Source organism: Odocoileus virginianus, chromosome 31, assembly GCF_023699985.2.
Source record: "Odocoileus virginianus isolate 20LAN1187 ecotype Illinois chromosome 31, Ovbor_1.2, whole genome shotgun sequence".
NCBI lineage: Eukaryota > Metazoa > Chordata > Mammalia > Artiodactyla > Cervidae > Odocoileus > Odocoileus virginianus.
This window is the reverse complement of record NC_069704.1, coordinates 5,566,540-5,638,628: the sequence shown is the minus strand read 5'-3', so window position 1 is coordinate 5,638,628 and position 72,089 is coordinate 5,566,540. Positions and strand designations below refer to the sequence as shown.

Genomic DNA, 72,089 nt, shown 5'->3' with positions numbered 1-72,089 from the left:
AGACCCCCTCCCCACCCGAGAAGGAAATTGCAACCCACTCCAATATTCTTGCCTGGGAAATCCCATGGACAGAGAAGCCAGGCAGGTTTCAGTCCATAGGCTTCCAGGTTAGGACAGGACTTAGTGACTAAGCCACCACCACCATGGGGATGGGATAGGACAGTGTTTGTCCTTCGGTCACTGGTTTACTTTACTTAGCACATTGTATTCAAGTTTCCTCCATGTTGTCCCCTGGTTGGAGAATTTCCTCCTTTTTCAAAGTCTCAAAAACTAAGATAGGATAACGCTATGATCCAGCAATCACATGCCTGGGTTTTTATCCAAAATAATTGAAATCAGGATTGAAAAGAGATATCTGCACTCCATGTTCACTGCAGCCACAAAAGCTGAGATACAGGAAGAAACTAAACGTCCATCAACAGATCAATAATTTAAAAAAAGGTGGTACGTGCATTCGACTGAATATTACTCAACCTTAAAGAACAATTTTTTTTGAAGCAGAAATTATTTCAAATTCTGACTGCGCCTGTATTGAATCAGAAGCCGGGACTTAGTAACTGACATCTCTAAACCTTAGTTTCTTCATCTATAAAATGGGAATAATGGGGGATACATGTACACCATGGCTGATTCATTCAATATATGGCAAAAACCGCCACAATATTGTAAAGCAATTAGCCTCCAATTTAAATAAATAAGTTTAAAAAATTGGGAATAATGGTATTTGTCTCTTAAGAAGATTACACGTAATGATGCAAGCAGAGTTCTAATATGTGTTCAATATCTGCTAGTTACTATTATACCATCTAGAATCCAATTGAAACGCCTATTCCTAGACCCTTTTAAAGCCATTATCACACCAAGGAGAAAGAGAGACCATACATTTATCTATTGCTGCATGATAAATTACTCAAAATGTAGCAGGTTGAAATCCACACAATTTCAGTGGATCAGAATTTCAGGAGAAGCTGACTAGGCTGGTCTATCTCAGAGGTTGTAGGAAGATGCTGGCCTGAGCTGTTATATGATCGAGAGGCTTGGCCAGAGCTGTAGCATCTGACCCCACGTTTGGCTCATCAGCCAGGATGTTGGTGACCGTCGCAGATGGCCTCAGTTCCTAGTTATGTGGATGTCTCCACAGGGCTGTGTGACTGTCCTCACAATATAGGGGCTGCCTCCCCTAGAGGGAGTGACAGTGACCCAGGAGAGCAAAGTGGAGGCTGCAGTGTCATGGGTGACTAGCTATAGACACCGCACCTTGCTGCTTGCACAGAATGATTATCCACCCTCGTGGATTATCCAGTGTGGAAGCAGGTCACGTGGATACATGAAAGCAGGTGGACATGGTAAGTCCTCTGTACACAGACAAGCTCCATTCCGAGAGTGTGTTCCTAAGTATGATTTGTTTGTAAGTCCAACAAAGCTGGCTTAGGCACCCAGCTAACACACTCAGCCACACAGTTCTGTCGTTCAGCCGCTCAGCTGTGTCCGACTCTGCGACTCCATGGACCGCAGGACGCCAGGCTTCCCTGCCCTTTGCCAGCTACCAGAACTTGCTCAAACTCAAGTCCATCGGGTGGGTGATGCCATAGGTTTATAATGGTTTTCACACAAATAATACATAAAAAACAAACAAAAATAAAGAAAACATTTTTAACCTGACAATACAGGACCTTGAAATGTACGGTGGTACGTACAGTAGCTGGCATATAGGGACTGGCCTTGAGTGAACAGGCAGGAAGGGTTCCTGACTGAAGGAAGAAAGAGGAGGCGGGCGACAGGAGGATGGAAGGGTCACCAGTGGCCGGTGATGGCGGAGGGCAGGCTGCAATTTCACTCATGCCTGATGCCATGACACAGGCTCTGCTTTTTTGCTAGACTCAATTCTATCTCCCCTCTTAAAAAAATGATCCAGGGATGTCTGGATAGTAGCTCTTTCTTTTTTTTTTTTCCTCATCATAGATGACACAGTAGAACTGGACTGTATTCTGAACAACTGCTGCAAACTTTATGTCCTGTTCTATGCCTGAGTCCTGTGCCTCTGAAACTAACAGTGCTTCTTCAAATAAAGAAAATCCTCTTGCCGTTTCCCATGTCATGAATTTCTTTGGTTCTTTAGTTACTTCTCCTTCCTCTTGCCTCTCTTCATCCTTCCTCTGGGCCTCCAGTTCCATCAGGTCTTCATTGGTAAGCTTCACATTTGCCTCTTTGCAACTTGAAGGTTCACAGGTAGGAGACTTACTGTAGAATCATTGGAGGCCACCTTGAAAACTGGTGGCCACAGAGCCCCTTCCTGCAGACTCAAGGACTAGTGGTTTTATATCAGGGATTGTTTTGGGGAGGACTCAGCCCTTGGAGAATTAGGTGGTCATGATGAGGAAGCTGTTAGCAAACAACCCCTGGGAAACCAGGGAGTCAACTTCAGAAAGTCCTGCATAGACCTAGCAGAAAAAGTGTGACTCTGGCAAGGACACATCACAGCCTGGGGCAGACAGGCCCAGTTTCCATCTGGCCTCCATTGGCACCTTACCCTGGGAACGCAGACTCTCTAATCTTTGCATGCTAGCCTGACACAAAGCAGGAATTCAGCTCCTATCATCCAAGGCAGCTTTTTTCACCTCTATTTTTCCCAAGAATTGTTGAAAGTGAAAAGTGAAAGTCGCTCAGCCGTGTCCAACTCTTTGCGACTCTCCAGGCCAGAATACTGGAGTGGGTAGCCTTTCCCTTCTCCAGGGGATCTTCCCAACCCAGGGATCGAACCCAGGTCTCCTGCTTTGCAAGCTGATACTTCACCAGCTGAGCCACAAGGAAAGCCCAAGGATACTAGAGTGGGTAGCCTATCCCTCCTCCAGGGGATCTTCCCCACCCAGGGATCGAACTGGGGTCTCCTGAATTGCAGGCGATTCTTTACCAACTGAGCTATGAAGGAAGCCCCAAGAATTGTTAGGAGCACCTGTTAAATGTAAAGATTTCAGGGTGCCTCTTGGAGAAATTTTGACTTAGGAGGCTTGAGGTGGAAGCCGGGAATCTGGGTTTTTAACAAGCATCCCAGGTGACTTTCGGATCACGCTTGGGAAGGTACTTGAATCCAGAGCTGATAGAGTTCTAAGATCCGAGTCCCTCTCCCCATCACGCCACGTGTGCATGAAAAGTGCTCGCAGCCCTGGATCTTTGGACACACAGCCCGTGCCAGGCTCAGGCACCCTCTCAGTGCTGGCTCTCCGCCTTCTTGACTTGTATCTGTGCATTTCTGGTCTCCGCATCCTGCTCCCCCCACTGCCCGCGCCAAGTCAGCAGCTCACAAAAACACACACAAAATGCTTGTGTGTTTTGTCTGTTTGGACAGGCAGGGGGTTCCCTGGGTGTTTGGTGATAATTTATTGGTTAAATTATATATCTTTTTTCCTTTTATGTTTTTTTTAAAAAAAGCAAATTGGCTTTTTTACAGTTGCCTCCTTTCTTTCTCTTTATTTCCTGCTGTGGAGACAAATCTTATTTTTTTAGGTCCACCACATGCACACATAATCAGTCTTATATAAACCAGCATTTTCAGTTCAAATATTGCACAGAGGATAGAAATAAAGGGGGAAATCCTGGCTTAACCAGATAATATTTCCCTAGTTTCCACTGTTCAAGACTGATCTCTTTGTTGTTAAAATGGGCACGTCCACTCTGCAGAAAAATCATGAGGTTTGGTTCTGGGTCGCCATTTCCATGCCCTTACATTTATTGAGTCCCACTGTATGTATTTTTAAAGAGAGCAAACAGGTAAAACTGATGCGGACTCAGCCCGCATGGAACCTAGTGGGGGGAGGGAAGAGGGGCAGAATTTCAGTGCAAGTAGACGGTGAACAGGGTCAGCACTTCCCTGGTGGTCCAGCTCTGACTCAGAGCCCCCAGGTAAGGGGGCCTGGTTTGATCTCTGGGCAGGCGACTGGGTCCCATGTGCTGGGGCCGATTTCACATGCCACAACCAAAGATCCTGCCTGCCACTGCGAAGACCCAGTGTAGGCACATAAATAAATACATATTAAAAAAAATATGAAGAGTGTCTTAGGAGAAATGAACATGAAGTGTTGCTGAAGCGCCAAGGAGAGGAGAACATCTCAGCAGAAAATCACAAAAGGCATCGAAGTGAAGGCCCTAAGACTGTGGGGTCATATCCTAGGATTCAAGTCCCAGCTCTGCCTGCTATTAGCTGGTTGATGTGGGGCAAGCCCAGGAACCTCTCTGGGCCCCAGTTGCCTCATGTGAGAAATGGGGATAATAACAGGGCTCATTTTAGGGTTGATTTGAGAATTCGGTGAGCTGATGCAACTAATTAGTGTCTAGGATGTAGTATGAACTCAGAAAATGTTTAACTGTTGTTGAACTGAGCCTTAATGGGTGGATGACTAGGTGGAGGTCATTTTAGTCTAGGACAGTAAAAAAAAAAAAAGAAAGAAAGAAAGAAAGAAAACCCCAAAGCTGGGGGAATTTCCAGGCTTTTGTGGGAGGGAAAGTACCTTCAGCAGAAGAAAAGGACGAGTGAGGAAGAGAGGAAGATCAGGTAAGAGAATGTGCTGAGATCCCGTCTCCCTCTTTTTTGGTGGCTGACTTACTTCACTGATGACACTAGTCTAATAAAACGCTAACTGTATAGTTCCCGTGGGGAGGACGCAGTGCTAAGTCCAGTCATTTTAACTTCTCTTTGGGAGAGAAATAGTTACACTAAGATAGTGGGGGCTTATTGTATTCCTTCACTTTACTAAATATTTCATCTCAACAACTGTTTCTGATAAAATGCCCTCCAACCTGACAACCAAAATAGTCCACAGCTATAAGGCACTGTTACTTTTAACCAAGTAGCTTAGAGACAAATTTTACAAGATTTACATTTGATAAGGTGTTTGCCTCATTTGAAGGCCTTCTAATTCTTTCTTTTCCTTCCTGTTTTAGTTACAAAGAAATGATCTCTTCATGATGGAAAAACCCATGTTCAGTGATAGCTTATCAAATGCATCTTTTTCCCCTGATCAAGTACAATCCAGCTCATGAAAATCGGCAAGGATCTCAGCCTACAAAGCAGGGCTTTATAAGGCTTTCTTGACCCAGCTGGGCTCTGTAAACTGCAGGAACTGCTTTTTTGAGATGCTAGGCATGGAAGGTTGAGAAGGGAGCAAACCATAGGTATGTTCTGTTTACGGAAGCACGGAGAAGCAACACCTGAGTCAGAGAGCAGGAAAACAGACCGGGGAAACAAACATTTCTGACAAAGATTTTTAGGGTCGATGCTGTGGACCAAGAAATGTTAATGCCCTAATCTGTCTCCACAAGAAAACCTGTGGTGAAGTCTTAAAAAATAAAAGAAAAAATCCAATATTATTGGGTGTGATTATCTGGAGGAAGGAGTGTAGGTAGAAGGAAACATTTACATTTAGTGTCAAAAACAGTGGCTTCTTTATATATAAAACCATCCTATAAGTGGGTATAGGTTCTCGACTGCAAGAGGTGAGGAAACTGGAAATTGGAGGATATAAGTGACTTGCTGATGATCACATAGTTTATAAAGACCGTCAAGAGTTCTCTCTTGGACTATGGGATGATAAACTCTGTCCCCTAGAAGTCTGCATAACCCTCATCCCCTGATACAGGGCCCCTGCCTCATCCATCTTCATATCCTCAAAGCTGAGGGCAAAGCCTGTCACAGAGCAGATTGTCAGTGTTTGTTTGTTGAGTGAACATTTCAAGAATTCCCTTGTCTCCTGAATAGAGGTGGGTGAGTTTAATGGGGGAGACACTTGCTTCATTAGCACTAACTCTGGTTGGTGAAGTGATGGGGGCATTGATGCTCAAGAGGGTACATGACTCTAAGTAAACCACCATGAGTGTGGGGTACTTATCTGTGATATAGGCAGTGGCTTTCATTAGCAATAGGAGGGACCATGGTAATAGGGTGCAATCATTTGCTTTTAAAGCTGTTTGGGAGCCAAAGTATACACATGGCATTAGGGTGCCAGGCGCTCTACTATACTGGCCCAGAGCAAAGTAAGTCACGGCTGCAACTGGCAAGTAACAGGCTGTCCTCACAAACTGTGTACCTAATTGCATTTTGATAATCTGTATAAATTAGCATTTGATAGTGATAAACATCACACACCAAGCCTTAAATAATACATTAGACTTAATTGAATAAATGCATATATTATGGCCTTATAATGCATATTTTCCATAATGAGTTATCTTTTATGCACAAACAGCAATTCTGATTAATCAGTTGGGGTAATTGTGCTATTAAAACTCTAGGTTCCCTGAAAAATGTCTCAGTGTTGGTCAGATGACAGGAAAAAAAAAAAAAGACAACACATTATTTTCTTTTACTATTTGGATACATTTGAATTCCCTATCTTAGAATCCCTAGAGTTTTTGCTGTGATATCAATGCCTATAGCACTTTCCCACTTCCAAAGTTTGGATTTGAACTCAAATCCACTATTTACTAACTCTGTAACCTTGGACAATTCACTCGAATTCCTTTTACTCAGTTATCCCTGTGGGTTGAGGGGAATAATAGCACTCTTCTTATCAACAGGAAAAAAACTAAAGGGTTATATGTAAAGCATCACACCCATTGGCAAGAACAGAGAAGGCACTGGCTGTTGTTTAGTCGCTAAGTTGTGTTAAAGGTGTTAGTACATGAAAGCTATTATCATTATGAAACATTAAGCAACTTGCCATCTATTATCGCACTCAGTCATGGCAAGAATTTGCCATGTGAAGAAGAGAGAGCAGATATTATGCCCAGTTTTAAAAAGGAAAGAAACTACCCCAGGAATTAAATGACTTGATTGTTTTTCCATTCAACAAATATTTATTGATCACATAATGCCAAGAGTTGGAGATACAAAGATAAAAAGATCTGGTCCCCTCTTTGCCTTGGTGAACTTACAGTGTCCTGGGGGAAGGGGGAGAGAAAATACTGAGAAATTACCAATATTATAAACCCTAAAGGAAGTGTACACAAAACACAGGGGTGGAATCCAGGAAGCGGCACCCAGGTCTTTCTCTAAAAGCCAAGGAACTTCTCGAAGAGAAGATCAGAGTTGAATGGACGTGTGGAGGAACAGGTCTGACGCTTGGGACCGGGAGATGTTTCCTAAGGAGATGGAACAGTCAGTCATACCAGAGAGCTGAGGATGAGGATCCGGTCGAGCATGAGTAATTGTCTAGAAACCCAATGTATCTATAGCAGACATCTCACTCTTGCACCACTAGCATTTGGGTTTGGTGTGGGGACTGTCTTCTGAGGACCATCCTTTGGTGGTAGCATAGTTCCCTCCTCCCCCACCAGCTGTGAGTGTCAAAGGTGTTTCTATACATTGTCAAATGTCCCTGGGAGTGGGGGAATCTCCCATAGTGGAAATCACTGGTCTAGAATGTAGAATGCAAGGAAGGAGTCATGAATAATGAAGCTGAAGTGACAGCCAGATCATAGTAAACGTCTTCTGCCATACTAAAGTAATTTCTATTTTTCTTTTAGGTGATTGGGAACAATCTTGTTATAAGGTGGGGTCCTCTTATTAGAGCTCACAGAGGATGCGCATTTTCCCACTTTGACAGCCTGTGAACTCATTAACAGCAATCATTCAAGTTGCACAAACTCCTACCTCCACCTGCTGACACAGGATGTATAAACTTTTCTCCTCTTGCAAAACCTCCTCTCTTCCTCTTCTCCATAGTTAAGCATTTTTTGCCTGTTTGTTCCTTCTGCGTCCCTGGAAATTTCTCACATATGTTCCTGGACACATCTGCAACTTCCTCTGCTCCATTAGGAACTGCTGCTGTGGGGACGGCAGAATTTCACACTGAGGACCGAAAAAATCATTGCTAGGATAACGCTTGCAAAACCATGACCTTCATGGTTCAGTCTTAGAGCACCATGGAGCACGACAAGGTCCAGCCCCCAAACACATTTTCAGTGTAGATTCATCTTCTTTATTTGCAGTCCTCAAATAAAGGGCTGATAGCAATGCCATGCATAAACTACATCCAATCCACCCTATTAAAATCCCTCCTTTACCTTCTAGCCACATCCATTACATCCCATCAGTTTTCTGGCACCGTTTCCTTAAAAAAAAATCACGCACACACACTAGCCCCCAAAGCCTTCTCCATCTCATCTCCATGCAGCCTTGCATTATACTTCACAAACACAGCACCACACAGCTCCTCTAGCCACAGTGCATGCCCCTCTTGTCCTTTGCTGCTTTCCTATAATCTTTGTAGTTCTTTTTCCATTTTCTGTATCATAAAACCCTAGAAGAACCAGTAAGGCAATTACAAAACAGGTCTCAGAGGGCAAGAGGTAAAGTGGAGGGCAAAGCCTGAACCCCTTCAGTAGGCAGCAGAAGGGGCAGGCTAAGAATTTTCATTTCATCTGGAAGATGTAGCAAGCGCACACAGCTCCTGCTGTCACTGATTTAGCACCACCGCACTGGTGGCTGCCACTGATTGCTTCACCAGTCCCTGCAGCATCCCCTCTTTTCCAGGCAATATGGCTTTCCCAGGTTGGAAAGATTCCCTGATATCTTTGCTATCCCATGTATCGCTCTGATAGTGCATACACACTTTTTTTTGCTGGCTCAGCAATGGATTTGAGAAGCAGCCATAATACTGTCCAGCTCTTTGTGACCACATGAACTGTGTAGTTCAACAGGCTTACCTGTTCATGAAATTCTCCAGGCAATGATACTGGAATGGGTGGCCATTCCCTTCTTCAGTGGATCTTCCCAATCCAGGGATCGAACCTGGGTCTCCTACATTGCAGGCAGACAGAATCTGCCTGTCATGCAGGAGACAACTGGGTAAGAACCTGCCTGTAATGTAGGACCCAGGTTTGATCCCTGGGCTGGGAAGATCCCCCAGAGAAGGGAATGGCTACCAGCTCCAGTATTTTTGTCTGGATAGTTCCATGGACAAAGGAGCCTGGCAGGCTATAATCCACGGGGTCGCAAAGAGTCAGATATAACTGAGTGACTTAAAACTTTGAGTACCTTGAGTACTTAGTACTGTAACTAAGACCATGACACCCTCTGATGACTCAGTTGTGTTCTTGGTCAGCATGCCTTCCCTTAGGACTTCACATGCTGCCTGCTGTCTCCCCAAGCCACCCTGTGGTGCTTCTTGCCACTCAGGGTGTATTTGGGCCACCTGATTGCCAGACATGCCCGCTGTGGCACTGATCTGATCTCTGCTTTTGGATGCAGCCTCCCTGCAAGCAAATATTTCCACTGAAATATATTTCCTGATCCTCATTTTTATGCATTTATTTCTCATTATTAGTATGTTTTCCTGTAAGCACCTTGAATCCTTTGTGGTGTGAGAGAGGTGTTAAAAAAAGACATGAATGAATCTGTATGTTGGGCTTCCCAGACATCTCAGTGGTAAAGAATCCTCCTGTCAAGTAGGAGACACAGGTTTGATCCCAGTTAGGAAACATCCCCTGGAGAAGGAAATGGCAATCCGCTCCAGTATTCTTACCTGGGAAATCCCAAGGACAGAGGAGCCTGGCGGGCCTCCATCCACGGGATCACAAAACAGCCGGACATGACTTAGTGACTAAACACCACCACCACCTTAGGCAAGTACCTGAAGTGGATTTGGAGAGCAGATAAGAACCACGTGCAACTAGTGCACTGAGGCAAAAACTTGGCTGACTCGCTGGAAGGGAAAATGAGTCATCTGGGATAAGAGACATATAACCTCTCAAGTGTAAAGGTATAAAAAAGATTACAGTGGTGACATGAATAGGACTGTTCTTATTGATCTGGCATTCCCAGAAGAGGAGGCATTCTACTTAAGTGACATTATTCAGAAATGGAATCTTGGTCCTTTCAAGATAACACACTTTCCTTTTTAAATCATTTTTATGGAAATCTTTCTAAATAGAAGATTACACACTTTTCGAAGGCCTCCGCAGGGACCGACAACAGATTTCATTTGACCTTCATTGTGGTTGTTTGAAGTTGGAGTGATGAGCATCTGATACCATGGACCCCACAGTCCTGCCATGGGGTCTGCTTTTAGCATCTTTAGTAGCATCTTTGGGGCTTCCCTGGTAACTCAGATGGTAAAGAATCTGCCTGCAGTGCAAGAGACCTGGCTTCAACCCCTGAGTTGGGAAGATCCCCTGGGGAAAGGAATGGCAACCCACTCCAGTATTTTTGCCTGGAGAATTCCATGGACAGAGGAGCCTGTTACATTGAGCGCTTACACTGGAGCTGGCACTCAAATATGTTTAATGACTCTATCTATTATGTCACTGGCTTCTCACAAGGGACATCAGATTAAGGGAGGCAGAGATTGTGTCCTTTCATTAAATCACTCCAATTACGTCGCTTCTTAAACTCTGAGCCTGCACTGTATAGTTTTTATGTCTCCTTGCTTATTGTTGAGAAATCACCCCTTTCCCAGTTTCTGATTTTCAGCTTTTAATCTTCTATGTGTTAGGAAACCTGGAAACATAATTCATAGGATTATGTAGCAAGAAAGTTGGGGTCTGAATGAGAGATGAGTCTTGCTGGTTGTTTGGATTAAAATGGTCCACTTCAGACCCTGGGGTCATGAAGGAGGCCCTATTGCACTACTTGGGGGTCGAGCTGAGAAAGCCCAGAGCCTCCAGTCAGCCAGCTCTTTCCATCTGCAGGGAGGAACTGGCTTGCTTTTTATTCAATGTCCCTTCAGTGCATCAGTTCCAGTTATCATGGGGCAAACAAAAGCGCAGGCTCTTATTTCATATATGTTGATTCTGACAGGTGACAGGAAGGCAGTAACTGCTCACTAGAATTTAACATGCCTGAGCATTTCGTTGGGGTTTCCCAGGTGGTGCGAGTGGTAAAGAAACCCCCTGTCAATTCAGGAGACACAAGAGACACGGTTTTGATCCTCGGGTCTGGAAGATCCCCTGGAGAAGGGCGTGGCAACACATTTCAGTATTCTTGCTTGGGGAATCCCATGGACAGAGGGGCCCAGTGGTCCCTAGGGTTGCAGAGAATCAGACAGGACTGAAGCAACTTTGCAAGCATGCATTTAATTAATCTTTACAAATTAATCTATACTTTCAAAAAATATGTAACTCTAAGCATATCTTTCCAACTTGCTACAGCAGTTGAAAAAGGTTTCTAAGAATTGTTTGTACCTCTGGGTATATCTTCATAAGAGACTTTTGATAGAATTTGTTTAAACCTTATGAAAACTGTAGTGAGTCCTGGACTAATATGAGTTGTTCATAGGATTCATAGGGGATTATATCTGAGAATAAGATTTATTGCATTTATAATGAAATGTATGAAGAAAGAAATAAAATGTTAATGTTCCTGAATATCTATTAGGATCTGCTAGAATGTCATATGCTGTGTGGATGTGGCTAATAGGTTAGGCTGCTGAGTCTTTGATTCCAGAGTCTGATTCACAGCTCTTTCTTTTTGGATTGGCAGACACCACGGTGAATCCGTGAGCTGTGAGCAGACATTTCTATAGAAGCCTTGAGTTTGGAGATGACACGAGAACCACAGTAACTGGGCTATATGGGATTTATATGGGAAAGGATGTATTACTGTGTGACTTAGGTCTGGAGACTTGGGTCTTCTCGTCTCGTTTGGACCATATCTGAGAAAGATCTTCCTCCAGTAGCTGTGATCCAGACAACGGCGTGGGACCTTAAGGGTAGCTCCACATCCAGACTTGTGGATCATCTCATGAATCTGGGTGACAACAAACTCGGCATGTTGCAGAAATCACTAAAGATCAGGGACGGGATGGCCTAAGGATCAGGTCTAGGGCTTAATCCTATCACCTACTAACTTCATGGTTTCTATCAGTGATTTCCAACTGTATCTCTAAGTCGAAGAGGGCAGTAAGGCCTTCCACACTCAGATCATCTTTGGGAGAGCTACATGCAGCAATATGTATCTATGAAAAATATTTTGGGAACTTCAATAGGCCATATGTGCTTTTGTTTAGTATTATTTATAATTTCCCCCCAAGATTTAATCTCCTTTCACATCAGCATCTGGATGTAGGGGGGAGTTAAGGTGTAAATCTCTGAAGGGAATAATGCTCACCAGTGGAATTCAGTGAACTATGGATGAAGTCTCTTTGAAGTAAGACAGCCACCCATCCATCTGTGTCTCTGTGTTGCCTTGAAGTAGACTGCCTATAATCATATAGATCCTCCTCAACAATAGAGGGAAAAAAGAAATCCTGTTTCTGTTTCCTCTCTGTAGAAGGACCCAGTTCAGCTAGTCTCCTAGGCAAGCCAGCATGTATTCTTCATTTTGGTCCTGTCCACCACTGGCCTACACCATTATTTTTTACACCATCTCAAAATCTCTGTCTCTCTCAGGAAAGGTCATTCTGCACAGTGAGCACATTCTACAGGAAGAAGACAAAGAATTGACATAGTGTATGCAGGTACATGGCATGCTCCATCGTAATTGGTACTCACATGGACCCTGGGAAGAACAGAGTACCATCTTATATCACAGCTGAGGGAATTGATGCTCCTAAATTATTTACTTACATTCATACTGGTGGCGCTGGGCACAGATGGACCTGAATTTTTCTCTCTGGCCTCTAACTGGTGCAGCTCTACCAGTCTGGGCTGACCCCTGGAACATCAGAAGGCAAGTGGAAGCTGCCTCGTGTTTAGGAGGGGCCAGAGGATTCCACTGAAGGAATTGTAAGATATGTATTATGTCATTTTCTGTCTTTTTTTTTTTTTACATTTGAGAAAATCACATAGCTTCTTTGAACCTGTTTTTCCCACCCTTGCATATCTGCCCTGCTTGTTAAGGATCAAATGGAATAATAAAAGCAAAAGGGCTTGGTAGGCTGTCAAAGACTCTATGAAAGTTTTAAATCAATATTATCCAAAGAGAACTTACCAGATTTTGTCTGATGTTTAAGAGGGTACCAGTGAAAACATAATCTCCTACTACTTCCAGACAGCAGCATTTTTGCCTCCCCCAGTTGATTGGCAAAGGAAAACCAGCCACTTATGTTCTTGGCAATGACAGGTACCAGTTGAATGTCAGATAAAGTGGTCACCCATTTATTTGTCTTTTCTGGAGTTATGGTACTATCTAGTTTTAATGGCAGCATATCTGCCACTTTTGGTATGTAAACTTAGGAAGATTGAGCATAGCCTCCCAGTATCTTAGCTTTCTAATCTGGGCTAGAAATTGTGGGGTGCTTATTATATTTCCTTTAAGATTGTGGAGAGGACAAAAGATGGGATAGTTTAGCATGGAATTACTTTAATTCTACATTTATTAGAATCATATACAGTATAATTTGTTACTGGAAAGAAGAATGTACCAATCAACTCATCATTGGTTTACTTAATATTTTAATTCCAAACTTCATTAGGAACCCCTGTGTGGCACGCAGATGGCCAGATGGCCACATGCAAAATTGCTGAACATTGCTAAGTATTAGAGAAATGCAAATCAAAACTATTTTGAAGTACCATATCACACCAGTCAGAATGGTCATTACTACAAATAAACGCTAGAGAGGGTGTGGAAAAAGGAAATCCTCCTTCTCTGTTGGTGGGAATGTAAATTGGTACAGCCACCATGGAGAACAATATTGAAGTTTCTGGAAAAAAAAAACAAAAAAACAAAACTAAAAATACAACTGACATATGATCCTACAATCCCACTCCCAGTCCAGATGATAAACCGCTATGTTTATAGCAGCACCATTCACAGTAGGCAGGACATGGGAACAATCTACATGTCCATTGACGGATGAATGGATAAAGAAGATGTGTAACATATATACAATGGGATACTACTGAGCCGTAAAAAAGAAGGAAATCATGCCATTTGCAGCGCCATGGATGGACCTAGAGATTATCATAGTAAATGAAGTAAGTCAGAAAGACAAATATGATATCACTTGTATGTGGAAGCTAAAATATGACACGAATGAACTGATCTATGAAACAGAAGCAGACTCACAGACAGAGATCAGAACTGTGATTGCCAAGGGGAAGAGGAGATGAGGGAGAGATAGGCCAGGAGCCTGGGATTAGCAATGCATACTACTATGTATAACATAGGTAAACAACAAGGTCCTATTGTATAGCACAGGGAACTATATTCAATATCCTATGATAAAAAAATGATGGAAAATGATATGAAAAAGAATGTATATGAATGTATAACTGAATCACTTCTCTGTGTGGTAGAAATAAGCACAACATTACAAATCCATTTCAGGCTTCCCAGGTGGCGCAGGGGTAAAGAATCTGCCTGAAAGCCAGGAGATGCAGTTTCGATCCCTGCGTAGGGGAGATCCCCTGGAGAAGGAAATGGCAACCCATTCCAGAAGTCTTGCCTGGCAAATCCCATGGACAGGGCCTGGTGGGCTACAGCCCACGGGGTCACGAAGAGGCAGACACAACTGAGCGACTAGACAAGAAACAGATCAACTATACTTCAGCTGAGTTAGACATGGCTGCATTGAGTTAGACGAGGCCGGTCCATGTGACCAGACTGGTTAGTTTTCTGTGATTGTGGTTTCTGTCTGTTTGCCGTCTGACGCCCTCTCTCAGTGCCTACCATCTTACTGGGGTTTCTCTGACCTTGGACGTGGGGTATTTCCTCACAGCCGCTTGCTGCTCCAGCGCCGCACAGATCACTGCAGATGGTGACTATAGCCATGAAATTAAAAAACACTTGCTCCTTGGAAGAAAAGCTATGACCAACCTAGACAGCATATCAAAAAGCAGAGACATTTCTTTGCCAACAAAGGTCCGTCTAGTCCAGACTATGGTTTTTCCAGTGGTCATGTTGGATGTGAGAGTTGGACTATAAAGAAAGCTGAGCATGGATGAATTGATGCTTTTGAACTGTGGTGTGGAAGAAGACTCTTGAGAGTCCCTTGGACTGCAAGGAGATCCAACCAGTCCATCCTAAAGGAGATCAGTCCTGGGTGTTCATTGGAAGGACTGATGCTGAAGCTGAAACTCCAATACTTTGGCCACCTGATGCAAAGAGCTGACTCATTTGAAAAGACCCTGATGCTGGGAAAGATTGAAGGCGGGAAGAGAAGGGGACGACGGACGATGAAGTGGTTGGATGGCATCACCGACTTAATGGACGTGGGTTTGGGTAAACTCTGGGAGTTGGTGATGGACAAGGGGGTCTGGTGTGCTATAGTACATGGGATCACAAAGAGTCGGACACGACTGAGTGACTGAACTGAACTGATACTTCAATTGGAAAAAACAGAACCTCTGTCTGGCTAACATCATGCTATGGATCAGGGAGAAAAACTGGAACAGAAGTGTTCTTGTTCTTAAGGGCTCAAAGTCTTCAGAAATATGACACATTTTATTAAGTTCATATGTTGTTTACTAAAAATTGCATAATTATTAGTTTGTGGCCAGGTTAAAGAAAACCAAACTGGGACATTCTAATCTAGAGAATTATACCTTGACACTGGCATCAACTTTGTCTGCCTCTATCACAGAATTTTATATGAGAACTTAGGCAAAACTAAGATCATGGCATCTGGTCCCATCACCTCATGGGAAATAGATGGGGAGACAGTGGAAACAGTGTCAGACTTTATTTTTTGGGGGGCTCTAAAATCACTGCAGATGGTGACTGCAGCCATGAAATTAAAAGACGCTTACTCCTTGGAAGGAAAGTTATGACCAACCTAGATAGCATATTAAAAAGCAGAGACATTACTTTGCCAAAAAAGGTCCATCTAGTCAAGGCTATGGTTTTTCCAGTGGTCATGTATGGATGTGAGAGTTGGACTGTGAAGAAAGCTGAGTGCTGAAAAATTGATGCTTTTGAACCTTGGTGTTGGAGAAGACTCTTGAGAGTCCCTTGGACTGCAAGGAGATCCAACCAGTCCATCTTAAAGGAGATCAGTCCAGGGTGTTCATTGGAAGGACTGATGCTGAGGCTGAAATGCCAAAACTCTGGCCACCTGATGCGAAGAGTTGACTCATTAGAAAAGACCCTGATGCTGGGAGGGATTGGGGGCAGGAAGAGAAGGGGACAACAGAGGATGAGATGGCTGGATGGTATCACTGACTCGATGGACATGAGTTTGACTCCAGATGTTGGTGATGGACAGGGAGGCCTGGCATGCTGCGATTTATGGGGTCACAAAGAGTCGGACACAACTGAGTGACTGAACTGAACTGAGGCAATTATTTAATTTGGTAAAACTCAATTTTCTTTCTCTGGGAGTATGGGTCCCTACCTTGTAAGGAGCTGGGAGGAGAATGAGAGGAAATACAATGTATAAAACTGCCAGTGCGGTAGCTGACAGGAAGTGTTCAGAATCCTAGTTGTCATGGAGATCTATACATGCATACAGGTCTCTGCAGCATCTCAGGACGAGGCCTTCCCCCACGCGGACTCTGACATGTTTATATTCGCAATATCTGTTGGATACTGAGAAGGACAGCTTGTTTCTCCAAAACTGCTTCTTTCTCTGCATAAAGAAAATGAGAACTACTTGTTGGGGCCAGTGAAGGGATTTTCGTTTGTTTATGCATTTGTTTCATATATTTATGTCAAGCCCCTATTATGCACTAGGAAATGTGCTAGTTACTGCAGAATCAACAGTGAGGAGGGGTGACATAACACATGTAAAGTGCCCGGCAGATAGTAGGAACTTAAATGTAAGCTGACCGCATGTTGCTAATAATTATAACTGATCAGCTCAACTAAATTGGGTTATAGTTATAATTAGCATTAATATTATCTATTCAAAATTACGAGTGCCCCTATTAGAGATATATTTATTTTCTTGTGCACGTGTGATCTTAATAGACTGCTAGTCTGAATTGCCCATTACAGGTTACAGAGACCACAGGGACCAAACATTTGAATTTTCAGACATTTGCATGAGTTTTATCTTCCATGGGACCTTGCATTTGACCTCGACTTCAGCCTCTGAATTTCCATTTAATAAGAAATTGAGTGGAGAATCAGACCTTCACCCCTGGAAATCCTTTTACTTCCATCTGTGTTTACAAAATTGATGATGCCTTGCAATGAATTTGCTCCTCTCACTGACTTCTTAAAATGTGTTTGAGGGATCAGCAATGGTAATTTGGTTCTTGGCCCAACTCTCTTGATTTAAACGATCACACCCGCAACTGTGAGTTATTTCCTTCCCAGGTCCATCTGCTTCCCGGTGTATTAGGTCTGTGTAATAGGACTTGAGGAGTACCTCATTAAGATACTTAGCAGTCCACACGAACTTCTATGCTTCTGAGTCTGGAATGCCCATCCCATTGTCGTATGGTATTCCTAAATTGTCCAGTTAGAACATGCTGTCCTTTATTGTTTTCTTTATACTCTTTGTAGGCACAGCCATCATAGAATTTACTACAATTTGCTTTGTGTTGATCTAACTGTGTGTGCACACACACACACACACACACACGCACACACACATACACACATGGGCTTCTCCACTGAATCACAGTCAAGTGAGAGGCAGTGCCTCTGGGCTAGGAGTTTGCGGCTCCAAAGTACCTATTGCAAACACTTTGCATTTGAAACATCAGAAGTATATAAGAAATGGGCCTTTACTGGTTACTTTGCGTCTACAGAGGTAGCAAATTATACTAAGAGTGCTGCGTGTGCAACCAAACTCCACGGCTAAAATCCTGGGTCTGCCACTTATTTGCTGTGCAAACTTGGGCAAGTGACTTAACCTCTCTCTGCCCCAGTTTTCTCATCTGTATGTGGGGATGATAATACCGCATTGGTTATTGTAAGAGAAAAAAAAAGTATTAACATTTATAAAGGACTTAGAACAGTCATTGATATGTAGTAAGTACTGAATAAATATTAACTGATATTACTGTTTCTATTAGCATATAGTTTTGAAAGTCGAAGTAGGGAATGGTGTTCTGCCTGTCTAGGCATTTCCAGTGAGGATATCAAACTGAGTACTTTACTCCTACATCAACCCTACCCCTGAAGATCTTGGGTTTCTCCAGGTGCTCTACACTCTGTGAGTCACCATAGGGTTAACTCTCAGCTATAAGGTTGCTCTGTTCTTATTATCTCTTCTTTTTGGAAGTGGGGAATCATGTTTTTACATTTCATATGGTTTTCCCTACCAGAAGTGTATTCTAGCTCCAGCACTGGGTAGTGACATATATACGGCTTGGTTGGGGTATGAAAAAGTGAAAAGAGTTAGTTGCTTAGTCATGTCTGACTCTTTGTGACCCCATGGACTGTAACCCACCAGGTTCTCTGTTCATGGAATTCTCTAGGCAAGAATACTGGAGTGGGTTACCATTCCTTTCTCCAGGGGATCCTCCCAACCCAGGAATCCTGCATTGCAGGCAGATTGTTAACCATCTGAGCCACTGGGTTTGGGGGTTATTCAACTCCATCATCGGTTACTGAGATGTTTTCAGAAATTCTCTTTACATAAAAATTAACCAAGTGTTTGCACTGTCATTAATTGAAATTAAATTAATATAAGCAAAGTTTAAACTTTTAGGAGGTTAATATTACTTATTTTTCTTAAAGTAAACAAAATTTGGCAGATCTCAACTTTATACATTTATCATTATCACTCAGACCTGCAGAGATGGCTTGAAGCACAGTTTTGAGGTTTCATCCTTCTTGAGGACTAGTCTTCATTTATCCAGAATTACTTCACACCTCTTTCAGAGTCCTTCTCTTACAAAATCTTTTTAGCGTTTGTTAAAGTAATCAAGTCAAAACATTAACCCACATCCGTGAACAGAGGCCTATCTTCTCCTCTCCCCTTCTGCATTTTTTTCCTAAAAAACACCTATTCTGATCCTGGAAGTCTGTGGAATATCCTGAAATGTTTTTAAATTTCATGACCTCTGCACAGTAAAATTGACTAAGATGTTATATTTAAAACCACAGCATAAAATAGAGGGCTGTGTCACTGTGATATTAATATTAGTAGAAAGGCATTTAGGGTAAAGTAACTTCTGATCTGCTTTCAGAAAACAGCAAATCAGAAAGAAAATAGAGGACATCTTTCTTTAATTATTTGTAAAGTTACCATGTATCTCTTATGGCATTATTAAAGTGACTATCACAGAATCATTCATTTGGAACCCAAAGTGCATAATTACATAATTCCATTCTTCCCACTTTTCACTGTTAACATGTTTGTTATTATTTATTGTAGTTGTTATGGACTGACCTGTACCTTCCTCTCCAAATTCATGGAAATTTGAATTTACAAAATGGAAATAGAACCATTGAGAGTGAAGTGGGTTTAGATGAGGTCATTTGGGTGGGGCTCTCATGCCAGGATTAGTGACTCTGTAAGAGATACTATAAAGAAAGCTAAGAGCTGAAGAACTGATGCTTTTGAGCTGTGGTGTGGGAGAAGACTCTTGAGAGTCCCTTGGATGGAAAGAAGATCCAACCAGTCCATCCTAAAGGAGATCAGTTCTGAATATTTATTGGAAGGACTGATGCTGAAGCTGAAACTCCAATACTTTGGCCACCTGATGCGAAGAACTGACTCATTGGAAAAGACTCTTGATGCTGGGAAAGATTGAAGGTGGGAGAAGAGGACCCCAGAGGATGAGACGGTTGGATGGCATCCCCGACTCATTGGACATGAGTTTGAGTAAACTCCAGGAGTTGGTGATGGACAGAGAGGCCTGGCGTGCTGCAGTCCATGGGATCACAAAGAGTCAGACACAACTGAGCGACTGAACTGAAGAGATACTAGAGAGTTCTCCCTCTCGCCCTCTCTCTGTGTTTCTGGTTCTGTCTCTCTCTCTCTCCACTGTGTGAGAACACAGTAAGATGACACCTGTCTGCAACCCAAGACGAGAGTCCTCACCGGAAGCCGAACACACTGACTCCTTGATCTTGGACTTCCAGTCTGCATAACTGTGAGAAATCATTGTTTCATTTAAGACGTAAGTCTGCTGCATTTTCTTATGGTAGTCAGCGAATGCAATAATAGTATTCTTCTTAATTTCCAGCACCTACTTCACCACCTTTCCAATTTCATTATATAACACTTTCCTTCTGATTTTCTCCATTCTCTTTTCTCCTTTTATTCCGCCTCAACTCCTACTTAATGCTCCCACCACTTTCATTTTCTTCTTTCATTCATTCACCTTTCATTCTTTGAAAATTTTTTCTTGCATTTCTTTTTCATCACTTTGATTTCATTTTCCCTTTCCCTCACATTTTCATCATTCCCAGTTTTCCCTTCTTTTCCCTCTTCATTTTTCTCTTTCTTGTGATTTATTTCCTTCATCATATCTTTCTCTCTTCCTCACTTTTTCATTCCCTCTCTTGGTCACTTCCTCTTTCTTTTCTTTCTTCTTTCTCTTTCACTTTTCTTTTTACTGTCTTCCCCTGACCTCCTCAAGCAGCCTGTCTTACTTCCCCTCACTCGTGTCCTCATTCCTTATCCCCTCTGTCTTCTCCCTTGTGTCACCCTTAAAGAACACTGCCACTTTCATCCTTTTTCCTGCAAAGACACCTTTAGGAGCAGATGTGTAGGTGTGTGATTCAGCAGAGCGAGGAACCAGAGGGTGAGCAGCCAGCCCTGGCAGAGCTCTCCTGTGACGACTGACGCCTCCCCCCTCCTGACCCCGCATCCTTTTTGTTTTCCTTCCTTCTGTTTCTTTCCTAGGATGGTGCCTCCATTAGAAATTCTTTTGCTCTCCTGTGAGGATATGTTGCTAACATCCCTCAAAGGGAATGGTAACGGGCACAGAGTATTTTCTGGCCTGAAAACTGTGGACCCTGAAGAAAGTCATGCCACACACACAGGGACCTAGATGTATCATTGGTTATTGTTTTATCATTTTTGTTAGGGTAAAATAACAGAATCTGATGGCTTAACAGAGAAGTCTAGAGGGCTACAGTTCATGGGGTCCCAAAAAGTTGGACACAACTGAAAAATGAAGTACAGCACACGCATCGTCTATTGAGCTCTCATAAGTGCCAGATGCACACCTCATTTTAATTTCTATAACCATTTCATGAAGTAAGCACTATTGGTAACCCTATTCTGCAAATGAGATCTGAGGAGGCTCAGCGGGTAAGAACTGGCCCGAGGTCATGAGACTGGTACTTGGCATTTCTAGGAGCAGCATTTCTTCATGACAGATAGTTTTTGTGCAGAGAGTCACAGGGAGCGGATGGAACAGAGACACTTACAGGAACTTCTGGTCTTTGTGAGGCAGCATGACACAGAGGAATCATGCAGACCGCGTTTAAATCCTGGAACTACCTGTCCCCAGTCACGGATGTGTACTGTACTGTCTCATTTAATTCTCTTGACTACCTCTCAGGTCAGTTTCATAAACAAGATACCTAAGGTTCATAGTTCATGGGTAAGGTGTTCAAGGTTATAAAGCTACAATTACGAATGTAGAGCCTTTATACTACACTGATGTGGACTTAAAGGATGAATAGAATTTCTTAGGCAGAAAAGGAAGAATAAATTCTCCAGGCAAGGAGGAGGGAGGTTGTATAATAGGCAGAATGCAAAAACAGGAGCATGAGCACAGTATTCATAGGACATTGAAGAGAATGGGTCTTTCTGGCTTATTCCCATGTACAAACTTGAGTGAGTCACTAATGTGTGTAAGCGGAAATTCCTTAATATGTGAAATGGAGAATGTATCTGTCCTTGCTGTTGTTACATATTTAAACCTTTACACTGTCAGACAAGTAAATTTAAATTCAACTTGTGAAATAAAAGGAACACAAGCAAAATTAAGTCAAATATCATACCACACGTGTCAGAGTAGGGAAGATCAAAGAAGTTTTTAATTTTTTTTTCTTCAACATTTTCTAAATTTTCTAGGATGGCCACATATTTCCATTCTACAGTGGGAAGAATACTTTTATTTTAAAACATTAATGTCTATTCAGCTTTACTCTCATGATTGCTCTAGGGATTTTTAAGAAAGCATGAAGAATATAAAACACAAGATATTGATACTAGTGTTACTTCCCTCCTTTTACTCATCATTAGTCATGAAGAAATATTAAATATGACCCATCAAAGATTAATTTTCCTCAAATTGCTTTATTATACTTTAATTCTTTTGAAAGCTTACAATTACACATATGGCTGCACATATGCATATGACAAGTTTTCCTCTTTTTTTCCTCTTAATTGTAACAGCTATGCTCTCTGTCTTCTTTGGCATTTACTGTATAGAAGTACTGAGGGCTCACAAAGTAAGAAAATGATGGATCAGCATGAGTTGGGGCCAATCAGAAGTACTCTTTTGGAAGCCACAAGGTTCAGACAAGGTGTTCAAGAAATGCTATGTTGCTAAAGAGGAACTGGAGGCAATCCTGGTAAGGAATATGATACTAGGAGTGGAAAGAGAAATACACAAGAAAAAGATAGGCTCTAAACAGGCTAAATCAGAGGGGGCAGGTTACAAAATTTAAGGTACAAGATCAGGATCTTACAGGATCTTGGGCAGTCATCTAGTACGGGGTCTAAAGATCAAGAGTGATCGATGCAGTAAGGACAGTTGAATTCCTGGGGACCAAATATCTAGGGACTAATTTCAGTCCCTGGTTGCTTCGTTTAAAGCCACTTCAATATACTGATAATGAGAAGTGGGCACATATTTCAGAGCGGAGAAGAGAAGGAAAAGGATCTAGGCTTTCCTAGAGAAACACAGGCACAAGTAACCTGTGAAAGATTTTTTATTTACTTTTTAACAAATATTTTTCCCAAGAGTCTATTTACAAGACAATTCTTTCCACCCAGGCTCTGATGAAACTACTCATGAGATTTCAGTGTAAATCCTTTAACCTCTTTCAGCCTTATGCTTTTTATCATTAAAATTTGAGCATTACGACTTGCCCTTTTTTTTCCCATTAGAGAAGTCTCAGGGCTATATTATTTCAGCACTATTAAAGCATTTGAAAACAGTCATGTGCTGCCCACAATTATAGGTAGTGGTTGCCTAGCCCATTAGAAAGAATGAGAGGGATCTGTTCATTTCAAACATACTCGCAAACAACAAATTAAACCAGAAGGAGGCCACTCACCATCCATAACCTTTGAAAAGTGATGGTTAATGATGATGATGATGATGAAATTAACTGCCAAACATTTTGAGTTCTTGCCAATTTCTAAGACTGTTTTACAATTTTATATCCAGGAACTAACTTTATACTGCCAAGACCCTTGCACAGTAAATGCTACTGTTATGTCCACCTATATGCGAGAAAGTCTAGACTGTAAGAAGTTAGAAAAGTGTCTTAAGACCTTGTAGCTCGTAAGGGCTGAAAAACAGAATACAGACTCAGGGATCTGGATTTAGTGTTACAAGAATAGTGTTGAAAGAAAACTATGAAAATGGTAACATTGTTTATCAAGTCATTTTGAAGCTATTTTCTAAATTTCAAATTAAGCATGCTTTAATTTTTTTTGACAAAAGTTTATCAGAAGCGCTTCTTTATGTTTATTGGCCATTCCTGGAGACTTTGGAGGCTCTTAATTAGAATCTGGGGAAATAAAACATTGATTTACTGAATGTAATTTTGGGAGTAATATTTGGGAGAGGAAGTGCGGGGGAGTGGTGGAGCTAACCTACACATCATGGACATCTGAAAATGTATTAGGTGGCCCTGCTACAGCAATTCTGGGCAACAAATTATCCCCCAAATCTCAGTGGTTTGCAGCAAACATCGATTTTGCTCTCACAAGTCTGCAAGTCCACTGGGAGCCTCTGGTTCAAGCTATGAGCTGGTTTGGGTTGGCTCCATCTGTGTTTCACTCCATGATGCAGGTTAAAGCAGTGCCTGCAAGGGTCTGATGCTCTTAAGGTGTAGGTCAGGAGTGTAAGATACCTCAACAAATGGCAGACGCCAACACCAAGCCTCCGGTTGCTATGGTGCACTTTACATTCATGTGTACTTCACTGGCCAAGAAAATCACACCGCCAACCCTCAAGTCATTAGAATGGAGAGGGATAATTTGTTCTCAGTGAATAATAACAGAGGTTGGAAAGGAAGAAGAGACATGATCCAATACTACACCCTACCACAGAGAGGCAATCTGAGATTGAAATAACTAAACCTTTCTTAGAGAAAAGACGTATGACTATCCCTACTGGAGGGCATAAAAACAATCTTAATGGGAAAGAAATATTAAACACAATGGACAAAAAAATCACCACTGGGTGGTACTCTTATTCCAAGACTGACTTTTGTAAGATGGATCTATATTTGAGTGGTCAAAAGAGGAAGCTTTCAATAGGACATATACAAGTTGAGTTTTTACAACTCAAGCTGTGAATACATTTTCATTTCTACTTCATGATGTTAATATATGCGTAAAATACTCAGAACCATGCCTGAAAGAGAATAAATAGAGTGAGCTATGAGAGTGGTGATGATGATGATAAAGATGATGAAGTCAAATGTGAGGCATTTCTGTTTTTTGTATATTTCCTTTCTCCTACTTTAACTCAACAACAGATTCTGCAAGATACCCCCAAATGCTTACATCCTAATGAAGACCTTTTCCAAGCTTCAAGTCTCATGACCAAGAGAGCTGAAAGTAATAAATTTTGGCAATGCTGTACATTTTTTTGGAATATAATTTTGTATAAAGCAATAAGGGTACGTTGCAAAGAGGTTTTAGGGATTTAATGAGAAGTATGGGAGAAAGAATTGTCTGTATTCCACCTGCATCACTTTAACTGTCAAATATAGAGTGGCTTTTACTTAAAGAGACAAAAGTTGGGAGAGAAATTTGGCTTTACAATTTTGACAAAGGAAATGGCCAAAGACGACTTACCCTGAGAACAGCCTTCTGTGAGCAGCTACATAAACAGGTAATCTTCTTATTAATCTAGTCAAGCACAGTCAAACCTTAAAAATGTATGCAAATCTTATAAATAATCAAAATGAATAACCAGTGTCTCAAAATATTTAACCAAATGTCTTTTTCCCTGAGATGTGTCCACATAGCAAGAAAACAGAATGCTAAAAAAGAAAAAAAAAGAAAAGAATTAAAGTCAAGGACATAAAAGCATCAGGGCAAAGAAGTCCTAGAACAGTAGGGTTCTGTTCACCATAATGCTCTTTCCATCGGAACACTACAGGAAAATTTGTTTGGGAAGAAAATAAACCATTGCAACTCCCTATCATCGTAAGTTTGAGATTAAAGCTCATATGATCTATTCTTTACAAATTCGTCAGCCAAGAGATCAGGATCAGAAGAGTCCAGCATCTTGGAATGTCTGTTCTGACAGCCCTTGAAGGCCACCTTGAGACAGTCAGAGACTTAATGTCAGTTTCTCAAGGACGCAGTCAGTAACAGAGCCGGGGCAAATGACCCAGAGGTTTTTATTCCAAGTCCAGTGTCCAGGATAGAACTGAATTTGACTTAATTTTCCCTCCAGCTGCTAATCTTTGGAAAAATCACTTTTATGTTTTCATTTTCCGGTTCAGCAAAATGAAGGGACTAGATTAGTGGCTGTGCCAAGTATGTCCCTTCCACTCCAGTATTTACACCCACTTCTGTTGAGCCATTCCTCAAGAGAAATATTTCTCCTCTGCGTTTTGTTATTTTGTGCATTGGATTCAAAGACTTACCCAAAGAATGAAGGAAAACTGGGGGGAAGAACAGCACATGTAACATGTTGAACAACAAACAGATTTCTTACTGGTCTCCAGTCCATTCAAGAATTATTATTTTCCTGGAATAAAATTTTCATCTGAAATTTCTCAGAGAAGTTAAGATTTTAAAAGGTATCCTTTTATGGATGATGGAGCCATGCTCAACTGTTGAATTTTAAGAAAATGTGGTTAACACATTGTTCAACACATGCTTTCTGCTATATGAATGACTCAGGTTAGATTCTTCTTCTTTTTTTTTTCTGGTGGTGCTGCATGGCTTATGGGATTTCAGTTCCCCAACTAGGGGTTGAACTTGGACTGCAGGGAAGTCCCTGAATCTCAGAGATGCTTCATTTCAACTGTTGGCAAATATTCAATATTTACTTTTGTGCCTCAATCTTTTTTTTTTTTAATCAAATTTGTTTTAAGATTTATTTGTTTTTGGCTGTGCTGGATCTTCGTTGCTATGAGCGGGGCTTTCTCTAGTTGCAGAAAGTGGAGGCTACTCTCTTGCTGCGGAGCATAAACTTGAGGACATGCAGGCTTCAGTAGTTGTGGGGCATGGGCTTAGTTGCTCCAGTCATGTGAAATCTCCCTGGATCAAGGATCTAATGCATGCCCCCTGCATTGGAAGGCAGATTCTCAACCACTGGACCACGAGGGAAGTCCCCCTTAACCTTTAATATTAAACATTTTTGACCCAATCTTCCTTAAGTCTCTCATTCAGCACGTCCCTTATCTAAAAACAGACAAAGAAATCAGTGACAATCAGCCTTTGAAGAAAGGTATTCAAGACCTTGCAAATCATCTTGTCCCCCTTGTCTTGATGAGGACTTTGAAAAAGAGCCGTTGAATGACTTCCTGAAGACTACCGTGAACAATCTCAGTTTAAGTTTCCACCTTCAGCTTCTCCCTGACTTACTCAGTGCCCCGCAAACCCTCTGAGTGGCAACTGTGGGGAAAGATAGACTCTTTAGTCCTCTCTCCTCCTTCCTTCAATAACTGAAGAGTTTCATTATTAATCATTTATATATTATCTCTACCCCGCCTGCCTCTTTATTAATCACCTCCATGGAATCTATTGCTATTAATCATCCAGTGTGTGTCTGAGTGTTACCGGTAATTATCTTTGAATGTTCGTTAACCATCAATTTAATTATCTGTTTTCCCCCTGGAATGCAGACTGATTCAGGTCCCTGACTCGTGTGTGTGTATGTGTGTGTTGCTTTTAGACTCCGATTACCATTGCATAAAGTAAAACTGTATTTCAGTTAAGTATTCATAGCTTTTGGTCACCTATGAAACCACATACTTCTTGTTGAATGTAAAGATTGAAAGCCAGGTGTAATCTATGATTCTCTTTCATTTAATCTTATATCTTCAACAACAATTTGTTGATGTCTTCTATAAACCAATTGATGATTGTTTCTCCAGGAATAAGGGTCTGGGGTATTTATTTATGTGTGTATGTACTTTCTTATTTACGTTAATTTGATGTTTGAGGGTATCGAAAAAAATGAGATCAAAATATGTTATCAGTTCCTGTCCACTTCTCTAAGGGTTTCACAACAGAAGGCTTCACACCTTTCCTTTTGGATGGCTGGGTGTAGAAAGAGAGTTTCTGTGTCTTAAGAATACTTAACTCTGCAAAGGATACTCAAAGTGCACCTAGAATAATAGAACCCATTTTTAAAATGCTCAGTCTTGGGGGTTCAGGATGGGGAACACATGTAAATCCATGGCTGATTCATGCCAATGTATGGCAAAAACCATCATAATATTGTAAAGTAACTAGCCTCCAACTAATAAAAATAATTGGGAAAAAAACTAAAAAATAAAAGTCAAAAACTCTTAAAAAAAATAAAAAAGCTCAGGCTTCTTTGAAGAGGGCATTTTACCATAGTAGAAGAGGGTCATCAAGGACCGGGGAGTTACATGGTTAGCGGAAAAGAAGCAGATTAGAATAGAGAAGCTAACATCTGCTGACTGCTTACATGTATTATTTTATTTCACTTTTCTAGTGACAGCTCTTACGTGTGAATTCAACTAACTCATGGAATTTGTGCAATGGTAAGTAACAGGACAGGAATTTAAACCACGCTGTGCCTAATTCTGAAATCCATGCTCTTGCCCCTACACCATGCTGCTTCAAGATAAGATGTGTACAAGTAAGATCAGTGAAGGTTCAAATGTGAAAATTAGGTGAAGCGCAGATGATGTTTCTCTCAAACTCAGAAGAAGGGTTCAATACTTCTGGATGGGTTGTTCGGGGAAAGCTTAATGGAGATGACATCTGAACTGAATGTGTAGAATGAAAAGGTCTAAGCAGCTCTGGTGTGTGACCTTGCATGTTTGCTCCTTTCTGGAGTTGTAGGAGCCTAGAAAGTTCTTTGTTTTCCACTGGACTTCATGAAGTCTGTGGTCCATTTTCGTATCAAGTGCTTTGGAATACAGAGGCATAGACGTCTCTGAAAATACGCTATCTTTTTGTTAGCTTGACAGTGACCGGAGGAAGTGCTGTTAAAATCCACACATGGGCACACACACACTCACACATGATTATTTAATGTACTCATGTTCTAGGAAGATATCCCTCTTTTCCCCACCATGAAGAACTCTACTATTAAGTGTTTGATTGTTTGATAGGTGTTTGGCTTCCAAGATACTTTTACAACCAGTTTATCCATCTAGCCATTGTCGACTTATTGGGTGCATCTCCTTTCTATCCAGCACTCTTCTATGTTCTGTGAGGTTTGTAGAGATACACTTTAGGACATGCAAGAATGGCTCCATCTATCAAAAAAACCTTAGAATTTGCTATGAGACATAACAACTGAAGCTTGCATTTATTGACCTTAGTATATGTCTGGAACAATCCTAAGCTCATTTTTAGATCTGTTATCTCATTTAATTGGTTCAATTGTAAAGGTTCAAGTAGAACAGAAATTTGAATTTTTTTTCTCACATCACAGTACTGGGCAGATGAGTTAGTTGATAGGGCTTGTTATGAGTTGATGAATATGAAATCACTTTCTAAATTATAAAATGCAGTATGGACTTAAGGAAAGTGTTGGGAATTTTTGTAGGGTAGTGGTGAGTAATTTGAGTAGACTCAGGTTATTGAAGACTGAAAATAAAAACACATATAGCAGAGTGCAGAGCTTGGGTTGTAAGTAAGCCTCTATTGACAGATGGGGGTATATAAAGCTCTACAAGGCCGAGTGATGTGTTCAAGGTCATATTGCAAATAAGTTAGGGAATCACTAAAGTCTCCAGACACTAGGTCCAGTATCCTTTCCTCTAACCCCGATATCACTGGCCAAGTACTGTGAGTCCCCTACACATGAAGAAGATCCATTCTAAGAGAGAGTTCGTAAGTCCAGTCTGTTCATAAGTCCAATAAAATTAGCCTAGGTACACAAGTCTTATGCATAATTCCAGACATGTAAACTAATGTGAGTGGACACAAAAATGCATGTCTGCATCATTGAAAGTTTGTAACTGGAGGGTTCATATGTGGGGGACTTACTGTATACAACCAAGCAAAGAGAAAGGCTAAACAGAGCACAGGGCAGTAGATTAGAGAGTTGTGGGTATGAGCCAACACCATCATTTTCTCTATCCCCACCAATAATACCCAGAGAAGAAAACTAGGGGCATGGAAAACTCTAATTTGTAGTTTGAAAAAAAGAAAAATGAAAACAATGGTATTTTACATGTCTAACTCATCTACTATGAGCTAGTCATTGTACTAGATATTTTGCATATTATTTTTCATGTCAACATGTTTGACAATGTCTGATGTCAGCATGTTACAATATTTGATCATATTGTAAGCAAAGTACTTTTATCCCCATTTTATAGATGGAGAGAGAGTGCAGTAGGTAATTCCACATGACTTTTGAGCAGAGAAGAAATCTAGATGGAAATATTTATTGAAGGTCAGATTTTGATGTGATGAACCCATATCCCTGGTACAGCCTTAGGAGGTTTCTTCCCTTCTTGATGTCAGTGGGATTCTGATATTTTATTGTCATTTAGCAGAGATAGCTGTTAGTAAGTTGTTGTCTGGTCTAATTTGGAGGATTCTTCATCATAAACCCAGGAGTTTTTTATTCTCTGATTGGAGAGAAGTCCAGCATGCCTTAATTTCTCTTTGTATTGTTATGCACTGAACTTCTAGTCTTTCATGGAGAAATAGCATACCTTTTGCTGAATTACTTGTTATTGTATTTTTATATGTTTTCATTTGGAACTGATAATATCAACAACCTCTGATTAAACGAAGATTATTTTTTGTGCCGGAAAGGAAATGAATTCCCTTCCTCCCAGAATTATCCAGTTTACCTTCTTATTTTCCTCTCATCTTGTTCTTATGCCAATTATTTAATTGAGATGTAAAGGTACCTCACAGCTCTGAGTGGCAATTTTAAATCGGATTTCTCCATAGACTTGGGAGCTAGAAGCATGAGTAAGATGAAGCTGATCCAATTATCTAGGCTGAAAACTCCAGAGAGATACGACTTTTCTAAACTGTGATATTATGTCCAGTGTTCTCTCTGTGTTAAAAATAAACATTTCTAAATTATAGGCTCTTTGTCTGAGTTGGTTGTGTAACTGAGGGAGGAGAAATGTCTTTTTGGAAGCTGAAGTGGAGCATGTAGTATTGTATAGCTACACCTTTAAAAAATTTTTTTTTTCACTTAATTAAAAAAATGGTCTTGTGCGTACATTTATAATGACATTAGAATCTGTTACTTTTTTTTTTTATCATGGACCTTTTTTCATAGCATACCAGAAACTCTGAGCAGAAAATAAAAGTAGGGTACCGTCTGCCTTTACAGATACAATAATTAGAGATTTAGATGCTTTGCTCAAGGTCACATAGCAAGATTTAGTATGGATAGCAGAGCTGTAAGGAACAGAATTCTAGTTTCCCTCTTCTATTTTTCCTCCATTATCCACAAGCTTACTGAGTTGCTTTGCTTAGTATCCCAATCTGATAATATGCATATTTCATTATTTATGACTTTCATTTATTCAGTGTTATTCATCCATTTGACTGAAGACTATATCATTGTGTCAATCTCCCTCCATAATTTTTTTAAATGTATATATATATATATCTGTATTGATTAGCCTTATTGATTGTAAGCTTACCCTGGTTAATGTAAGAAAAAAGAAGCACATTGGAAGAATCTCTGAGGGTATCTCAGGCAATTAGTTCTGGGAATAGGCAGAAGTAACGAACTCTGGAAGAGAGGTAAAAATGATAATTTCACAGAAGAGGTACAAATAAATTATTAAAAAAAATGGAGAATGGAGAGAACAGGCATCATGTCACCTGTGGGTAAATGAGAGGGTACTTTTTGGAGGAAGTGCCATTTGAGCTGAACCTTCAAAGACAGAGGGGATTTATATATCTTGAGACAGAAGGGGGAAGAGCATAATTTTTGTATGAATCCAAGACCACTTTTAGGAAACTTGATATATGAACACCTGAAATAGTTGGATGGTGTTGGAAGGTGAGTCGGTATGATGAAGGGCCAGAGTGAAGGATATCTACTTTGTATGAGTTGTTCCGCCTTCAGGTTCATTATGACCCTGCTGCTGCTGCTGCTAAGTCGCTTCAGTCGTGTCCACCTCTGTACAACCCCACAGACGGCAGCCCACCAGGCTCCCCAGTTCCTGGGATGCTCCAGGCAAGAGCACTGGAGTGGGTTGCCATTTCCTGCTCCAGTGCATGAAAGTGAAAAGTGAAAGTGAAGTCGCTCACTCGTGTCCGACTCTCTGCGACCCCAAGGACTGCAGCCCACCAGGCTCCTCCGTCCATGGGATTTTCCAGGCAAGAGTACTGGAGTGGGGTGCCATTGCCTTCTCTGCATTATGACCCAGGTGGGTCAAATACAGCGATTTGCAGGGTTTTTCCCCATCTGTTTCTCTCTTTTCTTGATGTCATTTCTCCCTCCTCTGTATGCTTTTCTCATTGCTCTTCCCTTTTCCCTTCTTTACCCTCTTTCTTCACTGTACTTCTTACCCAATGCCTGTCCTACGACTACAGGCCTTATTTTTAGTACTTTAATATTGGTAGAAAGGTTATGAACTTTTGAGTTCCACTTCTTCAATAACAACATGAGGAGCTCTGTAGACATATGCCCCATAAACTGGTGAAAATCATTGAAAAAAAAATAAAAACATTCAAAGTCTCTGAAAATGGTCCAAATGGCATATAGCAAATGAAGAAACACATATTCAAGAAGACCTACTAAAATTTGGTAGGAACAAGGAGAATTGAGAGTATCAAAAACAAGACTCGGGACTGCCCTGGTGGTCCAGTGGTTAAGAACCCGCCTGTTAATGCAGGGGACACAGGTTCAATCCCTGGTCCAGGAAGATCCCACATGCCACTGGGCAAGCAAGCCCTTGTGATGCAACTAGTGAAGCCAGTGCGCCTACAGCCCACGCTCTGCAACAGGAGGAGCCACCGCAATGAGGGGCCCATGCACTGCGGTGCAGAGTAGCCCTCACTCGCCACGACTAGAGAAAGCCCGCATGCAGCAACGAAGAGCCAGCACAGCCCAAAATAAATAAATTAGTAAAAAAAAAAATACAAGACTCGCTCACTTCCCTCCCAGCTCAGTGAGGCGGAAACTGGACTCTAGACTTACGCTGTCAAGAACACAGGACTCCTTCTCCCCCTGGCTCCCATCTGAGGTGCTATCTTCTCAGGGGGAGCCGTATGTCAGCATTTTTCATCCTGTCCCAGCTACTTGTTGCTGAGGCTAAGTCTGTGGGAGCGCAGCCAAGGGGTGGATGCTCCCTTCCGCTCAGCCCCCAGTAATGGGATGGAGGCTCTGCCATGGGCAGCCCCCCCGAGAATACCGAAAACTCAATCTCTCTCGTCCCAGCTTGTAAAACAGCGGTTCCATGCTGAGTGAGGCAAGTCAAGAACCAGTGCAGCTGCTCAGTCGTGTCCGACTCTTTGTGATCCCATGGACTGTAGCCTACCAGCCTCCTCCATCCATGGAATTTTCCAGGCAAGAGGACTGGAGTGGGTAGCCATTTCCTTCTCCAACTCGAGAAGACCGACGCTGCTCCCTATCCACTGAGCACTCAATTCCTAAAGCAGGAGGGGCACTCGGAGAGAAGCCTGGCGTTGTCCACCCTCCCACCCCCGCGACCCCCACCTCCCCCACCCCCCGACTCCCCACACCCGCTTCAGAGCTGTGGCTGAGAGATTTTGCCTAGAGGAAGAAGCAGGCTTAAAACAGGTAGCTTGTAATCTCTTTTCAAAGGATCTGACCTTATTTACCAGAGAGGGAGGAATTTCAAGCTCAAGAGCTCTCTCAAAAACAGTGGAGACTGCGTGTGTGTGTGTGTGTGTGTGTGTGTGTGTGTGTGTGTGTGTGTGGTCAGTTGCTCAGTCATGTCTGACTCTTTGCAAAACCTATCAGCTGTAGCCCATCAGGCTCCTGAGTCCATGGGATTTCTTAGGCAAGAACACTGCAGCAGGTTGCATTTCCTCCTCCAGGGGATCTTCCTGACCTAGGGTTTGAACCAGTGTCTCCTGTGACTTCTGCATTGCACATGGATTCTTTCACACCCTGAGCCACTGGGGAAGTCTATGATGAATGACAATTGGGAAGATATTGTTAGATTCATTAGAGACACAGGCTAAGCTGTAGCCTAGAGAATTATAAAAATGAAACAAAATGGAAATTGTAGAGCTGCAGAGTACAATAACTGAAATGAAACAATCATTAGATTGTTAGATGAATTAGAAGATTTAAAATAGATAAGATGATAATGCTCCCCAAATTTACAGATTCATACAGTCTCTGTCAATATTCTAGCTGGCTTCTTTGTAGAAACAGATGAGCTGATTCAAGAATTTGCATGGAATTTAAAGAGATCAAAGGAGAGCCAAAACAATTTGAAAAAGAGGAGCACAGTTATAAGAATGATACTTTTAATTTCAAAACTTACTGCAAGGCAATAGCAATCAAGACAGTGTGATATTGGTATTTAACTCTATTATCAATGTGATCATAGAATTCAAAGTTCAGAGATAAGTCCATGGGTCTGTGATCAACTGATTTTCAACAAGGATGCTAGTAGCAAAAGATTAGTCTTCAATAAATGTGCATGCTCAATCGCTCAGCCATATCCTACTCTCGTGACCTCATGGTTCTTCTGTCCATGGGATTTCCCAGACAAGAATAGTGGAGTGGGTTGCCATTCCCTTCTCCAGGGGATCTTCCTGACCCAGGGATTGCATCCACTTCTCTTGCATTGGCAGGCGGATTGGATTCTTTACCACTGAGCCACCTAGGAAGCCCATTTGTTTGATAACATAGTATGATTGTGCAGCCAGAATTTGGAAAGAAATCTAGTTTTGAGTTCCAAATCTGCCAGATTTAATTATTTAAAAAGAGCATTTGTATAGCTAAGTGTTAACAAAGGGGAAAAAAATGTACTTATTCATGGAAACCGGAGCTTTCCTTTTTGAAAATTTGACTTCATAAAAGAAACAAACTACTACCAATTGACCTAGTCAAGTCAAGCTTTCTGGAATTCGCTCAATTATAATAGTATTCTTTGTCCTTGCAATAATGATAGTATTGGTTGTAAAATGAGGTGAGGAAGACCTGCTGTAGCCCAGCATTTGCACACTTAGCTCCTGAATTATTTACTTCCTTCTGCATGCTTATTCTTCTCTTTGATTCCTTGCAGTTGACTCCTCACTTGTCTTTTGCATCCCCTCTTTTTAGGTTTTTCACATTGTTAGAAAATAAGCTTCCCTGCTTAGACCATAGAACTTCTTCTTCCTCTTATCATCATTGTAATAGCTCGTAACAATATGTGTCTTGTTTCCATGGGCCTGATTCATTCCCATCTACAGTTTATGTTGACATGACCTAAATTTTCAGGTGAAATCTAGTTAGGCTTGACTTGTGTGCGTGCTTTGCGCTAAGTTGTTTCAGTCGTGTCCAACTCTGCGACCCCATGGACTGCAGCCCACCAGGCTCCTCTGTCCATGGGGATTCTCCAGGCAGGAATACTGGACTGGGTTGCCATGCCTTCCTCCAGGGGATCTTCCTGACCCAGCGATCGAACCCATGTCTCTCACGTCTCCTGCATTGGCAGGTGGGTTCCTTACCACTAGCACCACCTGGGAAGCCCCGGGTTTGACTTAAAGTCACATTTCTATTGTTCAGGTTCAGAGGCCAAGTCTCTATCCCTAACAGCTTACTTCCCATTGATTGCAATTAAAAGTACAGATACTTCTCTGTAGTTGGAGAAATATCCGGGAGATGGTGAAGGACAGGGAAGCCTGGTGTGCTGCAGTCCATGAGGCCACAAAGAGCTGGTCACGAATGAGCGACTGAACACCAACTCTACCTATGCCATGACCAAGAGACTAAAACAGGTTTTAACATGGATGCTGTGTTTATGACTCTCATTTTCCCATATGAAGGACAGAGCAATTCAAAATACGGAACTCTGACCCTATCACTGTCTCCTGAGTCAAGAGAGATGGAAGGTGAGCTTAAAGACGCTATAGATCAGCAGTGAGCAATCTGCAGCCATATGCTGCCCCTGAGCTCTGCCATATGGCTCTGGGTCTAATTTCAAACCCACTTTTCAGCACATTTAAAGGTGAAGGAGATAGACGGGACGGAAGGACCTCCGTAGAAACCACCCACCAAGAGTAGGAGAGAGGTTTTAGAAAAGCCAGTCCTCTAGCATGTATTGTCCAGCTGGACCAGGAGAGAGTCAGAAGCAAAGGCTTGTAGTTGGCAGAAATTAAGCAAATGCCTTTGGAGAGGTCCCAAGGCAGCTGGACCCATGGGCTTCACTGCGCAGGCCTGAGCACGCAGAGCCAGAGCACCTGACTAGCAGGAAATGCAGAGAGGGTTCATCTCAGTTCTTAGAGAAGGAGAATTTTTCTTTCAGTTGCATTGCTTTTGAGCTTCATGTTGTGTTTCCGGTAGCACCAAATAATTTCATTTTGTTTGGGGAAATATGTTTATAGATAGTTTTCCAATTTCTTTAAAATTTATTCTGCTATCAAGTCAGTTTATTATTTCCCTCTATTTTTTCCTCTCTCCCTTCCTTCCTCTCTTCCTTCTTCTTCTCGTTAGTTGATTTTTACTACAGGGTAAAATTTCTCGGTAGAATACATACATGCACAAAGTAAAGTTCTTGTTCTGGAGGGTTTCTGGCTTTAAGAAGTTATGAGCTATGATAAAATATCTTTCAAAACAAGTAAGTATGCATGAGGGCCAGAATAATATTTCTAAAAAAGAAAATCAGAGGAAAATGAGGTCACTTTAATGGCTATGCATGAGTGTATGGGGTTGGGAATAGAGAAAACTCTAGAAGGGAACAGAGAACCATGTGGAAATTCACTTTTTTTTTTTCTTAGTTAAATCAAGTACAGTTTTATTTAAGAATTGGAAATAATCAGTATCTGTGAAAGAAAATCCAATATTTAAATAACATTTCTGCATGTGAAAGGAAGAGCAATTACTCTGTTGGGTTACCCTGCTGACTTAGCTGTGGGGCAGACCCCCGGGAGATGGCACTTAGGACCTCTCCTGCCCAGGGTGGTACAAGGCCATGACAGGGCGTCAGGCTTTCGTAGCAGGGCAGAGAGCGAGCTTCTCCCACCTCGCTGGACAGGCTGGGGTCGCCTGGCCTGGCCACATAGCTACAGAAGCAAAACACAGAGGGAGAACACAACTATTTAAGGTAAGAAGAAAGCGCGGCGAATGGCCACCAAGTCACTGTCCCCATCGTGGAGGGGCTGCTATCAAAAGGAGCTGTGGCCAAGACCCTGCCACACCTCACCTGTCCGCACAGTCCCCGGGTTTAGGAATATTTTCCCATCACCTTAATTATGCAGAGTGTTACACAGGGGAAGGGATTAACGGAATTTCCTTTTAAGCTTGCGAAGCAGTTCATGGCCATGAAGAGGTGGTGGGGTACGCTGCCTTCAGCTTTCTGCCAGCATCCACTCTGAGCTGAGTTGGAAGCCTTGGAAAAGAAGATTTTTCTCCCCCAAACACGGTAAGTCAGCACCTCCTTGTCACACTCAGGTCCAGTAGCCCTGGTGAAGGTGACATGTGCTCTTTTAGTGGAGGAAACATATTTTGGGAATGAAAACCCAACAGCCTGGCATGCTGCCGTCCACGGGGTCACAAAGAGCCGGACGTGACTTAGTGACTGAATAGCAACAGCGTGCAAAGTTACAGGAGTCCCCCGGTCACGCACGCTGCATCTGCTGAAGCTGTGCAAACTCAGGCTAGCTCAAAGACGTAAGACATTAAGAAATTAACCCAGAAAAACGTGATCAGAAAGGAGCACTGGCTGCTACTCTTCCACAAACTGAGAAATTGTCATCAAGTACTAACATTAAAATAGTAAATCTGAAATTTGCATGGTCTTAGCTTACATTATCTCATTTTCTCTACAGGATGCATTTTACAGAAAAAGAAACTAAGGCTTATCTAAATGGAATGACTTGGTTGACGTCACACAGCTAAGAGGTGATTAAGCATTAGAAGCAAAGGCTCCCAATCAAATGCAGAGTCCATGAACATTAGTTACTATTCCAAGTCGATTCTTTGGGATTTTTTTTTTCTCCTTTGTTGAGTCTTTCAGGACACATTGGATGGGTATTTCCTCTGAGCAGTTCCTTTTGCTGAGCTCTAGAGGGGTCAAAGATGAAAAAGGCATGGTCTCTTTGGTGTGGATCAAAAGGGCAGAGTCAAAATAGAAGCATATTTATGTTTAGTATTCTAAACATGGTTTAAGCCACCCCAAGCACAATTCTTTTCACAAGGTCACATCAAACCTTTTTATTTTCTCTCTTTCTCTCTGCATCTTCCTGTTCCCTGGAGCCTCAGCCTTCTAAGACCAAGGCACTTGGAAATGTTTTTCCCTATTTTGACTCAAAGTAGGAAGGAAGGCAAATACTTATATAAGCATAAAATATAAAATAATTCATTGAAAAGAATTTCATCTCAGTCATGTAAGCATTCTTGGAGTTTCTTTTATTTTAGGTTTTTTTGTTTTTGTTTTTCCCCCTCCTACTTCCTACTTGGTGGTAAATCCACAGAGGCCTTATTGTCCCATGCTCTTCTCCTTAGGATCTGTATATTTTTCCCTTTCCCATACCCATCAACAATACCAAGCCAAACAGGAAAAGCACTACCAACTCATATTAAAGTCTGTAACTGACACAATGCCTGGGTTTTGGAAGGAAGAGAAGAGTTAAGGACCAAGGGTCTGCAAGGGTCTGTGAGAGCAAGGTTTTAGGTATCGTGTCATACTTTTTGCAGTGGAAGGGATAGCTTATAAGTAGGGTTCTCTCAAAGGCTAAGGATGAAGCAAGGGCACTAAGAATGTCGCTGTGAATCTTGCCCCACCTTTCTACTCTGTATGGCTTGGATCGTATCCCGAACTGCTAGGAGAACACCCACTGGATACTTTCAGAGCTCCATGTGCATTTATTTACCCAGGTTGCATATTTGTTCATCCTTTCCTTGATCATCTCCAGATTTTTGGATTCTTCTAGTGTGTGAAATAAGAGAAAAGAGAGCTACTTGTGCAATCTACCAGCTAGATGGCAAATAATATATATTTAACTCATGTCCTTACCTTTTTCCTTTCAAAGATATGTTCCATGGGTTATTCAAGCATGTACTGTCTGCAATGATGTATTATAATGTGACCGACAAATATAGCATGATTGCATCAGGTTACCAACTCAGAGTATTTTGTCATAGGTTATCTTCTAGAAAAAAAGATTTTTTTTTCAGTTCTCCTCCTCTTTCATAAGAGCAGTCGCTAAGAAGAGGAGAAATTTGGTCAGAAAATCAAGAGAAGGGCTAAATCTACATTCAGGGCTGTAGATTCAGCCCTTCTCTTGATATATATTCAACCTACTCATTCTTTTATTCATTCAGTGTTTATTAAGCACTTGATATGTACTTGGTACCAATTAGGCACTGAGGTTAAAGCTGTGAATGTAACAGACACAATCTGTCCTTTCATGGATCTTAGTAGTCTGTACATTGAATAAAAATCAAATCAATAGAGGAATTCTCAATGATACAGTGGATGAGAATTCGCTTGCCAATGCAGGGGACATAGGTTTGATCCCTGGTCCAGGAAGATTTCACATGCTACAGAACAACTAATCCCGTATGCCACAACTGCTGAACTTATGTGTTGTAACTACTGAAGCCCGTTCACCTAGAACCTGTGCCCTACAGCAAGAGAAGCCACTGCAATGAGAAGCTCATGCACCACAACAAAAAGTAGCCCCGGCTCGCTACAACTAGAGAAAGACTGCACAGCAAGGAAGACCTCGTGCAGCCGAAAGTAAATGAACGAATAAGTCAAATCAGCTGCTATTATCACCCAAAGTCGTTACCATAATCACTGATGTAAGTAACACGCACTGAACTCCATAGGGACAGGGTGTGTAGAGCTGGATCAGATTTGCCTGCTACCCACAAGGACTTCAAAGCCTAGTGAGACAGGCAGATGATTAATCCCTACTGAGCATGGCAGCTGGTTGCCGTGGGAGCGCTAAGAGAGTGACCACGCCTGTCTGAGAAGCCTGGGGTGGGTATCAAGCAGATGCCAAGTCTCTACAACGGCCTCCCACACCCTAAGTGATCTAGATGGTCACCTGTGCTTCAACACCATCTTCCATGTTGGTTCCGGCAATTTCCTGTCCCTAGACCTTTGCACCAGCTTATCCCTCTAATCCAGGGTTTCTTAACTTTGGCACTGTTGATATTTTAGATTGAGAGCCTGTGCATTGCCGGATATTTAGCAGCATCCCTGGCTTTACTTAGGGCCCCAGTAGCAACTTCCACTGCTCCCAAGTTGTGACGGTTAAAAATGTCTTCAGACATTGCTGGGTGCCTCCTAGAGGCAAAACTGCCCCCAGCGGAGAACCACTATTCTTTTTTTTTTTTAAATGAGGTATAATTGACATATAACATTATACTATTTTCACGTATACAACATAATGATTCAATATTTGTACATATTGTGAAATTATCATCACGATAAGTCTAGTTAATATTCATAACCATACATTGTTATAATTTTTTTTCTTATGATGAGGACTTTTAAGATTCACTCTGTTAGCAACTTGCAAAAATGCAATACGGTTATTTTAACTGCAGTCATTATGCTGTACATCACATCCTTTATTTATTTTATAACTGGAAGTTTGTACCTTTTTACCTCCATCACCTCTTACAATCATCAGTCTCTTGTAACGACCAATCTAGTCTCTGTATCTACGAGCTTGTTTGAGAACCACTATTCTAACTGGAATGTTCTCCCAGATTCCTGCATGGCTAGCAGCTCCTTCAGGAATCGGCTCAGAATGTCACTTCCTCAGTGAGGCCCACACTGACTGCTCTATTTGCACTTTCAGCGCCACTTATAACTCTTCATTGGATTACACCGCTTACTCTTTTAGTTTTCCACTCATAGATCTTCTAACACACTATGCCACATTCTTATTCACCCTGGTTCTTGTCTCTCTCCCCATTAGAACGTGAGCTCCATGCAGGCAGGGCTGTCTGCTCCATTCACTGATGTATCTTTAGTGACTATGGCAGTGCCTGGCAGATGTTAAGCACATACTATGCATTTGGTAAATGACTGAGTGGTCAACATTTGTGTAAAACTGTCATATTTATCAGTATATCCACATGTATTATCTCATTTAACTCTCAAATAATGTAAATGGTTAGACCACAGTACTATTTATGTTCCACAGTGTTATTTCTGTTACATAGTTAAGATTCTGTGACATTAAAGGTAAGTCACATATTAAGAAATGATGATGCTAGAAGGTAACTAGAATAATTAAATATTTAAAACTATAATCTCTTCTATATTACATATTACACCATACTTTTCCAGAATCTGAATGGACAAGCAGAAATTTGCTGAGTGATTTGGGCAAGTACAGAGACAGAACAAAGATGAAAGACTCTCTTGGCCATGGTCAATCAGCCTCTGCCTCAGGTTCATGACTAAGAGAGAAAAAGATTTTTTTCCTCCAACACATAGCATAGTGTTTACTGCAATAAAGACTTTTTTCAATCCACTTGTTGTGACTCTATTATTTTGTGTTGCTTTAACTGGGGCACACGTACCCTCAGGGAATATCAGGAGGTAGAAAAGTATAACAATAATGAAAGTATAAAGAGTAAGTATTTAAAGTATGAGAATAGTAAGATAAAGCCCCGGAATAATCACTGAACATATTGTAAGAGAGTCCCATTACTCGGTATGGAAAGGTGACAAATTCTCTAAAACGCCAGCTGCTTATTAAAAACAAATTCAAATATACTGTTCATTTAATTCACTTACTAATTACTCATTGAGTATATACTCATGCACTGAATATATATGAACACTGGACAAAGCCTCTACCCTCATGGAGTTTACATAACTAGTGATAGAGGCAGACAGTACAGAGATAAGAAATTCAATGTAACTTTTAAAATAACATAGGCCATGCCATGGATACTTCAAGCTGGGGAGGAGAAGGGACTATTTAGGCTGTTTTCCTTGACAGCCCCCATGAGGCACACTCACTCACCCCCGACAGGAGGGGTGTTGGGGAGGAAAGCACTGAGATGTGAAGATCCAGCACTAGAAACAGGAACTGGGTCGCTGGGCGCCAGGAGAAATACGCTTCATGCTTCTCCTTAAAAGCAGTGTTTTCCATCCTACAGACCCCAGAAGCATGCCTCCACGGCACTCCAACGGGCACAGGACTGGTAATGGGTGTCCAAGGATACAAGGGAGTCACCATGGGGCAGAAAGGTTAGTGGGAGCCACGGAGGCCTCTATTGCTTGCAGATGAAAACACCTATTAGTCTAGTACAGCTCTAAGGAGTGCTTAAGAAACGCATCTCTTTAATCTCTGTCTAACCGTTTGTTTTCTTTATTTACTTGAACAGAGCGCCTGTGTTTGTGTGTGTTGCTGTTTTTTCTTTTTTGTCTCCTTACTGAAAAACTGTTCCTTATGGAATATAAAGTATCAAAGATTATTAGATGTACCATTACCTTATTTGCCACCAGGAAAGAAAAAAAAATGTTCTGCCAATAATCATTGCAATATATTGTGAATTGTGAGATATATTATGATTTGAGGGGTGTTAACATGTGAAAGGAGAAGGCAATGGCACCCCACTCCAGTCCTCTTGCCTGGAAAATCCCATGGATGGAGGAGCCTGGTAGGCTGCAGTCCATGAGGTCGCTAGGAGTCGGACACGACTGAGTGACTTCACTTTCACTTTTCACTTTCATGAGCTGGAGAAGGAAATGGAAACACACTCCAGTGTTCTTGCCTGGAGAATCCCAGGGATGGGGGAGCCTGGTGGGCTGCCGTCTATGGGGTCGCACAGAGTCGGACACGATTGAAGTGACTTAGCAGCAGCAACATGTGAAACCTTGACTTGTTGGGTGGAATCAAATTTGGTACTTAGACTTGCCAAACTACGAGGGGCTTTCTCCTCTGAGCTGGGCTATGTTGCACTGTCTCTCTTGTTACTTTGCTGTAATCATCATGAGATGGATTTTACAGGATACTAAAGTTGTGGCACAGATAACCCCCTGATCAACAGAGATTTGTGTTCCCTTTCCACAGGATAGAACATAATTGGTGCTGTGGAGCAGGACCACAGGTGACTCTGTGTGTGTGTGTGTGTGTGTGTGTGTGTGTGTGTGCGTGTGCGCACGTGCATGCATGCACACACATGTAGTTGGGGGTATACCAAAATGCTTAAGTTTGAGGCAATACACAACCTCAGAATATTACTGACATGGCATGAGATAGTTTTACTTTCATTTTCATTTACTTTCAATCATGTTTTGATTTGGGGATAAAAGATGGGTTGGAAAAGTTGAAACTTTGAAAGAGGTATATCTGGAACCTGGGAGACCCTTGAAGAGTATATTGCAATACTCTGGGCCAAGAGATGTGCTCACTGACCATGCTAATAGAAATGAAGACTGATGTTTTAGAGTTATTTTACAGATAAATCCTCCAGGACTTGGCAGAATATTTTGTTTCAAAATGTTACTTTGACTATTATGCAGGTGTTGTGAGACAGACAGATCAGGAGACAACTGTCATTGAAAAGACAGCTTGTTACTCACATTTTCCAAGAGGAGGGGGCAGGAGACACCCCGCAGAGCCACGCGGGGAAGCACCAAGTCTGCCAGGAGGCAGAAGGGGCGAGGGGACGGCATGGGCAACGGCCTTAACTGTGGCTTCTGTGGGAGACGTAAGAAGGTGCAGGGTAAGCAGGCTTAGGATCGGCTAGTTTGAGTAAGTTCAGCACACTCTCGCGTATCAGGGCTTTCTCTAGTTGTCTGGGTGTCTAGGGTACCTGGCCCTGTGATGATAAAGGCAGAAGAACATTGCCTTCTAGAGTACAAAAGCAAGATAGAGGCAGAGTCTCAGAGTATGGGTTCTGGTTTGGTTAGTTTGCATATGAAAGTTATGCTCCACGGAAAATCATTTGGTATCTCTAAGAAATGACTAGATCAGTCTATCCCCATCAGCAAGGCCCCCGATGCCAGAGCATCAAGAATCCAGAAAATACGAAAGTTAATACACATTTAGTAAGAGAAATGAGGAAGTCAAAAATATTTTCATCTTGGATGACTATGGAATGAAAATGTTGCTAACTGTCGAGGGAACTAAAATTTATTGAGCACACATTCTGTGCCCAGTACTGCTTTAAGATCATTGTGTATGTGTGTGTCTGTGGTTAGTTCTATCTGACTGTCTGCAATCCTTTGGACTGTAGCCCACCAGGCTCCTCTGTTCATGGGAATTTTTCGGCAAGAATACTGGAATGAGTTTCCATTTTGTACTTCAGGGGATCTTCCCAAGCCAGTGACAGAACCCGTGTCTCCTGCATCTCCTGCGTTGTAGGCGGATTGGTTACTGGCTGAGTCGTTGGGAAAGCTTCATTAATCCATAAAGTGACATTCTGACAGGGGCACTATTTTTAGCCTAATTTTACAGCAGCGATGTTGAAGAAGTCTGCAAGAGTTTGTGCTGTGCCCCCTATGACAGGCTCCCTCACAGCTCGATTTGAGATGGATTTGAGGTGCTTTGGTGCTTTCTTGGGTAGAGCTATTAATATTTAGGATACAACAATAGTAATTTTTTGTTGTTGTTCAGTCGCTAAGTCATGTCTGACTCTTTGCAACCCTGTGGACTGCAGCACAGCAGGCTCCCCGGTCCTTCACCATCTCCTGGAGGTGCCAAGATCCATGTCCACTGGGTCAGTGATGCTATCTAATCATCTCATCCTCTGCCTCCCCCTTCTCCTCTTGCCTTCAATCTTTCCCAGCATCAGGGACTTTTCCAGTGAGTTAGCACTGTGCATCAGGTGGTCGAAGTATCAGCTTCAGCTTCAGCACCAGTCCTTCCAATGAATGTTCAGGACTGATTTCCTTTAGGATTGACTGCCTTGATCTCCTTGCTGTCCAAGGGGCTCACAAGAATCTTCTCCAGCACCACAATTCAAAGCACCAACTTTTTGACACTCAGCCTTTTTTATGGTCCAACTCTCATATTCATACATGACTACTAGAAAAACCACAGCTTTGATTACATGAACCTTTGTCAACAAAGTGATGTCTCTGCTTCTTAATACACTGTCTAGGTTTGTCACAGCTTTCCTTCCAAGGAGCAAACATTTTTAAATTTCATGGCTGTAGTGATTTTGGAGCCCCCAAAATAAAATCTGTCACTGCTTCCAATTTTTCCCCTTCTATTTGCCATAAAGAGATGGGACCAGATGCTATAATTTTAGATTTTTAAATGTTGAGCTTCAAGCCAGATTTTTCAACTCTCCTCTTTCACCCTCATCAAGAGGCTGTTTAGTTCCTCTTCACTTTCTGCCATTAGAGTGGTATCATATGCATATAAACTACGTTTTTGTTTAACAGAAACTTACACTGCACTTCCTATACTCTAGACACTGTCCTCAAAGCTTTACAAATTCTACTTTATTTAATCCCATAACAACACTTCAAGGTACATATTATTATCCTTATTTTATTCATATTTTTAATCACCTTAATAGTTATCAAGCTATGGAATATCCTGATGAACGATGCACTAGAGTAGGCATTTCCTGTAAACTAATTTAATTCCATCATGTAAGACAAATGTGATTATTTCCAGTTTTAAAAAAATCTAATGCTTAGCGGCTTCCATTTTTTGGACTATCACAAGGCCTTCCTATGAATTTCATAAATGAGCTTCTGTTGTGATTAGAATTATTAAGTCTCATCAGTTTAAGTGACTTGACCAATGATGCTACATGGCCACAGATCACCCTAGTGTAGATTTCAATTTTGGTATATTTATTTGATTCTTCAACCCAACCCACCTTATTTAATCCTATAAGAATACTTTGAGGTACTTATTATTATCCTCATTTTATTCATATTTTGGAGGCTTCCCTTGTGGCTCAGCTGGTAAAGAATATGCCTGCAATGCGGGAGACCTGGGTTCGATCCCTGGGTTGGGAAGATCCCCTGGAGAAGGGAAAGGCTACCCACTCCAGTGTTCTGGCCTGGAGAATTCCATGGACTGTATAGTCCATGGGGTCACAAAGAGTCAGACACAACTGAGTGACTTTCACTTCACTGTTTCATATTTTTAATCACCTTAATAGTTAATAATCACCTTAATACAGTTTTACTTTCAGTGTTTCATAAATTTGGGTTTCTTCACAAGATTTCACAAAATTGGACAGTGCCTGGGCTGAATTTTATGCCCTGTCAAAATTCAAAGATTGGAATCTCAGCACCTCAGAACATGACTGCATTTGAGACTGGGGCTTTGTTTACGTGTTTACTTTTCGCTGCACCGGGTCTTGGCTGCACAAGTGGGATTTCTCTGGTTGTCTTGAGCAGGGGCTACTGTAGTCGTGGCGGCTCCTCTTGCTGAGGAGCACAGGCTTCAGGGCTCGCGGGCGCAGTCACCCCATGGCACGTGGAATCTTCCTGGAGCAGGGATTGAACCCATGTCCCCTGCACTGTCAGGCAAATTCTTAACAACTGGACCACTTGGAAAGTCCGAGATTGGGTTTTTAAAATGATAATTAGGGTAAAATGAGGTCATCGTCCCATCACTTCACGGCAAATAGATGGGGGAAACAATGGAAATATGGAAGACTTTATTTTGGGGGGCTCCAAAATCACTGCAGATGGTGACTGCAGCCATGAAATTAAAAGATGCTTGTTCCTTGGAAGAAAAGCTATGACCAACTTAGACGGCATATTAAAAAGCAGAGACATTACTTTGTCAACAAAGGTCTGTCTAGTCAAAGCTATGTTTTTGCCAGTATTCATGTATGGATGTGAGAGTTGGACTATAAAGAAAGCTGAGCGCCGAAGAATTGGTGCTTTTGAACTGTGGTGTTGGAGAAGACTCTTGACAGTCCCTTGGGCTGCAAGGAGATCCAACCAGTCCATCCTAAAGGAAATCAGTACTGAATATTCATTGGAAGGACTGATGCTGAAGCTGAAAGTCTAATACTTTGTCCACCTGATGCAAAGAGCTGACTCATTGGAAAAGACCCTGATGCTGGGAAAGACTGAAGGCGGGAGGAGAAGGGGATGACAGAGGATGAGATGGTTGGGTGGCATCACCAACTCGATGGACATGAGTCTGAGCAAACTCTGGGAGTCGGTGGTGGACAGGGAGGCCTGGCGTGCTGCAGTCCACTGGGTCGCAAAGGGTCGGACAGGATTAAGCGACTGAGCTGAACTGAGATCATGAGGTTATAAATTAGGGTGCCCCTAACCCATTATGACTTGTGTGCTTATAAGAAAAGGAAATTAAGACCCAGCGCACGCAGAGAGAAGATGACGTGAAGGCACAGGGAGAAGACAGCTGTCTACAAGCCAGGGGAGAGCCTGAAAACTCAAGCCTGCTGATCCCTTGAGCTCAGACGTCTAGCCTCCAGCAGGTCGTGAGAAAATGAATGTCTGTTTAAGTCACCTAGTCCAGGGTATTTTGTTCTGGCTGACCTAGGAAATGAGCATTTAACAGTTAAGTTTCCACTACAAAAGGAAAGCAGAAAGCCACAGTCCTAGGTAGTTAGTCACACAGGCTGTTTGACCCGTCTGATTACTTTCCTAAATTCACTAACCCTGGGGTCAGATGACTTCCTGGGATAAAAGCCAGCTTCCTCTTGTTGTTACTTCAGCCCCTGGCCTGCAGACGTTTTCTTCTTCTTCTTCTTCTAACTTCCCCTCCGGTGGCAGAGGAGATAAATATTAGAGAAACAAAAGTCCGGAACGCGAAGGCTGCCACTCTCACTTCCTCTCCTCCCAACCCAGTACTGCTTTGAATAGCGGCAGTGCCCTGGGGCACAGAGCAGAGAAGGCAGTGCGGTGCCTCGGAGGCTGCCCTGGCCGGCACAGACAGGGTCATGCGTTCACAGAGCCACTTCTGGTCACAGAAGATGCCGGGATGATGGCTCGTGCCCGCCTGGCTGCGGCTCTGATCCCAGCCACGGCCCTCCTCTCCTGCCTGAGATCCGAGAGCTGGGACCCGTGTATACAGGTACGTGGTTGGAGTCAGCTCGGCTTCCCTGAGCTTGGCCTTGCTTCTGAAAAACTGCTCTCTGCTCGCTTTCCCTGTGCTGGGCCTGGGTTAGGTTCATTTGCAAACAGATGTCAAATTACTTTAAAGTAAGAAACCACAGGAATCAAATGATTCATGGTTACAGGGCATTAACAGGCAGCCTGGGGCATTGTGCCCCACTTAGGAATTACATAGGAACTTTAGTCGAGACAGACCTGCTTAGAATCACTATTGTTCCACATCTGGGCTCTGTGACTTTGAAGAAGTCATTAAACCTCTCTGAGACAAGTTTTTACATTAATAAAAGAACCGTAGACTTTAATAGAAAGTTGTAAGAAGCCTGCTTCCTGTCATTCCTTTCCGCCGGTGGTTTGTACATTGTTTTGGGCTGTTGCTTTGCCCCTTTCACTATCAGGAAGATATGGTTTTTTTTTTTTTTTTTTGGTCTCTTAATAGAAAGAAGTTTCTATGTAGATTTCAGATTTCTAAATCTAGTCTAGTTCTGTCCAAAAAATGAAAAGAAAAAGAGAGACAGAGAGATAAAGACAGAGACAGAGTAAAAGAGAAGAATAAGAGACAGGGAAAGATGCAATATCAGCTAATGCAATGCTTTCTTTGTGAAACACCAGCCAGCTGGTCTGTAATCTCATTCAGAAAGGGTCTCCTGTTTTTTCCCCTGCATGGACCTTACTATTGCTTTGGAAGCCCGCGGCAGCAGCAAACAGCCACGGAAATGTCCTGGGATTTAGGGTGTGGCAGAAACTCAAGAAAAGCATAACCAGTCAGAGTCCTGACATTGAGGACATGGGGGAGATCGTGTACTTTACTGTGTAACAGAGACAAGCCTGTCTTCCCAAGTCCTCTGTCCCCGCCACTCCCTGCCCACACCCGGCTCACTGTCCTCCTGTCTCTCCTGCTGTTCAGTCACTGGGTATAGAGCCTCCAGTTCCGGTCACCCCAGGATGAAACCACAGCTTCTCCTGGCGCCTCTCCTTCCCCGTGCCCCAGATGCTCTCATTTTCCGAAACTTGAGGGGACCCTCTGTCCACCACCTCACTGCCACCCTAGGGCAGATCCCCAGGTCCCCTGGCCTTGACGCTTGGGCAGTGACCCGTCTCCTGACCCCACGGCCTGCTTCCTTTAACCTGCTCATATTCATCTGCTGTTTATTTGTTGTTGCTGTTTTTTGAGGTTCAACTCTAAGATATTACTGTCCTTAAAAGCTTTTAATAATTCTCCATCACTGTCAGGGACCTTTTCCTACCATGGGGTTCTTTGCACTCACGATTTCCCCTAGCTAGAACGCTTTTCCCCCTAGATCAGTGCTGTTCAATGGGTCACATGGAGTTATTTAAATTTAAATAATACATTTAACTAAATTCAACTGAAATTTTATTTAACCACATTAACGTAATTTTAACTAACTAAATTTAAAACGATGCTTTAAACTATGTTCTAGCAGCCATATTAAAAAAATTAAAAGTAGATGAATTTAATTTTAGTACTATTTTTATTTAACTTTGTTTATTAAAAATACTATTTCAAACTGTAATATATACTAGACTATTAACAAGATATTTTATGTTTTTCTTTGGTACTAAGTCCTTGAGTTTAGCATATGTTATAGCATTTCTTTTGCATTTATTATATTAAACTATCCACATTTCTCATACTTAATAGCTGTGTGTGGCTTGTGGTTACCAAATTGGACAATACAGCCCTAGATATGTTCATAATTTAATCCCTCACTTTATTCAAATTTCTGCTTAAATGTTACCTCCTCTGGGAAGCCTTCCTTGATTGCCTCATATAAAGCTCCTCACTCCCTGTATTTGCCTTTAATGTCCTATCTACTTTATTTTTATTAGTTTAAAAAATATTTATTTGCTTATTTGGCTGCACTGGGTCTTTGTTGCGGCATTCAGGATTTTTTTTAGTTGTGGCTTGCAAACTCTTCGTTGCAGTACCTGGGATCTAGTTCTCTGACCAGGGATTGAATCCAGGCCCCTTGCATTGGGAACACGAAGTCCAGCCACTGGCCCACCAGGGAAGTCCTACTGCTTTACTTTCTGTTTTTAATAGCATGCCATTGTGTGTGTATATATACACATGTGTATGTGTGTGTGAGTGTGTGAGTGTGTGTACGCTCAGGTGTGTCCAACTCTTTGCAACCCCATAGACCGCAGTCCACCCGTCTCTGTCTACGGGATTTTCCAGGCAAGAATATTGGAGGGGCTTGCCACTTCCTTCTCCAGAGGATCTCTCCCACCCAGAGCTAGAACCTGGATCTCCTGCAGCGCAGGCTGTTTCTTTACTAACTGAGCCAGCAGGGACGCCCACACATATGCGTATATAAAACACACATGGTGTGTGAATACATGCATTTATGTTCATTATTTGTCTTTATGTTGAAATGGTATTTGTAAAAGGGCAAGATCATTGCTGGTTTTACTTATCACTGTGTCCCAGTGCCTAGCGCATGTGGTTGCTCAGTGTGAACATGTCAAACGACTTAAAAGGACAGAGTATCGGGCCCCTGGACCTGGCTCCGGCTTCCCGTCTGGTTTAGGTTTCACATCCCCGCCACACTCGTCTACGCGGGACTCGTTTTCCGCCGCTCTGTACTCCTCTCTTCCCTCCTCCTTCCTCTTTCCACATATCCAAATCTCACTTATCCTTCCAGATTTGCCTTGAAATTTTCTCTTTCTTGGAAGCCTTCTAAACAATCTATAGTCTCGGAATCCAGGATTGATACCTACCTTTTCTGAACCAAAGGGAACATTTTCCAAGCCTGGTTTAAGACCCTTTTCAGGAAGGAGTTGTGCTCCTACCATAACCCTTACTCTAGATGGGGAGCTAATGGAAGTCTGGAGCCATATCACACTGGTCTTTGTGGTAAAGTCACAGCACTTAATAGCAAATGCCTGCAGTAGGGATTTGAATAAACTTCCATGGAATCAGTTATCCATTCATTTGTTTCAACAAATATTTATTGAGCATTAACCATTTTCTGGGCATCATTCTGAGTGCTGGGGGCATAACAGACAGCTAGATTCTCAAAGTTTACAATCTAGAGAGGGAAACAAACAGTACATATGTGACAACCACGCAGAAGGCATCAGGTTAGATAGTGATGTCTCCCGTGAAGGAGAATAAAGGAGGGTAAGGGATGACCCTGGCCCCATTCTCTATTAGACTGTATGGACAGTGAGGATGCTATGAGGAATAACATTTCAGGATCGAGTGAATAAAGTAAAAGGGCTGCACTGTGGCCTGTGAGGCTTTACACATATTACTTCATCTTGCTGAATTCTTATTCTTTAAAAGGTTTATTTGAAGATTAAATTCAAATATGTAACATATAAGACATAAGCCTCATATAGTGGAGAATTAGTAATAGCCAATAATAATACATGTTAACAATGTATTGATCATTTACACTGTAATAGGCTTTGAGATAATCTCTTTAAAAACCTTATCTCATTAATCCTGTTAACAGATTCTATGGGTTTTAAACTGAAAACCAAAATTAGCTAGCTTAAGCAAAGAATTTTGTTGAAGAATCAGAGAATAAGGAAACTAAATGGGAAGTTGGAGAACAAGGCTTACAAAGAATTTGGGAAAATGTGATAGATATCAGCTTAGGAACCAAGGCAGTATCAAGTGTTAGGTTCCCGCACGGTCAGTGATCCAAGTGAAAGTGAAATTTGTTCAGTTGTGTCTGACTTTTTGTGACCCAGAATTCTCCAGGCCAGAATACTGGAGTCGGTAGCCTTTCCCTTCTCCAGGGGATCTTCCCAACCCAGGGATCGAACCCAGGTCTCCCACATTGCAGGCGGATTCTTTACCAGCTGAGCCACAAGGGAAGCCCAAGAATACTGGAGTGGGTAGCCTAGCCCTTCTCCAGCAGACCTCCCTGACCCAGGAATTGAACTGGAGTCTACTGCAATGCAGGCTGATTCTTTACCAACTGAGCTATGAGTGATCCAAAGGAAAGAATAAAACTGGCAAAAATTGGGCTATGACCAAGGAAGGGCTGAAGACTTGACTGGAAGTCTCTTTAAGCTTGTAAACAATGAGAGGTATATTTAGAAAAACAATAGCAACAACACAATGCCTTCCTGCAAATTGTAGGGAAGAGCTAGGGTGGCATTTAGAGCTTTTGGACTCCAGTGCTTCAGATCTTCACCATGAGATTCCATTGCTTCTCGCTGAATTCTGCCATTGAGAGAGTAAAGGTTAATCATCGGGTCGGTGCTTTTCCCTTCCTAATCTAGAGTAAGGCCTTTTTAAGAATGAAGAGAGTGGCTAAATGAAGGGATGAGTGGATGAATGGACGGATGATCAGGTGATGGATGACTGGATGGATGGATGGTTGAAATAAGGTTGACTGGTCTCTTTGCTTGTCCCAGTAGCCTCCAAGGCTTTAGTCTAGGAGAGGAGAGTTGCTGGGAAGTCTGCTAAGGTGCATGCAGGAAGACATTGCATCTAATATCTAATCATTTCAGGTGGTTCCTAACATTAGTTACCAATGCATGGAGCTGAATCTCTACAAAATCCCTGACAACATCCCCATAACAACCAAGATGCTGGACCTGAGCTTTAACTACCTGAGACATTTAGGCAGCCATAACTTCTCCAGCTTCCCAGAGCTGCAAGTGCTGGATTTATCCAGGTAATGCATGAGTTCTACCACTATACAAGGAGAAATGTTCATGGCATTGTCATTTCATTCTCAAGTCAGAAAGCCTGATTCATGAGGTTTCGTTTCATTCACTTAATTATCCACTCAACAGACATCTCACTTGTTCTATAACTTTGGGCAAGTTATCTCCCTTCTCCAGGCCTCAGCTTTTTCATTTGTGAAAGCAGTTGGGTGAGACAGTTTCTGAGGAAAGTTCTGTCTCTGATTTTCTCTTAAGTCAGGGGACTAAATTGACTTGAACTCTTTCATCAGCAAATATTTATTGACTATTTGCTGCTATATTCTTGTGGCTGCTATATGCTTGTTGTTCACTCTGCTAGGAAATAAGAATATGTTGACATATAACACAAAACCCTAGCTATTAAGGAGGGCATATCCACTTAAAAAAATTAATATGTTTAAAACCTGAGCACAGTGCTGGGCACACAGTAGGCATTTAAGACATGTTACTTGATTCTGATTTTGGATTTTGAAACTGAGATAAAGATAGTAATATATAAGAGTAGGTGATAAGCTATTTGAAAACTAGAGGCAATACATTGTGCTGTAGAGAAAAGGGGCCTTCTATGCAGAAAGCCACCGGATTTCCCTGGTGGCTCAGGGGGTAAAGAATCCACTTGCAATGCAGGAAACCTGGGTTCAATCCCTTGGCTGGGAATGCCCTCCAGGGTGGGGAGGGAGGGGGGTTGGGGCATGGCAACCCACTCCAGTATTCTTGCCTGGAGAATCCTCATGGACAGAGGGGCCTGGTGGGCCATAATCCATGGGGTTGCAAAGAGCTGGACACGACTGAGTGACTAACACATACATGCAGTGAGTAATTAAGACAGAGTTCTTGAATGGAGTTGGATTCAGATAATGTCTAGAATATTGAAAGTGAGGTACAGGAGAGGGAATTAGGAAGATACAAGTAAGCCAGAGAGAAAGATGCATGATCAAAGGAAAACATCTGCTGTATTTGCTTTTCTGATACAACAAAGTGTATTGTTCATTAGAACAGGTAAAGTTATTATCATCATTTTGGGGAGAACTGAATCCTATTCCTAAAATATTTTCATCATTAGGGACTTTATTTAGAAAAGTAATGCATAATGGACTATAACCTCTATAAGAGTTTGTGAAAAGTGAAGAAACCTATATGACATTTTATTATAGAAACTCTTAATAAAGGATACGAGGATGGTAGATATTTCTGTAGAAGAGTGATCATCTGATGTTTTATACTCTAACTGGGATATTGATAGACTACAACAAAGTTGGGAATCAAACCTTTTGAAGGCAGTGACATGGTGCCCTATGGAGGGCAGAATACTTGAGCCGAGTCCTTCTCCAACATTCACTGCCACGTGGCCGGAGGCTTGTCCCTACATCTGACCTGAGTCTCAGAAACATAAGTGATGAACCTTAAACCACAGGATTAACTGTGATACTGACAGTAACATGTTATATATATTAAAGACCTTGCAAAGTAGACTTTAATATAAAATACTATTAGAGCATTCCATTAGTTTCTAAATTTCAGTTTTCTGAGTAAGAATTTTGTTAAGAACTGTACCAAATCAAGGTAGCCAGACCAATATTCTTCTTTAATTTTAAAGAAAAATGGTTTCTCACCAGCGTCCCTTGAAATTGATCTTCGACCCACCATGTACCCAAGGAACTGCCCTCAGAAGCTTTAAATATGTTCCGAGAGAGAGGCTAGTTCCCTCTTTTGGTTAGTTGGGAGGAGATGCTAGATTAGGATAAGGACAGATTACGAGCAATAGATGCTCTGCCTTTTCTCCTCATTTCACAGTGTCTTCCTGCACAGTCAATAACTGTATTTATCTTCAGTGGATGCTTTCATGCTAGACCAGCCAGCCTTTTGTCCCTACGGAAATCTATTGATACTTTTTTTTTTTTTTTCTTTTTGTAGATGAGAAAAGAGAGGCTTGGAGAGTTTAAGTATACATTCACATGGCTTGTTGACAGCAGGCCAGAAAGTCACATTCACATCTCCTGCTTCCAACTTGTATTTTCTCTTCACCTTCATCCTCGGCTTCTCTGAACTGATGTTGTTGTTGTTTAGTCACTGAGTCATGTGCAAGTTTTTACGACTCCATGGACTGCCAGGCTCCTGCGTCCATGGGGTTTCCCAGGCAAGAACCCTTGAGTGGTTTGCTAGTTCCTTCTCCAGGGGCTCTTTCCGACCCAGGGATCCAAACCAGGTCTCCTGCAATGGCAGGCGTGTTCTTTACCTCTGAGCCCCCTTATAATACGGGGAATTTTTCTTGAATAGTAAGGATATCTGTGACATTTAGGTATAATTTCTATATCTTTGAAATTGGCATTCAGTGGTCACTTATCATGCCTAACAATTAATAGCTACCTATCTCATCTTACCAGTTGGATACATAATCACACTTATGTGTTTCAGGAAATGGCTAAAGTAGACCTGAGGTTCAGTCTTCAGGCGCCCCAATCATTCGTCTTTAACTGATTTTCCTCTTGTGGATGGACTGCCTCTGCTTAGCATGTGTGTCTAGTATGATAAAAAAGATTGTCATGGGGGCTAGCTTTATAGTACCAAATCTGTGGGGCTCCTTTGTTTCATCTGCCTTGCTGGATATGTACCATTATATAGCATTGTTATATCTGTGTGGAGACCGAGATGACTGAGTTGATATTTCATTTTGTTTCTTTTATTCAGCAGAAATATTACATAATCTGTATCTCTTTTTCTTGTAGATGTGAAATTAAGATTATTGAAGACGACACATTTCAGGGCCTAAACCACCTCTCCACCTTGATACTGACGGGAAACCCTATCCAGAGTTTAGCCTGGGGAGCCTTTTCTGGGCTATCAAGTCTACAGAAGCTGGTGGCCGTGGAGACAAACCTAGTATCTCTAAATGACTTCCCCATTGGACATCTCAAAACCTTGAAAGAGCTTAACGTGGCTCACAATTTTATCCATTCCTTCAAGTTACCTGAATATTTTTCTAACCTGCCCAACCTGGAGCACTTGGATCTTTCTAACAACAAAATCCAAAATATTTATTATGAAGATGTGAAAGTTCTACATCAAATGCCCCTACTCAACCTCTCTTTAGATTTGTCCCTGAACCCTTTAGACTTTATTGAACCAGGTACCTTTAAAGAAATTAAGCTCAATGGATTGACTCTGCGAAGTAATTTTAACAGTTCAGATGTCATGAAAACTTGTATTCAAGGTCTGGCTGGTTTAAAAATCAACCGGCTGGTTTTGGGAGAATTTAAAAATGAAAGGAAGTTGAAAAAATTTGACAGATCTTTCCTGATGGGACTATGCAACCTGACCATTGAACAATTCCGGATAGCGTACTTGGGCGAATTCTCAGGGGATGATACAGACTTATTTAATTGTTTGGCAAATGTTTCTGGGATTTCTTTGTTGAGTATATCTTTAGGAAGTCTACAAGCCCTTCTTAAAGATTTTAGATGGCAACACTTAGAAATGATTAACTGTGACTTTGAAAAGTTTCCTGCACTGAAGCTCAGTTCTCTCAAAAAGTTTGTTTTCATAGACAACAAAGGTATAAGCAGTTTTAATGAGTTTGAGCTACCAAGCCTTCAGTATCTAGATCTCAAAAGAAATCACTTGAGTTTCAAGGGTTGCTGTTCTCACACTGATTTTGGGACAACCAAACTGAAGCATTTAGATCTGAGCTTCAACGATGTCATTACCTTAAGTTCAAACTTCATGGGCTTAGAGCAACTAGAACATCTGGATTTTCAGCATTCCACTCTGAAACAGATCAATGCTTTTTCAACATTCCTATCACTCAGAAACCTCCGTTACCTTGATATTTCTTATACCCACACCCGGATTGTCTTCCACGGCATCTTTACTGGCTTAGTCAGTCTCCAAACCTTGAAAATGGCAGGCAACTCTTTTCAGAACAACTTGCTCCCTGATATCTTCACAGAGCTGACTAACTTAACCATCTTGGACCTCTCTAAGTGTCAACTGGAACAGGTATCCCAGACAGCATTTCACTTCCTCTCTAGCCTTCAGGTGCTGAATATGAGTCACAACAAACTCTTGTCATTGGATACACATCTTTATGAACCGCTCCATTCGCTCCAGATCCTAGACTGCAGTTTCAACCGTATCATGGCTTCTAAGGAGCAAGAACTACAGAATTTGCCAAGGAACCTCACTTGGCTAAATCTTACTAAGAATGAATTTGCTTGTGTTTGTGAACACCAGAGTTTCCTGCAGTGGGTCAAGGACCAGAGGCAGCTCTTGGTGGAAGCTGAGCAAATGATGTGTGCAGAGCCTCCAGATATGAAGGACATGCCAGTGCTTAGTTTCAGGAATGCCACTTGTCAGATGAGCAAGACGATCATTAGCGTGTCGGTTGTCACTGTACTCCTGGTAACTGTGGTGGGAGTCCTGGTCTATAAGTTCTATTTCCACCTGATGCTTCTTGCTGGCTGCAAAAAGTATAGCAGAGGTGAAAGCACCTATGATGCCTTTGTAATCTACTCGAGCCAGGATGAAGACTGGGTGCGGAATGAGCTGGTGAAGAACTTGGAGGAGGGCGTGCCCCCCTTTCAGCTCTGCCTTCACTACAGGGACTTTATTCCTGGGGTGGCCATCGCTGCCAACATCATCCAGGAAGGTTTCCACAAAAGCCGCAAGGTCATTGTCGTGGTGTCCCAGCACTTCATCCAGAGCCGATGGTGTATCTTCGAGTATGAGATTGCCCAGACCTGGCAGTTTCTGAGCAGCCATGCCGGCATCATCTTCATCGTCCTGCAGAAGCTGGAGAAGTCTCTGCTGCGGCAGCAGGTGGAGCTCTATCGCCTTCTGAGCAGGAACACCTACCTGGAGTGGGAGGACAGTGTCCTGGGGCAGCATGTCTTCTGGAGAAGACTCAGAAAGGCCTTGCTGGCTGGTAAACCCCGGAGTTCAGAAGGAACAGCAGATGCAGAAACCGACCCACAGGAAGCGACAACCTCCACCTGAGGGGGAGGATCCCCTGATGTGCTCCTTGCCCAGCGGGAGGCAGGGCGTGTTCAGTTAACAAGTACCAAACGCCGCCGTGTACCAAGCAGTGTGCCAAAGGCTGGTGATCCAGTGATACACGGGACCTATAGGACTGCCCACCTCACGGAGCTTACAGTGCAGAGGGAATAAATACTGTGCTAAAATACAGAACTTCCCGGGGGATGTTTCAACCAACTCAGCTAAGGAGTCCAGGGCAGGGAAAGTCAACCCAACTCTTACCCATCAAATTGAATTAGAACTAACAGACTGGGCCTCCATGAGAATAATAAAGGACAGACTTCTCCTGAGTATTTTGAGTGGAAATCGTGTCAGGTTACATGTTTTAGCTATATTAAAACAAGGTGGTTTTGGTCGTTTCGATTGATCTAGGTCTTGACTTACTTTTCCTTTTCCTATTGGATACAGTTTAAATTCTACTTTTTGACCCAGAAGTCTCCTGATTCAGATTCCCCTCCACTTTACGTCAATTCACAAACATCCTGGTTATCCCTAAGCATGTTCTATTTATTAACTATTAGTTTCTGATATATTTTTGTCTTTATAAATCCAGTTCTCATTTTCCACGTCTTCTCTATCAATCCATACTATAAATAAAACTGTTAGAGACACGCTGGACATATCCATATTTAACTACTATCTTTTGAGAAAATATATAAAATACAGTCTATTATTTTGTCTCGTGATGTCATTCTGAAGTTATTACCTAGTAAGTTATGACTATCCTGAAGGTAGTATCAAAATAATTCGGTTGAAAGTGGCACTTATTGTAATAGAGGGAAATAGGTCCAACTTCCTGGCCTCATAATGAGAAATTCAGGTTAGAGGCAGGGTAAGAGGTGGGATGACCTTAGGAGGTCAGTTTTTCTCGATGGCCCCAGAAACACGTGGGCTGGTAGAGCTGGGGTGACCACATAATGAGAATTGCAGCAAAATGTTTCTTATGTAGCAAGTGAGTTTTATTTGATAGACCATTGCATTTTTCAAGGTATTTTGAAATGGTTTGAGGTGGGGAGCCTGTCTTGCTCTTTCCTGTTGGGTGTCACTCCACGACCACATTTAGGAAAAAGCAGATGTCATTTTTGAAAAAACAATGTCCCTGAGGTTACTGTGGGTCATGTTACAGTGAATTCTTAGAAAAGCACACTCATCCAGCTTCATCAGAATGGCTCAGAGAAAGGGCAGAGATGTTTGGAAAATACAGTTGTCAGAACTGAAATATATGGCCACATTTAGGAATGTGTTTGTGACTGAGTGTTCTAGGGTGTATTTTGGTTGGAGCATGGTTGAAGTTGCTGAGCATGCCTGAGTGTGTTTATAGGTCTCATGTGCCAGTGAAAGTGGGCATATGTGTTTGACCACATGCCTCTAAGTGTTGCGGTTCACGTTTGTGTGATCATACCTGCCTGGAAGAAAGTGTGATTACACTGCAAGGGGTGTGTTTGTATTGATGTAGATGTCTCAGATGTTTGACTGAGGTCCTCCCTCTAGTGTTGGCATATGATTTCTTATATACAAATGTCTGTGTTAGATTCTCAGTATGTTTGAAGGCATGGGTTTTTATGTGTGTGTAGGCCATATGTAAGTGTGTTATGTCCATATTTAAGTCTGCATTTTGTATCTGTGTGTTAGTTCAAGCACATATATGACTCCAAGGAGGAAAATCAAAACCCAATTGGAATATTTCCTGCATACAAGGCTGTCACTGGCCTTATTCCCACTATTCCCTTCTCCCTACTTTGGATTGTGAAAATTGCAGGTGAGGTAGGCAAGAAAGGAAAGAAATGATATGACAGAAACATAAGGGAAAGAAAGAGGAAATTTAGGCTTAGGACAGGTTCTTTGAAGCCATTTAAATTCTCTGGATTAAAGAGAGATGAAGGGTGGAATAGAAAGAAAGAAAAGAAAAACAGTAGTAATACTAATGTCTCAAATTTGTATAATATCCTATATCTTAGAATATATTTACACAATTATAACCACATTTGAATTTCTTATGATGCAAGTGGGGTAGCAGGTAAAGTAGTTTCACCATTTTACTGGTGAAAAACCAGAAGTTCAAGGAAGTAAATTTATTAGGCCACAGAGTAAAGTGGCAGGGCCTGAACTGGGCTTTCAGCCAGCACTAGGCAGCTTACTTTCCACTGCTTCATGCTTTAAGCTCACAAAACAGGAAGTGAAACTCCCGAACTTCTCTTTGTGGTTGACAGTAGTCAAGGGTTTTTCACTGAAACCATGAATCATTAGGTAAATACATATGCATACATACATTATATATATATACTGAGTGATTTATTTATAACACCTTTCTTTCCATAAAGGGCATGAGGGAGATTAAAAAAATTAAAAAAAACTAAGCGTGGACAAGTGTAGTTAGTTTGAACTAGAAAATCTTGAAGAACAAAAGAGGAAAAAAAGACACTTAGAGTAAACTTCAGCACGGTGGTTTCCTGCCTTGACTCCAAAGAGACTGCCTCTGTTGTTTTGGATAGCGTAGCTGCGGAGAAAGCCAAAACTCACAGTCACCACTCACCTTCTGGACCTTAGATTTCCTTCCCTAAGAGTCTAGTTAATTCAAATATAAAAAGAGGGTAGATTATTACCTTGTAAAACTCATATTAAAAATAGTACAAGTTCAATACAAAGAGCACTTCCTAGGGGCGTGACCCTCCAGGGGGCTTCTTAGGCGGCTCGGTGGTAAAGAAACTGCCCGACAATGCAGGGGACGTGAGCTTAATCTCTGGGTCGGGAAGATCCCCTGCAGAAGGTCACGGCAACCCACTCCAGTATTCTTGCCTGGAGAACCCCACGGACAGAGGAGCTTGTTGGTCTCCAGAGTCAGGCATGGCTTAGCAATTACATAAGAGCAGTCGTCTGGGACTTGATGAGCTGCCACAGGGAGAAACGCTGAGTGGTCTTCTCAGTTATATCATCTTACCGACTGCTGTTTTCCCAACCTGTGGGATCACAGGAGGACTGGAAGTGTAATTCGGCAGCTTTCCTCTTTCTCAGCCTCCACCCACAGGGTTCTCAGAACCCCAGCTTCCTTCTGGACTCTAGCCTCTCTCTAGAATATCACCAGCAGGTTCTGGGGTGGTGGTGGTTGGGGGAAGTCTTCCAGGAACTCACAGGAGCGCTTGCAAGAATGACTGGGATAAAGAGCATATCTCTTATCTTTTGCTTCCCTAGCTAGCCCGGAGCTCAGTGGCACTCACAAAACAGACACACTACACCTTCTTACTTGAAGAACTGATGAATGAGCAAAGGATCATCTCTGCAGCAGATGATGGCCTCTGTTCTTCCCAGTCGAGGCTGCCAGGTCTCAGAGCACAGTTCTCTGTCGCCCATGCAGTCTCTGGGGCTCCAGAATTCCACTCCCTCCCCCGCACGGATATTGTCAATCACCTCCTCCACTTGGCTCCTTAACTCCAAATATTCCAAAAGACTTTGCAGAAGGGCAGTAGAGAACTTCCGTAATAATAATTATGCTTTGTGGCTATTTTTAAGCCCTGTTCTATTGCTTTATCTATGACATCAAATTTTAGGTCTTACCATGTCTGCCCTACTGTGTCTATTAGATGGGCACTAATAATATCAGCATTGTTACCCATTAGGAGATGAAGGCTCTGTAACTAACTCAAGTTCCACAGGTAGAAAATGGTAGAGCTTGGATTTAAACATAACAGACCTCCCAGTCTATTCTTAGGACACCTCTGTGTTCAGATGGGACCTTCCAGGAACCTGCTGGTGATTTCCGAGAAAGTAAGAGTCCAGAGGAGGCTTGGGTTCTGACGATCCCACGGATGGAGACCAAGTAAGAAAGAAACTCCCTCATTAGAATTAGCTCACCTGCGGTTCCACTGGTTGGCCAGGGCTCAACACCAGAATCCAGATATGATGGTTAAACCAAAGGGTGTGCAGCGGGCTGAAAAATGAGCTGTGGGAGATGTGAGGCAGTACTTGAAATCAACCACTTCCTCCAACCGTGATGGACGAAGCCTTTCCCGCTTTGGCTATCTTTCCTGATGGAATGAATTCTTCTCCATGAGGCTCCCAGAACTTTCATGTAAATAAGTCTGTTCAAATGGCCTTCCAGAAAGGTGCAACTGCTTCTGTATTTATAGCACTTCCCCACCAACCTGTATTCAGAGAGCCTCTCTGCCACAAGGTTTCAAATCAGGCTATTCCCTTCTGTCCCATCATTAAATGGCAGGGATGTGTCACTGGAAGTCAATGCAATAAGGAGACTGAGCTGGTATAGTCTGAGTACATCAACTTTAGCAATGCCCCCTAGCACAGGATGTCAGCTGGACTGTCAGGAGGAGGAGGAGCAACAGAGCATGCCCCTTGGACTAATTTTCCCACTGGTACCATGAGTCTCACTTCTTTTAGGCTGCTTAATGAGAGGCCCAAATAACTGATAATTTGGACTTGGAAATTTCAGCCTAGTAACTAGTATGTCAATAACCTATTTTGCTAAATGAAGAATATAGATGCCATGAAAATCATGAGTGGCTACAAAATTTGGTTTCACTTTCTTCCAAGGGAATATTCTAACCATTATTGCTAAATATGGGGGGGGGGGGCAGGTTTTAAAAAAATACAAACTGTTTGAACTTCTTTATGTGGCTACTAGTCTAACAGATGCATACAGACAGGTTTGAACCCTGGTCCTGCTGCACCTTTACGATGTTATTTTGGACGAGTTTCTTAAACTCTAATTTCACTTTGTTTCCTTGAATAGGAAGGGTAAACCTCTCTGATACTCTAGGATGACTACAGAGATAAAATAGAGAGGGGAAGGGAGATGGGGCACAGCTCTAAACTTACCTGCATGGAGGGGCCATCTTAAGAATGAAAGAGGACTTTCCTGGTGGCCCAGTTGTTAAGAATCCATCTGCTAATTCAAGGGACACGGGTTCGATCCCTGGTCTAGGAAGATTCCACATGCTGTGGGGCAGCTAAGCCCGTGTGCCACAACTCCTGGGTCCACATGCCCCAGAGCCATGAGCCACAACAAGAGGAGCCGCCGCGATGAGAAGCCGTGTCCCAGAACTACAGCGTGGCCCCAATCACTGCCACGATGGAAAGCCTGCGGCAGCAACTCAGACCGGCCCCACCAAAAATAAACACATAAATAAAGTGAAAGTGAAAGTGAAGTCGCTCTGTCGTATCTGACTCTTTGCGACCCAGTGGACTGTAGCCTACCAGGCTCCTCCGTCCATGGGATTCTCCAGGCAAGAATACTGGAGTGGGTTACCATTTCCTTCTCCAGGGGATCTTCCCAACCCAGGGATCGAACCCAGGTCTCCCACATTGGAGGCAGACACTTTAACCTCTGAGCCACCAGGGAAGCCAATAAATAAAAGTTATTTTTTAAAGTGATAAAGATTCCAAGCCTGGCCTGAAGCTGACTTAGAAACTCGGAAATCTTGAAAGTCTCTAGGAGGCTCATGCTCATAGACAAACTCAGGGATTCAACCCTCAGGGAGGGAGAATGGAAAGAGATGGCAGGGTCCTCATTCTGAAAAACACACTGAATTATCAGGTACCACTGCTAGGATTTAAAAAGAGGCAAAAGCCAGACCCTGTTCATCTATAATGGAGCAGAATTCTGATTCAGTGGATGGTGAACTTTCTGGGGGAGTAGAAACCAAGATCTGGCCCGGGCTCTTCATTTACCTGTTGTGTGATTCTGAGCAATTCATCCAAGTGTCTGAAAGCTCAGATTTCGGTACATAAAATGGGAGTGACCCTATCTTCTCGGCAGGCTTCATTGGGCTATTATGACAATGCTAATAAAAATAACAACAGTTACTTCCAACTGAGCAATTATTTTGTGCAAGGGCCTTTTAGATACTATCTCATTTACTTTGTCATATCAATGAATTAGAAAGATACTAATTATCTCCAACAGATAGATGAGGAGACTGACACTTCATTCCATAAAGCACCTAAGGTCACCTGTTAATAAAGGGCAGTTCTGAGGTTCGGATCTAAGACTACTTCACTCCATCACCAGTACTCTATTCAACACTGTCCTATGCCAAGTACACCCTCCTCCCACAAAAGTCACTCATCCATATTACTACTAAAGCCATAGGACCCTGTCAAAAAGTAAATTAAAGACACACATGATGCCTCTTGGACTACAGGATACCTGGATGCTCAGAGCCTGAGGCCGACTATGCTAGGACCACAGAGGGGAGAGAGGCTCTGCTCTCCTCTTTCAATAAAGCTATTGGACTAATTTTAAAAATAGAAAGGATACATTTAATGACAGATTTTTTTAAATGGACTAATCAGGTCCACCAGACCATGCCTTTCCTGTAAACAACCTATTTAGTTTGCTGTATCATTTTTCTAGTCAGCCTGATTTCCTGATGGAAATCCCGGATCTGTGACTGAGCACAGAAGTTACGGGGAAATTCCAAAGCTAAAGTCCTTCCAGATGGCAGGAATAAGATCACACACTCTGGGTTCCTTTATGGAACTCATGGAAGATTTCAGCTCATAGTGAAGCATGTGGAATAAACAGCTGATCAAAAGGAACCAAATATTTATGTTGAGCATCATGTACTATCTGATTGCTTCCACTACTCCGTGAGTTAGGTACCAGTTTCCTCACTGTGACAAAGAGGAAAGGCATGCCCAGAGAGGATGAGCAACTTGCCCAAGGTCACACAGCTTCTATGCATTAATCCCAATAATAACTAATATTTGGAAAGTTAAACTTTTGGTATATTCCTGGGACTGTTCCAGTCTGTACTGATTCACTTAACTGTTAAAATTAAATGGGCAAATCCTAATAGTTTTGCCATTTTTCAGATGAAGAAACTGAGATCCAAAGTGAATCATCTAGTGGGAAGGAGGAAAATTAGGATGCGAATCCAAGTTGGCCTGATTCCCAGGGCCGCATTCTTTCCATCAAGTAACAGCTATTCCACCAGGGGTATTCAGAGGGCTGATTGGAGAGTAATTTAGACAAGGTCAGTACCTCCCATGCCATCTAGAAATTGTAAGCTTATAAGGCAGTGTCAGCTACTCTCCTTGATTTTTACAGAAATAGATATGATACCTCCTGGTGACAGTGCTAAGTGACAATTCTGAGTGTAAATGTGCTTTTGGCACAAATTGTCCTGTCCTAATAGTCTTGATTATAATTATAAAATAATGGGTTTCTGAAAGGCTGCAAGCGGTTCTGGGAATGGCAATAAGGGTTTAGAAACGACATGTTGTTTATGCGAGAAGCGTTTTGTTGAAAATTAAACCCATGTTTAGGAGAAAGGCTGGTGATGTATGCTCTTAAGAAACTATCTTGCTATGTAATTAAATCAAAACCAGTCAGTCGCCAATTTGAGCTCTTGTCTCACACTAACAACATCCCATCTCCCATGAGCCACGTTAAGACAGGACTGACCTGAAATAACCCAGCCTAGTTTTTATCCACTCCTCCCTGGAACACTGTGTCTCCATTGGGACTTCCCTGTAGTTCAGACAGTAAAGAATCTGCCTGCAGTGCTGGAGACCCGGGTTTGATCCCTGGGTCAGGAAGATCCTCTGGGAGAAAGGAATGGCAACCCACTCCAGTATCCTTGTCTGGGAAATCCCATGGACAGAGGGGCCTGGTGGATTACAGTCCATGGGGTCCCAAAGAGTCAGACACGACTGAGCAGCTAACACTCCTACCACTCCCCAGAGCCAGCTGGGGGTGCAGTCCCATGGCCCACCTTCTTTCTAAGACCTAGTCATATCTTCTTCCTTAGACTCTTTCTTGGTATTCCCACTTCCTCAAAAAGGAAAGAAATAAGAAACTTCCTATTTCCATATAATGCCTCCTAGGAGCCATTAAATGGAAATAAGAAGTTTCCAATAAGGGAGGATTATATGAAAAACTTTCAGAGACTCTGAACTTGTCACAAAGTCCCCAGACAAGCTGTCTTTGACTTTATTTCTTAGATGAGTAACAGAAGTCTCTCTCCAAAGGTTAGACAAGCCTTTTCTGTTCCAAGACACTAAAGTTAGATTAAGCTACTTAATCCAACATGTCTTCTCATGTCTCCAGGCTTCTCTCTTTCTCGTCTGTTCTCTCGTCTTCTGGCCTCTTCCCCTGCCCTTCACTGGCACTCAGTTTTTTCAGACGCTTTCCGTAGAACTATTAAAAATGCAAATATCAAGATGATAAAGCTTACTGACTCTGACTTTTAAAACAGTGCTTGGCTTAAGAATCACTTGAGGCCTTTACTTATATACGTCTAGCTATTTTTCTAGCTTTGTTTATCATCCTTATTGCTGGAAATTCTGATTTAGTATCAGAGGTTGAGCCAAAGGATCTGTATTTTGAAATATTCCCCCAGTGATTTTTAATGCACTAACAGATCTGAGAATCATGGTTACAATAGAAAATGGAGGATAATACCCTACATTTAGTATGATTACTGATTTTGTCCTTTAGGTTTATTGCTAAGATTCATAACAGCCAAGGCAAGGTCAACAGAATGAAATATGTGATCCTTTTTGTTAAAGAAAAGAAAACATCCCTATTGGTCAGAAAATTTATCTTTCTTTCACACTGTACATTTGCTTCTTCTCAATTCCACCAGACCAGACTCACTGAGAGGCTAGCCTGGCCTGTTTGATTTTGAACTCACAATATCCATTTAGACATTGTGACTTCGGCAAGTTTTTCATTCTCCTAGTTCCCCCTTGTGTGTTGCCAATTTCCTTTCTTCATGCTCCAAGGTAGTCAAATCCTAGCATAAACTTATACCAGAAAAACACCATGGTCTGCCCTGAACTCTGAGGCATCTCCTGCTAATTTTATTTTTCTGACTTTCCATTGCAAATAAATCAAAATAAAACTTGTCAGCTCCACTTTTGCAAACTGACTGTTCAACTTGCCATTAACTCTCAGATTCCAAAAAAAGGTTTTCTCTTTGAAACACCAGGATCTCCTGGGCAAAAACGTGCTGGGCCATTATCAACCTTCCTGGAATCCTCTTACTGGTATTGTCAGGGGCAGGGGAGCAGTGGGCACTGAAGGTTGATAGTCAATGGATTTGACCTTTACACTTGCAATCCTGAATTTCTAGAGGGGTCTACTGCTCTCCAGGGGGAAATACTTGCTATTAAAACTTCCTTGCGAGGAGCAGTTTTGAGATTAATTGCAGAAGATGAATCTCTGACTGTTCAGCTCACTGCCTCATCCTGCTGAATACCTTCTACACATCATCTTTGGTTGGACTGACTGCAGTCTCAGTGCCTTGTCCAGGTCTGATATCTGAACACCACAAGAAGCAGGGGATGTTTTTGCTGGTTACAAGAATACTACACACTGAGATCAGATAAGTGAAGAGAGACAGTAGATTCATAGCTCAAAACTCCTCTCTGGACTCGAATTTCTTGCCTGTAAAATGGGACACGTGGGCTGGATCAGCGTTTACTGAAGCATGGTATGTTGGTGAAAAAAAAAAATATATATACATATATATATACATATATATATGTATATATATGGTTTTATGTAGATAACCAACAAATGTATTCACTTCAATGATTACACATACATGTTCATGGCTATTTTCTATTTGTAATAAGGTTGGTAAACTGTAAGGAACATGATCTCTTAATGTATATATGTAAGTTTATAATGTGGGCCTTTTAGGGAAAAAAAAAACAGAACAGAATGAGTAATACAAGAGATATGCAGATGTGGGGAAAAACATTGCAAGTGCCATGAAAAAGATTGCCTATTGGAAAGCAATGAAGCAAACGGCCGCTGAGAGTCAGGCCAGCTCTCTGACATCCTAGCGTGTTCACCTCTCCAGGACTATTTCCTTATCTTGAAAATGCAGGGGTTGGAGTGAATGTCCTTTCCAGCGACTCTATTCTGTGGTTAGAGGTGTAACTCTATCATGCAGATGTTCCAGCGTCCTTAACATGTAGTTCTGACATTTCAAAACTCCTGATACTGTGTAAAAATGGGACACAGTAATTAAGCAGTTTTATTTATGCATTTATGTTCTTGCCTGCTCTCCCTCTTTGCTGGAAAAGATTCAGCTATCCGTTGGGCTGAAGGTTAGAGAAAGATTATGGAAACAGGGGTTAAGACAACGGGATGGCAAAGTGCCTCCTCCACGCTCTGCTTAAGTCACTGATCTCTTTGTGTCTTGGTCTCTGTATTTTGGGGAGTGGGCGGTTTATGGACTCACTTCTATGAAAGATATGAGAATCAAATGGAACAGAGGATTCAAGACATTTTTAGTTCAGTTCAGTCGCTCAGACATTTTAGGGAAATACTATTACAAGGGAGCGGTATCATTCTGGATGCAAAACTTTTTGAAAGAAAGGCTCCTTTTCTGCCCAGCTGTATAAGCCCCAAATACAGCTTACCTGTTGTTGTTTAGTCGCTAAGTTGTGTCTGACTCTTTTGTGACCCACCCTGGGAGGCAGCCTGCAAGACTCCTCTGTCCATGGGATTTCCCAGACAAGAATACTGGAGTGAGTTGCCATTTCCTTCTCCAGGGGATCTTCCCCACCTGGGGATCGAAACTGTGTCTCCTGTATCGGTAGGTGGATTCTTTACTGCTGAGACACCAGAGAAGCTCCAACTTGCCTACACATTTAAAAGTCTTTTAAATTAATCCATGTCTCCTTTGTAAGATTCTTCTAAATTTTAGCAATGTGTGTACTTGGCTATTATGAATTATCTTAAGGAGAAAACTACAGCGTGTCTAAACCCAAGCCCTTTCTTGCACTATAATGCTTGCAATTATCCTTTCCTTTCCCACACTTGACATTTAAAGTGATATCTCACAGGTTTGTAAGCAGTTAGCTGTGGGGGCACTGTCTGACCGCCGGAACCTCTCACCATCTGTGAATTCTCGCCAGTTACGAGTAAACACTCTGCATAAATTTCACAATTGGCGATTGGTAATTGTGGAGGCCTTTGGCTCCTCTCTGCTTCCTGCTCTCTCTCTTGAAATGCCATCCGTGATCATCCTTCGATCACTGTGGTGCTGCCACCATCCCTCAGCCATATGCCACCGCAAACAGCCACCAAAGATGTAGTCAGGGGTCAGGCGGACAGACATCCCAGGCACTTCCCTTCTCAAGCAGCGAGGCAAGCCGACCTTCCTGAGCCACGACACCCACCTTTAAATCATCCCTTTTCATCTGCCTGATGCAGGCCCCTGTCTTTGCCCTTCACTCTTTTCTGGCTCTCGAAACATTTTTGAAGAAAACTTGTCCAATTATCTGGGGTTCAATTCTGGTGTCATTCTAGCCTGTCTAAATGTCACCACAATCTTTCTTGCTTTGCACCTTCTTATTGGGTGCTAAGCTGGTTTCTACCTGGGAAATCGTGTCTCCTCTCTGCCTTGAACTGACAGTATTCCACCTTCCTTTGTTTTTGATGTGCTTTCTTCCTTTGTTCTTTTCCTTCCCTTCTTTCTCTGATCTCCATTAACTGCTTTTGCACGTGGTAATGCCAACTGCATTTCCCAAAGAATGTGCCTTTTCTTCTTCTAAAAGAAAGAAGGGAATGCCAGCTTGGGAATAAGACAGATCTCTGCTCTGATGCTGTTATAGGATCTGTCTTGCCTGCCTCAGCAAGAAAATGAGGCTACTAATACCTGCCTCTCAGATTTGTTGGCAGTTTAATTAATTGAAGTAAAGCTCTTGCTCTCCTTTTTCTCCTTGAAAGTTTTCTTTTTTACTCATCCTTCCATATAACACTCATGGAGAAGCTATGTGATTGTTAGCACACTGCAAGAAGCATGAGGATATAGGAACAAACCACAAAGGCATGTTCCCAACGCTGCAGAGTTCAGATTCAGTTTGCTGAGGGAGATGTATTAATAGCAATAGATAATTCACACACACAGTTATGCCAACATTGGAACTGGGTTGTTCTGCTTAGAAGCAGTCAAGGAAGGCTTTACAGAAGAGGTGCTGTTTGAGCTGGAAATTTTAAAAGAATAGCTCTTCAGGTGGATCCTTGGGAAGATGACAGAGGGGAATTCTTAGACAAGAGAAAAGCATGAAGGCCAAGCTTAAATCTTGGAAACAGCAGGTAGAAGAACACAGCTATAGCGCAAAGTGGAGGAAAAAATAGTAGGACTAGTTCATTGTATAGACTCCCAGAGTTAATCAGCATCAGCAGACCATGGCAAAGTCATTAACTATTAGTTTTATTAACCATCTCTCAGTTAGGGATAATGTATTAAATGAGCTAATATAAGCAAAGAGCAAGGAACTTAACAATCAGTCAACAATACTAAGTTTTGGAGTCTGCTTTTGCTAAGAGACAGGGAGAATACAAACAGATCAAAAGCCCCAGTAATTTAAGGATAAATTCACTGGATTGTGGCTCCTGGAGTTTAGAAGGCCCAGGGTCTCCTGATGCTGCTACAAACTTGCAGTGTGGCACTGTGGAGTTCACATTCAGGCTCGAGGTGACGTGACCTGTTCTTCGGTTTGCTTTAGGTACTTTCCGGGAATTGGCGGGACCCCACCCTCCCTCTCAAGAAGCAAGAGGACATTCTGGAATATTGCAACATGGGGCGAGTCACCGTTGTAAGGGAGTGTGTCACTGGCGGTAAAATTGTTTTCAATTGTATAACACGGTTATGTAATCTTTCCTTCCCCTATTTTTATGATGAAGAGTCAAAGACTCATGACGAGGCAGTTTTGCTTCTCTGGGAGACAATCCAGTTGGAAAGAAGCCCATCACCTAGGAATGAGCAGCTACAGGGCCAGCAACCAGAGAAACACTCATTGACGGCAAAGTGTCACAGCGGAGGGTGGAAAGGCACAAAGAGAAGAGACAGCTGCCCCTTGCCCTCAAGGAGATGCCAGTGGGGTGGTAGAGACAGACTGTGAAACACCAGAACAAAAAGAAATCTTCCAAAGAGCCCTTCTGGGTGACTGGGCCCATGATGAGCACGCCAGACGGGCGTGGGCTCCCTGCCTCTCTCTGTGGCCTCCAGTTGTCCCAGCGTCACAGGATACAGTGGGGGGCGTGGCCTAGACCCCAGGGCACGATGCTGACTATGTATGAAGGAGACAGCTGCTGTCCTGGGGGCAGTACCAGTCGTAAATGATACGAATGCTGCCACTGCTGAGATCATTCCGAAGGACAGAGGTGGGGGGAGAGGGTGTGGAAACATGTGAGGGCAGATTAACTGAAGTGATTCTACTTCAATCTGTTTCATGTTTGGGGGTCTTGTTAAAAGTTTTAGCTTTATTTTTTTTTCTTCCTTCCTTCTCTCCTTCCTTCCTCTCTCTTTCTTCTCTGCTCTAAAGCTTTTTGTTCAACAATCTATCTAATGCCGAAATTCCTTCCACTACCCTAAAATAAGAATACAAAGCACACTAATTTTTTCTCTTTATTTTATTAAACAAATTTAAAAAAAATTGTATTGGAGTAGGAGCTTCCCAGGTGGTGCTAGTGGTAAAGAACACTCCTGTCAATGCAAGAGATGTAAGAGATGTGGGTTCAATCCTTAGGTTGGGAAGATCCGCTGGAGGGGGCATGGCAACCCACTCCAGTATTGTTGTCTGGAGGATCCCATGGACAGAGGAGCCTGGAGGGCTATAGTCTGCACGGTCACAAAGAGTCAGATGTGACTGAAGTGACTTAGCATGCATAGCCAGTTAACAATGTTGTGATAGTGGACAGCAAAGAGACTCAGCCGTACATATACATGTATCCATTCTCCCTCAAAATCCCCTCCCGTCCAGGCTGCCACATAACATTAAGGAGAGTTCCCTGTGCTATTCAGTAGGTCCCTGTTAGAACCACACTAATTTTTTTTTTTTTTTAAACTTAATTCCACTTAGACTAACAAAGCAGGGATTAAGTAGTTATCATGTGCCGGGGACTATGCTGGGTGTTTTACACACATCATGACATTCATTCGATGTTCCCAATGACCCTCTGAGGTAGGTGGTTTCATAATCCTCATTGTGCAGAGAGGAAACTGAGGTTTAGGGAGGCGAAACTGATTCTTTCAAGTCACATAGCTCGTGAATTACAGCTAGTAAATGGTAAGGCTGGAATCACATGTGCCTGATCACCAAGACTGGGCTCCCAAATCCAGTCCTCAAATATCTATTATTCATGATTGCTCAGATTATGCTCAAAACTGCAATGATGGGGTTGATTATTCCCCCAAGTGTCTCATTTCATTGTTTGACAACTCTGTTGACAGATATATAAATAGAAATATTTAAATTGAGCCCAATTCCCTATGCATAAGACTTTGTCCATAATTTTCACCTGTGATACAGAAAAAAGTGCTGAGAGTTGGTGCTTAACAGGCACTGGGGTGTGAAATAAAGTCTTGTCCAGAAGGGCAGTTGGAGCCAGACCCTGCCCTTTGCTCAACAGGATCTCCTGGCTGGCCTGGAACAGAAAGGCTTTGTCCGGGGGCACAGCCACCATTCTGGGAGAGGCCTCCTGCAGAGCCTTTTTCTAGTTTGCCTGCTTGGCCTTCTCCAAGACACTGACTGAGGTCTCCAGAAGGTAGGAGATGCTGAACAATGGCCTGCAGAGGTTCTGTCCTCTGCCACCTCCGTCAGAAGGTTATTTGTCTGTGCTGCTCACCAGTTTCTCTCCAGTAGACTGGGCTACTTCCCATAATGTGTTCACACGAAACGGGCTGCTGCATGCCAGGCACTCAGCAGTGCCCAGCAGCCGGTTCTTGCGTACTCGCCCACGTGGTCAGTTTCAGCAACTAGCTGTCGAGCGAACACTGGATGGGGCGTCATCGGCACACTGTTGAATGTAGTTCTTACAGGTGTGAATACAGGAGAAAGCTACTGAGGATATTTCTCGGGTAGCCTTCTTGTTCCCCATAGCCAGGATGGCAGAATAGACATAATTCCACAATTCTGTGCTTACTCATTCAAAACCTTTACTGAACTCACACTACCTGCTAGGCCCGGGAGGGGAGTGATATAAAAACCCAAAGTATGACACCCACAGCCAGGAGGGCCAAGGTCTAGCAGAGCAATGGGGAAG

The 72,089-nt window shown here is 42.3% G+C and overlaps 1 protein-coding gene across 1 annotated transcript; it reads left to right on the top strand.

Annotated features, from left to right (window-relative positions):
- The first annotated feature begins 46,930 nt into the window (after positions 1-46,930).
- On the top strand, positions 46,931-57,734 carry TLR4 (toll like receptor 4). Its single transcript, XM_020910496.2, has 3 exons — positions 46,931-47,306; positions 51,836-52,002; positions 54,760-57,734. The coding sequence occupies exons 1-3, from the start codon at positions 47,214-47,216 to the stop codon at positions 57,023-57,025; spliced, it is 2,526 nt and encodes an 841-aa protein (XP_020766155.2). The 5' UTR covers positions 46,931-47,213; the 3' UTR covers positions 57,026-57,734.
- The last annotated feature ends 14,355 nt before the right edge of the window (positions 57,735-72,089 follow it).

Excerpts from the sequence above, each read along its gene's own strand:
- TLR4 (XM_020910496.2), top strand. The coding sequence starts at position 47,214 with ATGATGGCTCGTGCCCGCCTGGCTGCGGCTCTGATCCCAGCCACGGCC. Across the intron at positions 47,307-51,835 it reads GCTGGGACCCGTGTATACAG|GTGGTTCCTAACATTAGTTA; the intron begins GTACGTGGTTGG and ends TAATCATTTCAG. Across the intron at positions 52,003-54,759 it reads CAAGTGCTGGATTTATCCAG|ATGTGAAATTAAGATTATTG; the intron begins GTAATGCATGAG and ends TTTTTCTTGTAG.